This window comes from Triticum urartu, chromosome 4 (assembly GCF_003073215.2).
Source record: "Triticum urartu cultivar G1812 chromosome 4, Tu2.1, whole genome shotgun sequence".
In the NCBI taxonomy this organism is placed as follows: domain Eukaryota; kingdom Viridiplantae; phylum Streptophyta; class Magnoliopsida; order Poales; family Poaceae; genus Triticum; species Triticum urartu.
Window position 1 is genome coordinate 203,177,401 of NC_053025.1, and position 72,089 is coordinate 203,249,489.

The 72,089-nt window shown below is 46.8% G+C and overlaps 1 protein-coding gene across 1 annotated transcript; it reads left to right on the plus strand.

Moving 5' to 3' along the window:
* Nucleotides 1-25,278: 25,278 nt before the first annotated feature.
* LOC125551303 lies at nt 25,279-31,091 on the plus strand. Its single transcript, XM_048714485.1, has 8 exons — nt 25,279-25,511; nt 25,638-25,709; nt 25,843-25,884; nt 26,251-26,566; nt 26,639-26,729; nt 27,084-27,164; nt 27,317-28,398; nt 29,053-31,091. Exons 1-8 carry the CDS (start codon nt 25,477-25,479, stop codon nt 29,950-29,952), a joined length of 2,619 nt encoding a protein of 872 aa, XP_048570442.1. The 5' UTR covers nt 25,279-25,476; the 3' UTR covers nt 29,953-31,091.
* The last annotated feature ends 40,998 nt before the right edge of the window (nt 31,092-72,089 follow it).

The window sequence follows — 72,089 nt, forward strand, 5'->3', positions numbered from 1 at the left end:
TAGGGCAAGCATCACATGTTAAGGGATCTACGACAATATGACTTTTATGTGAATATAAACAAGCATAAACCATTAAGTTGTCTTCCTTGTCCAACGTCAACAATTTTGGCATATGATATTTTGATGAAGGCTCACAATCACAAAAGATTTCTAGGATAGTATATCTATATGTGAATCTTCCCTTCCCTTATTAATTCTTTCATGAGTTGCATCATTGACTAATGCTATGTTTGTCAATCTCTAATAAAATTTCCTACTTATACTTTTCCTTATGTGGTGCTATCACCTACCATAGGATTAGTATATAATCTTTTCATTATTTATTTCCTTTCTTCATTTATTTCCTTTCGCTTTTTCTTTCTTTCTTATTTCTTTTACTTATTTGCAACATGGAAGTAAAGAAAGCAAAAAACTCAAACTAACTTTATTATATAACTTGCACACGATTACAAGGATAGATCACTAAGCAAACTCTCAAAGAAGAAAGGATCAGACTAAACTTTATTTCATCTAAAAGCAATTGATCAAACTAAAATAAGTAAAGGCAAAACGATAGTGGGATGATACAATACCAGGGCACCTCCCCCAAGCTTGGCGGAAGCCAAGGGGAGTGCCCATACCCGATACTCAATTTTCTTTTGGTGGTGCACAAGATGACGGTGGTGGTGAAGGAGAGATCTTGTCCTCGGATTTCCATGGCAGTGTCCCACCATCATAAGAGGAGGAGTGAGTCACACGGGTCCTGCAACCAGCAGCCAAACTCATACCTTTAAACCTCACCACATATTCAAAGACTTGGTTTTGAAGATCATAGATTTGGCTTTGGAGAAAGTTGATTTGCTCGTTGAGGGTGAAGATGATGTCCTTCATGGGCTTGCCATCCACCTTAAGATCACGGGAAAGGTCCATGATCATGAGGTGATTGGCATTGAGCCCATACTCCACCATCCCCTTGCACCAGAAGACATCTTGCTCCACAACTTAAAGCCTGGCCTCCACGGTTCCCGTCCCCTTGGGACACGGCACATCGCGGAGGTGAAGCACCCCCTCATGCATCTGGATGACCTGAGGGTGCTGCACCATGTCCCGCAAATATGGGTTGATGACGTTCTTGAAGAACTTGTCCTTGGAGGAGCTTGAAGAATCCATGGTAGATGGGATCTGACAGAAAACAGTAAGGAAAAAGAGAACAAAGGATTTCTTCGCGATACAGTGATAAATAGGTTCGAGAAGTATATATAGATTTTTTATCTTGGAGGACAAGTATATGGAATAAAAATGGAGTACGAAAGGTGTCCCAGGTCGGCACAACCCACCTGGGCATGCCAGGTAAGACTGGCGTGCCCTGGTATCTTGTGCCCACCAGGGGACGCTCCCTAGAAGTTTCTTTATTTCCAAAATTTTAAAATATTCCAAAACTGATAAAAATATTTTTGCGGCATTTTCGGAGTCTGTTTACTTACCGTATCACGTACCTCCTTATTTTCATGATTCTGGAGTGTTCCGGAAGGACTCTTTTATGTGTTCTTCCAGTGTCAAAGTTTAGATAATATTACTTTCAACATTGATAGGCGTACCTGAGATATAATGCTTTATTCGTTGTCCATTAACAACCTTCGGGTTAATACCTTCAAAGTTATTTATTTTGATGGCTCCAGACCGGTGAACCTCCTCGATGATGTATGGGCCTTCCCATTTAGAGAGGAGCTTTCCTGCAAAAAATCTAAAATGGGAGTTGTACAAAACAACATATTCTCCAACTTTAAACTCACACTTTTGAATTCTTTTGTCATGCCATCTTTTAACTTTTCTTTGAATAACTTTGCATTTTCATAAGCTTTGGTTCTCCATTCATCTAATGAGCTTATATCAAATAACATCTTCTCACCAGCAAGTTTGAAATCATAGTTGAGCTCTTTGATTGTCCAAAATGCTTTATGTTCTAACTCAAGAGGTAAATGACAAGCTTTTCCATAAACCATTTTATAAGGATATATACCCATGGGATTTTTATAAGCTATTCTATTAGCCCAAAGTGCATCGTCTAATTTCTTAGACCAATTCTTCCTGGACCTATTAACAGTCTTTTGCAAAATTAATTTTATTTTCCTATTGCTAAGTTCAACTTGACCACTAGACTGAGGATGATAGGGTGATGCAATTCTATGGTTAACATCATACTTAGCAAGCATCTTACAGAAATCACCATGAATAAAGTGTGAACCACCATCAGTCATTAAATATCTAGGGACTCCAAACCTTGGGAAAATAACTTCCTTAAGCATTTTAATAGAGGTGTTGTGATCAGCACTACTGGTTGGAATAGCTTCTACCCATTTAGTAACATAATCAACAGCAACCAAAATATGTGTATACCCATTAGAGGAAGGAAAAGGTCCCATGTAATCAAATCCCCAAACATCAAATGGTTCAACAACAAGTGAATAATTCATAGGCATTTCTTGACACTTACCGATATTACCTATTCTTTGACATTCATCACAAGATAAGACGAACTTACGGGCATCCTTGAAGAGAGTAGGCCAATAAAATCCAGATTGCAATACCTTGTGAGCAATTCTATCTCCAGCATGATGCCCTCCATAAGCCTCGGAGTGACATTTCTGTAGGATTTCTCCCTATTCATGCTCAGGTACACAACGCCTAATAATACCATCTACTCCTTCTTTATAAAGATGTGGGTCATCCCAAAAGTAATGTCTTAAATCATAGAAGAAATTTTTTCTTTTGCTGTTATGTAAAGCTAGGTGGTAAATATTTAGCAACAATGTAATTAGCATAGTCAGCATACCAAGGAGTACCATCTACTCCTTCTTTATAAAGATGCGGGTCATCCCAGAAGTAATGTCTTAAATCATAGAAGAACTTTTTCTTTTGTTGGTATGTGAAACTAGGTGGTATAAACTTAGCAACAATATAATTAGCATAATCAGCATACCATGGAGCAGTACGAGAAGCATTTATCACAGCTAATTGTTCATCAGGAAAGCTATCATCAATAGGTAGTGGGTCATCAAGAACATTCTCTAACCTAGACAAGTTGTCTGCAACGGGGTTCTCAGCTCCCTTTCTATCAATAATATGCAAATCAAATTCTTGTAGCAAGAGAACCCATCTAATAAGTCTAGGTTTAGCATCTTTTTCTATAAGATATTTAATAGCAGCATGATCAGTGTGAACAGTTACTTTAGAATCAACAATATAAGGTCTGAACTTATCACAAGCAAACACAACTGCTAAAAATTCTTTTTCAGTAGTAGCATAATTTCTTTGAGCATTGTCCAGAGTTTTACTAGCATATTGAATAACATTTAATTCTTATCAACTCTTTGTCCTAGAACAGCCCCTACAGCATAAACCCCTAGCATCACACATGATTTCAAATGGTAAATTCCAGTCAGGGGGTTGAGCAATAGGTGCAGAAACCAAAGCTTTTTTAAGTATTTCAAATTCTTCTACACAGTCATCATCAAAGACAAAAGGAACATCTTTTTGTAAGAGATTAGTCAGAGGCCGAGAAATTTTAGAGAAGTCCTTAATGAACCTCCTATAAAAACCGGCATGACCAAGGAAACTTCTTATACCTTTAATGTCCTTAGGACACGACATCTTTTCAATAGCAATAACTTTAGCTTTATCAACTTCAATACCTCTTTCAGAAATTTTATGCCCCAAGACAATACCTTCATTAACCATAAAGTGGCACTTCTCCCAATTCAAAACAAGATTAGTTTCTTCACATCTCTGCAAAACTCGATCAAGGTTGTTTAAACAATCATCAAAAGAAGTCCCATAAACAGAGAAATCATCCATGAATACCTCAGCAATCTTTTCACAAAAGTCAGAGAATATAGCAGTCATACATCTTTGAAAGGTAGCAGGTGCATTACATAAACCAAAAGGCATACGTCTATAAGCAAAGGTACCAAAAGGGCAAGTAAAAGTTGTCTTTTCTTGATCCTCTTTTGACACAGGTATTTGAGAGAAACCAGAATAACCATCTAGAAAGCAAAAATGTGTATGCTTGGATAATCTTTCTAGCATTTGATCAATAAAAGGTAAATGGTAATGATCCTTTTTAGTAGCTTTATTTAATTTGCATAAATCAATTACCATTCTATAACCTGTAACAATTCTTTGTGGGATCAATTCATCTTTATCATTAGGAACAACAGTAATACCTCCCTTCTTAGGGACACAATGGACATGACTTACCCACTGACTATCAGCAACGGGATAAATTATACCTGCCTCTAGAAGCTTTAGTATTTCTTTTCTTACCACTTCTTTCATCTTAGGATTTAACCTTCGTTGGTGATCAACAACTGGTTTAGCGTCTTTCTCCAATTTTATTTCGTGCTGGCATAGAGTGGGACTAATGCCCTTAAGATCATCAAGAGTATATCCAATAGCGGCATGGTGCTTCTTCAGAGTTTTCAATAATTTATTTTCTTCTTGCTCTGAAAGGTTAGCACTAATAATAACAGGATATATCTATTTCTCATCAAGGTAAGCATATTTAAGAGTATCAGGTAAAGGTTTAAGCTCAAACACAGGATCACCCTTAGGTGGAGGGGGATCCCCTAAGATTTCAACAGGCAAGTTGTGTTTCAAGATAGGTCCATGTTTAAAGAATACTTCATCTATTTCCCTTCTCTCATTCATAGACATATCATTTTCATGGTCTAGCAAATATTGTTCTAAAGGATCACTAGGAGGCACAGCAATAGAAGAAAGACCAATAATTTCATCTTTACTAGGCAATTCTTTATCATGGGGTTGTCTATGAAATTTAGCAAAATTAAACTCATGAGACATATCCCCTAAACCAACAGAAGCAATATCCTTATTGCAGTCTATCTTAGCATTAACAGTATTCAAGAAGGGTCTACCAAATATAATGGGACAAAAGTTATCTTGTGGGGAACCAAGAACAAGAAAATCAGTAAATTATTTAACTTTCCCACACAAGACTTCAACATCTCTAACAATCCCAACTGGTGAAATAGTATCTCTATTGGCAAGCTTAATTGTAACATCAATCTCTTCTATCTCAGCAGGTGCAATATCATGCATAATTTCTTTGTATAAGGAATGAGGTATTGCACTTGCACTAGCACCCATATCACATAATCCATGATAGCAATGATCTCCTATTTTAACAGAAATAACAGGCATGCCTACAACAGGTCTATGTTTATTTTTAGTATCAGGTCTAGCAATTCTAGCAGATTCATTGCAGAAGTAAATAACATGCCCATCAATGTTATCGGCCAAGAGATCTTTAACCATAGCAACACTAGGTTCAACTTTAACTTGCTCAGGGGGTTTAGGTGTCTTAATATTACTTTTGTTGACCACATTTGAAGCTTTAGCATGATCCTTTATTCTAATAGGGAAAGGTGGTTTCTCAATATAAGCAGTAGGAACAACATGATCATTATAAGTGATAGTATTTTCTTCAACTTTAATAGGTGCAACTACTTTTACATCAATGGGAGGATTATATTTAAACCACTTCTCCTTAGGGAGATCAACATGAGTAGCAAAGGATTCATAGAAAGAAGCTACTATCTCAGAGTCAAGTCCATATTTAGTGCTAAATTCACGGAAAGCATCGGTATCCATAAAAGATTTAACACAATCAAACTTAGGTGTTATGACTGACTCCTTACCTTCATCGAGGTCCCAATCTTCAGAGTTGCGTTTAATTCTTTTGAATAAATCCCATTTCAATTCAATAGTCTTCATCATAAAAGATCCAGCACAAGAAGTATCAAGCATGGAGCGATTACTGAGAGAAAGCCAAGCATAATTTTTTGAATAATCATTTCTTTTGAGAGCTCATGATTGGGGAATGAATATAACATTGACTTAAGCCTCCCCCAAGCTTGAGCGATGCTTTCTCCTTCGTGAGGCCAAAAATTATATATATATAATTATGATCACGATGAACAAGATGCATAGGATAAAACTTCTGATGAAATTCCAATTTCAATCGGTTGTAGTTTCATGATCCCATATCATCACATAGCCTAAACCATGTCAATGCCTCTCCCTTAAAAGATAAAGGGAAGACCTTCTTCTTGATAACATCCTTGGGCATACCTGCAAGCTTAAATAATCCACAAACTTCATCCACATAGATTAGGTGCAAGTCGGGATGTAATGTTCCATCACAAGTGAAAGGATTAGCTAGCAGTTTCTCTATCATACCCGAAGGGATTTCAAAGTAAACATTTTCAGTAGGTTCAGTAGGTTGAGGATCAACTCTTTGCTCTACTGGTTGGGGTGAAGATACCCCGAACAAGCCGCGCAAAGGATTATGTTCCATAGTAACAAGTGACAGTAAATTTCAGCACACTATATAAATTTTTCCTTACCAAATTCCACCTACCAAAGGCGCTTCACTCCCCGGCAACGGCGCCAGAAAAGAGTATTGATGACCCACAAGTGTAGGGGATCTATCTTAGCCTTTTCGATAAGTAAGAGTGTCGAACCCAACGAGGAGCAGAAGGAAATGATAAGCGGTTTTCAGCAAGGTATTCTCTAGCAACGCATAAACTAGGGTTTAAGCTTCTGTCACTCTAGCGACCCATCATCTACTTATTACTTCCCAATGCCTTCCTCTAGGCCCAAACAATGGTGAAGTGTCATGTAGTCGACGTTCGCATGACACCACTAGAGGAAAGACAACATACATCTCATCAAAATATCGAACGAATACCAAATTCACATGACTACTTATAGCAAGACTTCTCCCATGTCCCCAGGAACAAACGTAACTACTCACAAATCATATTCATGTTCATAATCAGAGGGGTATTAATATGCATAATGGATCTGAACATATGATCTTCCACCAAGTAAACCAGCTAGCATCGACTACAAGGAGTAATCAACACTACTAGCAACCCACAGGTACCAATATGAGGTTTGGATACAAAGATTGGATACAAGAGATGAACTAGGGTTTGAGATCAGATGGTGCTGGTGAAGATGTTGATGGAGATTGACCCCCTCCGGATGAGAGGATCGTTGGTGATGACGATGGTGATGATTTCCCCCTCCCAGAGGGAAGTTTCCCCGACAGAATAGCTCCGTCGGAGCCCTAGATTGGTTCCACCAAGGTTCCGCCTCGTGGCGGCGGAGTTTCGTCTCGTGAGCTTGGTTATGATTTTTTTCCTCGACGAAAGACTCCATATAGCCAAAGATGGGCATCAGAGGGCCACCAGGGGGCCCACGAGGCAGGGGGCGCGCCCAGGGGGGTAGGCGCGCCCCCACCCTCGTGGACGATGGGTGGCCCCCCTTTGGTACTTCTTTCGCCCAATATTTTTTATATATTCTGAAAATAATTCCCGTGGAGTTTCAGGACTTTTGGAGATGTGCAGAATAAGTCTCTAATATTTGCTCATTTTCCACCCCAGAATTCCAGCTGCCGGCATTCCCCCATCTTCATGTAAACCTTGTAAAATAAGAGAGAAAAGGCATAAGTATTGTGACATAATTTGTAATAACAGCCTATAATGCAATAAATATCAATATAAAAGCATGATGAAAAATGGACGAATCAGATTCCTCCTCCCTTGGCGCGCCACTAGGGCCGGCCGGCCTCCCCCTTGATCCTTTATGTACGAGGGTAGGGGCACCCCAGGACACACAAGTTGATTATTTCCAGCCATGTGCGGTGCCCCCCTCCACCATAATCCACCTCGGTCATATCGTAGCGGTGCTTAGGTGAAGCCCTGTTCCGGTAGCATCATCATCACCGTCATCACACTGTCGTGCTGACGAAGCTCATCCCCGACACTCTGCTGGATCATGAGTTCGTGGGACGTCACCGAGCCAAACGTGTGCAGATCACGAAGGTGTCGTACTTTCGGTACTAGGAACGGTCGATCGTGAAGACGTACGACTACATCAACCACGTTGTCATAACGCTTCTGCTTATGGTCTACGAGGGTACGTAGACAACACTCTCTCCTCTCGTTGCTATGCATCACCATGATCTTGTGTGTGCGTAGGAATTTTTTTGAAATTACTGTGTTCCCCAACAATGGCATCCACGTGTCGGCGGAGATTCTGTTTTTTTAGGGTTTTGGACGGGGGAAGAAGAGATCCGAATGGAGGGGGGTATATATAGGCATAAGTAGAGCTAGGAGAGTCCAAATGAGGTGCGGTTTTCGGCCACGCGATCGTGATCGAACACTCTAGGACATGGAGCAGAGTTTGGTGGGATTTGGGCCAAATTGGAGGGGTGTTGGTCTGCAACACAAACGAGGCCTTTTCGGTCCCTCGGTTAACCGTTGAAGTATCAAACGAAGTCCAAATGACCCGAAACTTGACGGGCGGTCTACCGGTAGTAAACCAAGGCCGCATGACAAGTCTCGGTCCAATCCGGAAATGTTTAATCCCCACACACGAAAGAAAGGTAGAAATGGCCACCGGAGGAGAACGAAGCGCCGGAATGCAAAACGGACGACGGGGAAAAAGCTCGAATGCATGAGATGAACACGTATGTAAATGAAATGCACATGATGACATGATATGAGATGCATGAAAAAGAAAACAACACACGGAGACAAAACCCGAACCCGAGGAAATAAATATAACTTAACGCCGGAAACGGCAAGAGTTGGAGTACAAATTGGGAAAGTTATATCTGGGGCGTTACAACACTCCACCACTACGAAAAGATCTCGTCCCGAGATCTAGGACTGAAAGAACTCCGGGTACTCAGAACGGAGGTGATCCTCGCGTTCCTAGGTAGCTTCATGATCGGAATGGTGTGACCACTTGACTTTGAGAAATGTGATTGACTTGTTGCGAGTCTTGCGTTCAGTCTCTTCAAGAATGGCAACTGGGTGCTCACGGTAAGAGAGATCTTCTTGGAGCTCAATGTCCTCGAAGTTGACGGTACGGTCAGGAGTCTTGAAGCACTTTCGAAGCTGAGAGACGTGGAACACATCATGAACATTTGCAAAGTTTGAAGGAAGCTCGAGTTGATAGGCGAGGTCGCCTCTCTTGCTGACAATCTTGAAAGGTCCCACGTATCTAGGGGCAAGCTTCCCTTTGATACCGAAGCGACGAGTACCTTTCATAGGAGAGACGCGGAGGTAAACATGATCTCTGATCTCGAAAGCCAAATCACGGTGCTTACTATCATAGTAGCTCTTCTGGCGGGATTGGGCTGCTTTGAGGTTATCACGAATGACCTTGCACATTTCTTCTACCTCTGTGATCAGGTCATTACCCAGCAGCTGACGTTCACCGGTTTCAGACCAGTTGAGAGGGGTACGGCACTTCCTGCCATATAGAATTTCAAAGGGGGCCTTGCCCGAACTTGCTTGAAAGCTGTTGTTATAGGAGAATTCAGCATAAGGAAGACAATCCTCCCACTTCATGCCGAAGGAGATCACACAAGCCCTAAGCATGTCTTCAAGAATTTGGTTGACACGCTCGACTTGACCGCTTGTTTGAGGATGGAAAGCTGTGCTGAAGCGGATGTTAGTGCCCATGGCCTTCTGAAAAGAATCCCAAAACTTCGAGGTAAAGATGCTGCCACGGTCTGAAGATATCACTTCAGGAATACCGTGCAGAGAGACAATGCGAGAGGTATAGAGTTCCGCCAATTGAGCTGCGGTGATTGACTCTTTGATAGGCAGAAAGTGAGCCACTTTGGTGAGCTTGTCGATGACAACAAATATAGCATCATTGCCACGCTTGGACTTTGGAAACCCAGTCACGAAGTCCATTTCAATGTGGTAAAACTTCCATTCTGGAATGGCAAGAGGTTGGAGGAGACCAGCTGGCCTTTGGTGTTCTGCCTTCACTCTTCTGCAGACATCACATTCATTCACGAATTGAGCGATCTCGCGCTTCATTCGAGTCCACCAATAAGCTTGCTTGAGGTCCTGATACATCTTCGTGCTCCCAGGGTGGATGGAGAGAAGAGAATTGTGAGCCTCGTTCATGATCACTTTACGAAGTTCACCTTTGGGCACAACAATACGATCCTCGAAGAAGAGAGTGTCCTTGTCATCAAGGCGGTAGCACTTGTACTTGGACTGACTCTGGGCAATCCCAATCTTCACCTTTTTCACCATAGCATCAAGAAGCTGGGCTTGGCGAATCTGGTCTTCTAAGGTAGGAGAGACTTGAAGGTTGGCGAGGAAACCTTGAGGAACAACTTGCAGATTAAGTTTGCGGAAAGCTTCACAAAGCTCGGGTTGATAAGGCTTGAGAATCAGACTGTTGCAATAGGCCTTTCTGCTCAAAGCGTCAGCAAATCACATTGGCCTTGCCTGGAGTATACTCAATACTCGGATTATACTCTTGAATCATTTCGACCCATCGAGTTTGCCTTAGGTTGAGATTAGGCTGAGTGAAGATGTACTTGAGACTCTTGTGATCGGTGAAAATGTCCACTTTTCTTCCCAATAGAAGATGTCTCCAAGTCAAAAGAGCATGCACAACTGCCGCCAACTCGAGATCATGAGTGGGGTAGTTCTTCTCATTAGGCTTCAACTGGCGAGATGTATAAGCAACAACTTTCTTCTCTTGCATCAATACTGCGCCAAGACCTTGGAGAGAGGCATCACAAAAGACCTCGTACGGCTTGGATTCATCAGGTGGAGTCAGAACTGGAGCAGTGATCAACTTCTCTTTCAAAGTGTTGAAAGCAATATCACACTCCGGAGACCAAACATACTTGACGTGCTTCTGAAGAAGATTTGAGAGAGGCTTCACGATCTTGGAAAAGTTTTCAACGAATCTTCGGCAATAGCTTGCGAGTCCGAGAAAACTGCGGAGTTGCTTCACATTTTGAGGAGGTTCCCAATTCACAATTGCGGATACCTTCTCGGGATTCACGGAAATGCCCTTGGCAGAGATGATATGACCAAGATAAAGAACCTCATCGAGCCAAAATTCACACTTGGAGAACTTGGCATAGAACTGATGTTCCCTGAGCTTATCGAGAACCAAACGCAAGTGCTTGGCATGATCTTCCTTGTTCTTCGAGAAAATCAGAATGTCATCGAGATAGACCAAAACGAAGTCATTGGTGTAGGCGTTGAAGATGAAGTTCATCATGCGAGAGAACGTCGGAGGAGCGTTGGCGAGGCCAAAAGACATGACAGTGTATTCATATGTACCCATGATCACATCTGACGAGTCCTCTGCCTGAGCTGCATTCACCATGTTGACCTTGGCGTACTTGGGGTTATGCTTGACCACAGCTGTACTTGCCGATCTCACAGGAGGAGGAGGAAGACGCCTCTGGTTGAAACACTTGTTGGCATAGTGACCCTTCTGTTGGCACTTGTTGCACGTGACCTCTGAAAGCGGACGGTGATACGGAGTACTCGATCTTTGAAAGCCTGGGTTGGGTGGGTGGGAAGAACCACTGCCACCTTTGCTCTTCTGCTGATACGGCTGACGGAACGGAGGAGGAGGAAGCCAAAACTTCTGCTGCTTGGCCACTTGAGTAGAGAAAGAAGGAGTAACATCTCTGACTCGCTTCCTGGAAGCATCACACCTCAACTGAGCAGCCTCTTGCTTCAGTGCCATATTGTAGAACTCATCGTATCTCAAAGGCTCGAAGAGAACAAGAGCGAGCTGAATATCTTCTCTGAGACCACCCCTGAACTGATATATCATGCTCTTCTCATCAGGCACGTCCTGCTTGGCAAAGCGGGCAAGTTTCTGGAACAATTTGTTGTAGTCATAGACAGACAAAGAGCCTTGCTTCAGATTGCGGAATTCCTCACGCTTGCTTTCAACCACGCTCTGCGGAATGTGATGAGCTCGGAAATCTCGACGGAAATCATCCCAAGTGATAACACGTCCACCTCTGGAATCCTTGTACTGCTGGAACCATTCTGCAGCTTGATCTTTGAGTTGGAAGGAAGCGAACTTCACAAAGTCCTTAGGCCTGACGTTGCTGCACTCGAAATGCTTACACAGATCCACAAGCCAATCGTTAGCATCGGTTGCCTCAACACAATTACTGAAAGTCTTTGGCCCGTTAGCAAGGAACTGGTTGAGTGTAGCAAAGTGACTCTGACTGCTGCCTTGGTTCCCTTGACTGCCTTGATTGCGCTCTTGGAGAATTTGCATGATCAGCTGAGTGTTTGCATTGGTTGCGGCCATCACAGCTTGCCATGCCTCTGGAGGAGGTGGAGGCGGTGGCGGATCTTGATTCTGGTTCTGACTGGTGCTCTTAGCGGGAGCCATCCTGAAGAGGTTGACCACCGTTAGCACATAGACAGATAAATATTGAAGCTGAATCCAACGGAATGAAAATTGCAACATATAGTCTTCACATCCGAACAAAATGAACGAATGCATTTCTCTTGAAGTGGTCACATATTCCTAAATTGCGAAGCCACGAAGAATCAGGTAGAAGGGGTACATCAACGGGGGATGGAATCAACATATGACGTCGAAGCAAAACGAAAGCCACAACTCGAAATAAAACCAAGGGTTGGCTTGCGGAATAAGCCGGAACACACATATGATAGAAATTTCGTCCGAAGTTTTCGTGGTGGGACCTACACGGGCTCGATCATACAGCACCATCATGTACAAGGCAGTGCACATGACATACGAAGCGTCCCCGAGTCAGCATAGCCAAGGACTCTTTAAGACACAACGAGACCACTGTAAAATCGACCGTGAATAGGCGAACCACTAGACGTCGAACCCCAATTTCATATCATACATCTGTGGGAAAGATATCCTAAGAGCTACTTGAATTCCCACCTATGAAATTCCCGAAATTTTCCCGGTTATGCAATCAGGTGTTGGGGATACAGGGGAGCATAATATCTCACTCAAGCTAGCAAATCCTGCATCCAGCTGTATCCATCCTTCAACACATAACCAAGAAACCTTCAGAAACCATCTATCTCAACCTTCGAAAAGCATCCGTTATACAAGTTATGGCGATACTCCCGAACTCCCGCCCCAGTACTAGGTGGTGTCGAGGTTATCTCACCAACAAACTGCATAAAGGAGATTTTCGATGTCGCGCACAAATCTCAAGTATACCAGAATTGCAACGATAAAATTGTGACGACAACACCTCGGAGCTCAACTCCCCGGGACACTGCCACAACCCCTAAAGACAGGAGGCACCAAGAACAATGTTCTCGTCACAAAACCATCGGAACAAAACCAAGATACTCGCGTGATCCTAATTTTTTTTTGTGAAATTTGAGAAGAGAAGAGTCAAAACTCTACGTCAGGATGCCTTACCAGAGCGATGAGGAGACTGGGAAGTAAAAAGAATTCCTAAGCTCTCCGATATATAATTCCTAAGTGACTCAAAACATTTTTCTAGACACAACTCGGCTGCTAAGACGATCAAGCAATGGGGCTCCTAAGGTCGGGGAAGGCTCTGATACCAACTTGTAACGCCCTCGATGCGGCTATAGCTCCCACGTGTCGAGGCACGACTTAGAGACATAACCGCATTGAAAGCAATGTCGCAAGTCAGGCAATCATTACAACATCCCATGTAATACATAATAAAAGGGGGAGATAACATAGTTGGCTTACACTCGCCACGTCACATCAGAGTACATAAATAACATCCATCAAACAAACACTCATGGCCCGACTACGGCGCCAAAATAGAAAAGAACCCAACATGCGACAAGGCCCGAATCGATCCCCAACTAGGCACCACTACTGATCATCGGGAAAGGAAACATAATAACACTGAGAGTCCTCATCGAACTCCCACTTGAGCTCGTACTCGTCACCTGGAGCGGAATCACCTGGACCTGCATCTGAATTGTAGTATCTGTGAGCCACAGGGACTCAGCAATCTCACACCCTCGCGATCAAAACTATTTAAGCTCATAGGAATGGATAAGGCAAATATATGTGGAGCTGCAGCAAGCGACTAGCATAAATGTGGTGGCTAACTTATACGCAAAAGAGAGCAAGAAGAGGAGGCAAGGCGCGAGCGAGAATCTAGACGAACAACCTGCGCAAGCATTACTCCAACACCGTGTCCACTTCCCGGACTCCGCCGAGAAGAGGCCATCACGGCAACACACTCAGTTGATTCATTTTAATTAATTAAGGTTTAAGTTATCTACAACCGGACATTAACAAATTCCCATCTGCCCATAACCGCGGGCACGGCTTTCGAAAGTTCAATCCCTGCAAGGGGTCCCAACTTAGCCCATGACAAGCTCTCACGGTCAACGAAGGAATAGACCTTCTCCCAAGACATTCCGATCAGACTCGGTATCTCGGTAACTCAAGACACTTCGACAGGGTAAAACAAGTCCAGCAACACCGCCCGAATGTGCCGACAAATCCCGATAGGAGCTGCACATATCTCTTTCTCAGGGCACACTCAGATTGTCTAAACTTCCGGTAGGCCAGCCCAGAGTTGCCCCTGGTAGCCACCGGCGGCTGATGGTTTGGACCAACACTCAGAGGAGCACTGGCCCGGGGGGGGGGGTTTAAAATAAGATGACCCTTGAGCCTGCAGAACCCAAGGGAAAGAAAAGGCTAGGTGGCAAATGGTAAAACCAATGTTGGGCATTGCTGGAAAATCTTTAATCAAGGCGAAATATCAAGGGGTTCCCATTATAACCCAACCGCGTAAGGAACGCAAAATCCGGGAACATAACACCGATATGACGGAAACTAGGGCGGCAAGAGTGGAACAAAACACTAGGCGAGAGGCCGAGCCTTCCACCCTTTACCAAGTATATAGATGCATTAAGATAACATAGCAATATAATGATATCCCAACAAGTAAATAAATGTTCCAACAAGGAACGGCTCCAATCTTCACCTGCAACTAACAACGCTATAAGAGGGGCTAAGCAAAGCGGTAACATAGCCAATCAACGGTTTGCTAGGACATGGTGGGTTAGAGGTTGACATGGCAATTCGGAGGCTGACAAGCAAAAGGTAGGCATCGTAGCATTGGCAAAGCAAGAGCGAGCAAACTAGCATAGCAAAGATAGTAGTGATTTCGAGGGTATGATCATCTTGCCTGCACAGTTGTCAAAGTTGACTGGATCCTCACAAGAAAACTCAACGGGCTCCTCGGTAGCGAACTCGTCTCCCGGCTCTACCCAACAAGACAAAAAAGCAACAAGGATACAATCAACCACGTGCAAGACCAAGCAATATGATGAAATGATGATATGCTATGCGGGATGCGATGCGGGATGCAAAATGCAAGATATGACAGGAAATGCATGAACATGGCCTCAACTTGGAATTCCAAGGGTGCCACTGGATAGAGGGGATGAAATCGCTTGAAAACGATATAAAGATCATTGGAATCGGAGTTACGGTTTGGAAATGGCAAGCGTTTTAAGATATGACACCGGTCTGCGATTTACAGCAAGTAGGCATCTAAATGCAACGAAAAGAACATGCTACAACCACCAAACATGACAACAAAATACATGGCAGAGATGCACACAAGATGCTTAACAAAAGACTAGCACTGAGCCACGGCCAATTCATCCATTATGAGGTTCAAACAAGCATGGCAAAAACGCAAATGCAAAACAGATTCCAGACTTAGTGAAATTAACACTAGTCTGAAATTTCAGATCACGATGCTCTCTTCGGAGTATCAAAACAACATGATAAATGACCTGAACATGACAAGTAAGAATATGTCATGGAGATACTCAACAAGCTTAACAAAAGACCCAAAGTGACCTGGGGCCAAAAGGGTTCACAAAATATATTAACGGGCACACGAACATAGCATAAAACACAATCAGTTTTCAGACTTAGTGAAAACTGAGACATGCTGAAATATAACCCACGAAGGCATGTAAACGAGCTCGATGCACTCACCATGGTGCAAGTCACAGCAAGGCAAGCATTCATCCATTAATAAGGCACAAAATAAAAGCTAGACATGGTAAGAAAAATGGCATAGCATGCACGGATCAACTACAACAACGCCGGCAAAATCGCAAACGAGTTGATGATCTGCCCAGATTCACCACGAAGAAAAAGTAGAGCTCGATTGAGTCAACCTAGAGCACTCCACATATGTAAAAAAAGACATGGATGGATAGAGCATAACATAAATATCAAAACTCCCTTACTGATCATCCTCAAAATAGGCACGGATCACTAGGAAACAAGCTGGACATATAGCATCATGAACTAAAATATCCCAGACTTAGTGAAAATCACTAAGTCCCTGAAATCAGCAATCTCAGGTACCTCTCTTCGCAAGCTTGCACAAGACAACACACACATCCTAAAAATGCATGGGTGGCACCTCTGGAAAGAAGACAAAATGCTTAACAATTCATCCCAAAGGGTCACAGGCATATCATGCACGAATTAAACATGGCAAAAATGACAAAAGTGCATGATGAACTAACGGATCTGCAATTTAACTCACGAAGCCTCCTTCTAACAGCATTTTGGGCATCAAGATGAACTCAAATGCAAATGATGCAATGGAATGAAATGATGTACATGTCGAGACGAAGATTTTGATATATTATATGCCCAAATCGGAGCTACGTATGCGGAGATATCACTGGTCAAAGATAGCATAAAAATCTAGAGGGAGAGGGAAAAAGTCAACCCTAGAATTTCGGATCTGAGATCCAGATCGGGGCACTGTTCACCGACGCAGAAACCGGGGTTCGTCGGCCGGAGTTGGAGCTCTCGCCGGAGCTTGCGGACGCCGGGGAGGCCTTGGAGCGGCGCGCCGGCCGGAGGAGAGGACGGCAATGGGGCGGCGACCACCGGGCGGCGAGGCGGCGACCACCGGCGGACGGCGGGGCCGCGGCTCGAGGTGCCGGCCGGCGACGATGGCGGGCGGCGACACCGGTGCCTCGGGTGGCCGGCCGCGAGGAAGAAGGGCGGCGGGGCGCGGGCGCAAGGCGGCGGAGGAGATGGGCCACGGGGGCCTCCCGCGGGCTCGGGCGGGCCGGCTCGGCGGCGGCGATGTGGGCGCCCGCCCGGGACACGTGGCGCAGCGGGGTTGGCTGGGGCGGATCGGCGGACGTTGTCCGGCCGGGGGCGGACACGTCCGTCGACGGAGATTCTGTTTTTTTAGGGTTTTGGACGGGGGAAGAAGAGATCCGAATGGAGGGAGGTATATATAGGCATAAGTAGAGCTAGGAGAGTCCAAATGAGGTGCGGTTTTCGGCCACGCGATCGTGATCGAACGCTCTAGGACATGGAGCAGAGTTTGGTGGGATTTGGGTCAAATTGGAGGGGTGTTGGGCTGCAACACAAACGAGGCCTTTTCGGTCCCTCGGTTAATCGTTGAAGTATCAAACGAAGTCCAAATGACCCGAAACTTGACGGGCGGTCTACCGGTAGTAAACCAAGGCCGCATGACAAGTCTCGGTCCAATCCGGAAATGTTTAATCCCCACACACGAAAGAAAGATAGAAATGACCACCGGAGGAGAACGAAGCGCCGGAATGCAAAACGGACAACGGGGAAAAAGCTCGAATGCATGAGATGAACACGTATGTAAATGAAATGCACATGATGACATGATATGAGATGCATGAAAAAGAAAACAACACACGGAGACAAAACCCGAACCCGAGGAAATAAATATAACTTAACGCCGGAAACGGCAAGAGTTGGAGTACAAATTGGGAAAGTTATATCTGGGGCGTTACAGTGCGTAGGAATTTTTTTGAAATTACTGTGTTCCCCAACAATGGCATCCGTGCCAGGTTTATGCGTAGATGTTATATGCACGAGTAGAACACAAAGGAGTTGTGGGCGTGGGTATATACATATTGGTTTCCGTCACTAGTTGATTCTTGATTCAGTGGCATTGCTGGATGAAGTGGCCCAAACCGACATTACGCGTACGCTTACGCGAGACTGGTTCTACCAACGTGCTTTGCACACAGGTGCCTAGTGGGTATCTGTTTCTCCAGCTTTAGTTGAATCGGATTCAATGAACAGGGTTCTTTATGAAGATCAAAAAGCAATCACTATACCGTGTTGTGGTTTTTGATGCGTAGGTAAGAACGGTTCTGGCTCAGCCGCTAGCAACCACGTAAAACTTGCAACAACAAAGTAGAGGACGTCTAACTTGTTTTTGCAGGGCATGTTGTGATGTGATATGGTCAAGACATGATGCTAAATTTTATTGTATGAGATGATAATGTTTTGTAACACAGTTATCAACAACTGGCAGGAGACATATGGTTGTCGCTTTATTGTATGAAATACAATCGCCATGTAATTGCTTTACTTTATCACTAAGCGGTAGCGATAGTCGTAGAAGCAATAGTTGGCGAGACGACAACGATGCTTCAATGGAGATCAAGGTGTCAAGCCGGTGACGATGGTGATCATGACAGTGCTTTGGAGATGGAGATCAAAAGCACAAGATGATGATGGCCATATCATATCACTTATGTTGATTGCATGTGATGTTTATCCTTTATGCATCTTATTTTGCTTAGTTCGGCGGTAGCATTATAAGATGATCTCTCACTAAATTTCAAGGTATAAGTGTTCTCCCTGAGTATGCACCGTTGCTACAGTTCGTCGTGCCGAGACACCACGTGATGATCGGGTGTGATAAGCTCTACGTTACATACAACGGGTGCAAGCCAGTTTTGCACATGCAGAATACTCGAGTTAAACTTGATGAGCCTAGCATATGCAGATATGGCCTCGGAACACTGAGACCAAAAGGTCGAGCGTGAATTATATAGTAGATATGATCAACATAGTGATGTTTACCATTGAAAACTACTCCATCTCACGTGATGATCGGACATGGTTTAGTTGATATGGATCACATGATCACTTAGATGATTAGAGAGATGTCTATCTAAGTGGGAGTTCTTAAGTAATTTGATTAATTGAACTTTAATTTATCAAGAACTTAGTACCTGATAGTATTTTGCATGTCTATGTTGTTGTAGATAGATGGCCCGTGTCGTTGTTCCATTGAATTTTAATGCGTTCCTAGAGAAAGCTAAGTTGAAAGATGATGGTAGCTACTACACGGACTGGGTCCGTAACTTGAGGATTATCCTCATTGCTACACAGAAGAATTACGTCCTGGAAGCACCGCTAGGTGACAAACCCGCTGCAGGAGCAACGCCAGATGCTATGAACATCTAGCAGAGCAAAGCTGATGACTACTCAATAGTTCAGTGTGCCATACTTTACAGCTTAGAACCGGGACTTCAACGATGTTTTGAACGTCATGAAGCATATGAGATGTTTCAGGAGTTGATGTTAATATTTCAAGTAAATGCCCGAATTGAGAGATATGAAGTCTCCAATAAGTTCTACAGCTGCAAGATGGAGGAGAATAGTTCTGTCAGTGAACATATACTCAGAATGTCTGGGTACCACAACCACTTGACTCAACTGGGAGTTAAACTTCCTGATGATAGTGTCATTGACAGAGTTCTTCAATCACTGCCACCAAGCTACAAGAGCTTCGTGATGAACTATAATATGCAAGGGATGGATAAGACGATTCCTGAGCTTTTCGCAATGCTAAAAGGCCGCGGAGGTAGAAATCAAGAAGGAGTATCAAGTGTTGATGGTCAACAAGACCACCAGTTTCAAGAAAAAGGGTAAAGGGAAGAAGGGGAACTTCAAGAAGAATAGCAAGCCAGTTACTGCTCAAGTGAAGAAACCCAAGTCTGGACCTAAGCCAGAGACTGAGTGCTTCTACTGCAAAGGGACTGGTCACTGGAAACGGAACTGCCCTAGGTATTTGGTGGAGAAGAAGGATGGCAAAGTGAAAGGTATATTCGATATACATGTTATTGATGTGTACCTTACTAATGCTCGCAGTAGTGCCTGGGTATTTGATACTGGTTCAATTGCTAACATTTGCAACTCGAAACAGGGGCTACAGATTAAGCGAAGATTGGCTAAGGACGAGGTGATGATGCGTGTGGGAAATGGTTTCAAAGTCGATGTGATCGCCGTCGGCATGCTACCTCTACATCTACCTTCGGGATTAGTTTTAGACCTAAATAGTTGTTATTTGGTGCCAGCGTTGAGCATGAACATTATATCTGGATCTTGTTTGATGCGAGACGGTTATTCATTTAAATCAGAGAATAATGGTTGTTCTATTTATATGAGTAATATATTTTATGGTCATGCACCCTTGATGAGTAGTCTATTTTTATTAAATCTTGATAGTAGTGATACACATGTTCATAGTATTGAAGCCAAAAGATGCAGAGTTGATAATGATAGTGCAACTTATTTGTGGCACTACCATTTGGGTCATATTGGTGTAAAGCGCATGAAGAAACTCCATTCTGATGGACTTCTAGAATCACTTGATTATGAATCACTTGGTACTTGCGAACCATGGCTCATGGGCAAGATGACTAAAACTCCGTTCTCCGGAACAATAGAGCGAGCAACAGAGTTATTGGAAATCATACATACTAATGTATGTGGTCCAATGAACATTGAGGCTCACGGTGGATATCGTTATTTTCTCACCTTCACAGATGATTTGAGCAGATATGGGTATATCTACTTAATGAAACATAAGTCTGAAACAAAAGTTAAAAGAATTTCAGAGTGAAATGGAAAATCATCATAACAAGAAAATAAAGTTTCTACGATCTGATCGTGGAGGAGAATATTTGAGTTACGAGTTTAGTCTTCATTTGAAACAATGCGGAATAGTTTCACAACTCACGCCACCCAGAACACCACAGCATAATGGTGTGTCCGAACGTCGTAATCATACTTTACTAGATATGGTGCGATCTATGATGTCTCTTACTGATTTACCGCTATCGTTAAATAGGGCACCATCTAAATCCGTTGAAACGACACCTTATGAACTATGGTTTGGCAAGAAACCCAAGTTGTCGTTTCTGAAAGTTTGGGGCTGCGATGCTTATGTGAAAAAGCTTCAACCTGATAAGCTCGAACCCAAATCAGAGAAATGTGTCTTCATAGGATACCCAAAGGAGACTGTTGGGTACACCTTCTATCACAAATCCGAAGGCAAGATATTCGTTGCTAAGAATGGATCCTTTCTAGAGAAGGAGTTTCTCTCGAAAGAAGTGAGTGGGAGGAAAGTAGAACTTGATGAGGTAATTATACCTGCTCCCTTATTGGAAAGTAGTTCATCACTTAAATTAGTTCCCCCTTATTGGAAAGTAGTTCATCACTTAAATTAGTTCCAGTGATTCATACACCAGTAAGTGAGGAAGCTAATGATGATGATCATGAAACTTCTTATCAAGTTACTACCGAACCTCGTAGGTCAACCAGAGTAAGATCCGCACCAGAGTGGTATGGTAATCCTGTTCTGGAGGTCATGTTACTTGACCATGACGAACCTATGAACTATGAGGAAGCGATGATGAGCCCAGATTCTGCAAAATGGCTTGAGGCCATGAAATCTGAGATGGGATCCATGTATGAGAACAAAGTGTGGAGTTTGGTTGACTTGCCTGATGATCGGCCGGCAAGCCATAGAGAATAAATGGATCTTTAAGAAGAAGACTGACGCTGACGGTAATGTTACTGTCTACAAAGCTTGACTTGTTGCAAAAGGTTTTCGGCAAGTTCAAGGAGTTGACTACGATGAGACCTTCTCACCCGTAGCGATGCTTAAGTCCGTCTGAATCATGTTAGCAATTGCCGCATTTTTTGATTATGAAATTTGGCAAATGGATGTCAAAACCGCAATCCTCAATGGATATCTTAAAGAAGAGTTGTATATGATGCAAACAGAAGGTTTTGTCGATCCAAAAGGTGCTAACAAAGTATGCAAGCTCCAGCGATCCATTTATGGATGGGTGCAAGCCTCTCAGAGTTGGAATATATGCTTTGATAGTGTGATCAAAGCATATGGTTTTATACAGACTTTTGGAGAAACCTGTATTTACAAGAAAGTGAGTGGGAGCTCCGTAGCATTTCTGATATTATATGTAGATGACATATTATTGATTGAAAATGATACTGAATTTCTAAATAGAATAAAAGGATACTTGAATAAGAATTTTTCAATGAAAGACCTCGGCGAAGTTGCTTATATATTGGGCATCAAGATCTATAGAGATAGATCAAGACGCTTAATTGGACTTTCACAAAGCACATACCTTAATAAAGTTTTGAAGAAGTTCAAAATGGATCAGGCAAAGAAAGGGTTTTTGCCTGTGTTACAAGGTGTGAAGTTGAGTCAGACTCAATGCCCGACCACTACAGAAGATAGAGAGAAAATGGAAGTCATTCCTTATGCTTCAGCCATAGGTTCTATCATGTATGCAATGCTGTGTACCAGACCTGATGCGTGCCTTGCTATTAGTTTAGCAGGGAGGTACCAAAGTAATCCAGGAGTGGATCACTGGACATCGATCAAGAATATCCTGAAATACCTGAAAAGGACTAAGGATATGTTTCTCATTTATGGAGGTGACAAAGAGCTCGTCGTAAATGGTTACATCGATGCAAGCTTTGACACTGATTGGATGACTCTAAGTCACAAAATGGATATGTATTTTTATTAAATGGTGGAGCTGTCAGTTGGTGCAGTTCCAAGCAGAGCGTCGTGGCGGGATCTACGTGTGAAGCGGAGTACATAGCTGCTTCGGAAGCAGCAAATGAAGGAGTCTGGATGAAGGAGTTCATATCCGATCTAGGTGTCATACCTAGTGCATCGGGTCCAATGAAAATCTTTTGTGACAATACTGGTGCAATTGCATTGGCAAAGGAATCCTGATTTCACAAGAGAACCAAGCACATCAAGAGACGCTTCAATTCCATCCGCGATCAAGTCAAGGAGAGAGACATAGAGATTTGCAAGATACATACGGATCTGAATGTTGCAGACCCGTTGACTAAGCCTCTCTCATGAGCAAAGCATGATCAGCACCAAGACTCCATGGGTGTTAGAATCATTACAATGCAATCTAGATTATTGACTCTAGTGCAAGTGGGAGACTGAAGGAAATATGCCCCATAGGCAATAATAAAGTTATTATTTATATTTCCTTATATCATGATAAACGTTTATTATTCATGCTAGAATTGTATTAACCGGAAACTTAGTACATGTGTGAATACATAGACAAACAGAGTGTCACTAGTATGCCTCTACTTGACTAGCTCGTTGAATCAATGATGGTTATGTTTCCTGACCATAGACATGAGTTGTCATTTGATTAATGGGATCACATCATTAGAGAATGATGTGATTGACTTGACCCATCCGTTAGCTTAGCACGATGATCATTTAGTTTGTTGCTATTGCTTTCTCCATAACTTATACATGTTCCTATGACTATGAGATCATCCAACTCCTGAATACCGGAGGAACACTTAGTGTGCTATCAAACGTCACAACGTAACTGGGTGACTATAAAGATGCTCTACAGGTGTCTCCGATGGTGTTTGTTGAGTTGGCATAGATCGAGATTAGGATTTGTCACTCCGAGTATCAGAGAGGTATCTCTGGGCCCTCTCAGTAATGCACATCACTATAAGCCTTGCAAGCAATGTGAATAATGAGTTAGTTGCGGGATGATGCATTACGGAATGAGTAAAGAGACTTGCCGGTAACGAGATTGAACTAGGCTTTGAGATACCGACGATCGAATCTCGGGCAAGTAACATACCGATGACAAAGGGAACAACGTATATCGTTATGCGGTTTGACCGATAAAGATCTTCGTAGAATATGTGGGAGCCAATATGAACATCAAGGTTCCGCTATTGGTTATTGACCGGAGACGTATCTCGGTCATGTCTACATAGTTCTAGAACCCGTAGGGTCCGCACGCTTAACATTCGGTGACGATCGGTATTATGAGTTTATGTGTTTGGATGTACTGAAGGTAGTTCGGAGTCCTGGATATGATCACGGTCATGACGAGGAGTCTCGAAATGGTCGATACATAAAGATTGATATATTGTATGGCTATATTCGGACACCGAAAGTGTTCCGAGTGATTTCGGAGAAAACCAGAGCGTTACCGGACCCCCCCCCCCCAGGAAAGTTGGGCCTTCGTGGACCATAGGAAAGAGGGGAGCAGCCCACAAGGGGCAACCGCGTCCCCTCCCTATAAGGAGTCCGAATTGGACTAGGGAGGGGGCGCCCCCCCTTTCCTTCTCCTCTTCCTCTCCCTTCCTTCCCCTTCTCCTCCTAGTAGGACTAGGAAAGGAGGAATCATACTCCTACTCCTCCCTTGGCGCGCCACTAGGGCCGACCGGCCTCCCCCTTGCTCCTTTATATACGGGGGCAGGGGGCACTCTAGGACACACAAGTTGATTGTTTCCAGCCGTGTGCGGTGGCCCCTCCATCATAATCCACCTTGGTCATATCGTAGCGGTGCTTAGTCGAAGCCCTGTTCCGGTAGCATCATCATCACCGTCATCATGTCGTCGTGCTGACGAAGCTCTTCCCCGACACTCTGCTGGATCGTGAGTTCGCAGGACGTCACCGAGCCGAACGTGTGCAGATCGCGGAGGTGCCGTATTTTCGGTACTAGGATTGGTCGATCGTGAAGACGTACGACTACATCAACCGCGTTGTCATATAACGCTTCCGCTTACGGTCTACGAGGGTACGTAGACAACACTCTCTCCTCTCTTTGCTATGCATCACCATGATCTTGCGTGTGCGTAGGATTTTTTTTGAAATTACTGTGTTCCCTAACATCGGGAACCTCATATCTACCGGTAGTCATGACTATGTTATGATCACTCCTATGGTGTTTACCCCGATTCTTCGTTCCTCTAGCGTGGATCGAATCTAAGCTCGAATGGAATGTGAAGTAGTAGGTGAGGAAGGAAAAAATAGCTTACCACCATTGCAGAAGTGCTGTTGCGGATGCCGGTGAAGGTGGTCGGAGGTCGATTTGTTATTCTCCGGTCTGCTCCACGCTACCGCCGCCGTCGGTGAGAGTGGGGAGAGGGGAGAGAGAACAGTGAAGGAAGGTGAGGGTAATAACTGTCGCGTTTCAGGAAGCAACACGACTTCTCGAGGGTGGCTCCTCGCGTGCAGCCCCGCTGTCCACGTGCCTCGCGGGCCTGGCTCGCAAGAAAATACCAATTCAAGCGTGCCTCGCGAGACAGACCTAGAAATGTTTTAAAATTCATGTCATATAGACCCAATAATATATACGGACAACCAATCAACTTGTTTTTTCCCGCGCGAATCTGCTTGAACCTTGTGCGGACAATCAAACGCGCCCTAGCCAACTCGAGGCACTGTCGAGGCTAGGCGTATTTGAGTGTGGACGCAAACCAAAGACCTTAGTCCCTATCCTTGGCCCCACTTGTCATCCTCGCCCGCCTCCCACTCCATTCCCCTTTGCTCCGCTCGCTCCAGTCGTCCGGCGCCGACACGCTGTTCCCTCGCCGTGCCGCCTCCACCTCCACCTCGACTGCGTGCGCTAGCCTGCCCGCACTTTCCACGACCCGGCTTGCCTTCGGAGCGAGGAGAGGGAAACGATGGTGGCCATCGCCGCGCTCGCGGACGGCAAGAGGCCCGTCGCTCCGTTCCATCTGCTCCTACCTCCTCTTCATCTCCTTCTCCGCGTTGAAGAAAATCTTAGGCGATTTAGTCGATATTAAATACCTGACGGGCTTAGTGATCGTGTTGCTGTGTGCAGGTGGGCGGGGATTTCTCAGACGGGGAAGCCCGGCGCGAAGGCTCCTAAACCCATCAACTTGCCGAACCAGAGGTAGCATTTCTAACCCTAGCACTTGGCATCTGCTGGAGAAGCTCCTGATCGAGGCATTTGCTTCTGTCAAATATTTATCACTGGCTTCTTTCGTGTCTTGTGAAATTGATGTGGTGAGGGTCTGTTTGCCTAGGTTGGACAGCCATGGCCTCCGCAGTGACAAGATTGTTCCAAAGTAAGATTTCTCCCTGTGATAATTTTCTGGGTGCTGCTAGAATGGGGAGATAGTATGGTTCCTGGATACGCACATATCTTTGAGGTATCTGGTTTATAATTAAATAGAGAAAGGAAATTATGCCAAAAACATCACATGCTAGGTGCGTGTACCCCTTGGAGGATTGGATAATACACCTGTATGTTTGTCAAGTTTTTTTTTCCACGTTAGTCAGTAAGTTTTGCTTCTCTGGTGAAACAACAGCCTGAAAGGGCATGGGGACATGTGGATTCCTTCACTATACTGTCCAGGCAACCCTTATTTACGCAAGCTGAGATGATGTTTCATTCTTATTGCCGTCTGATGAAAATTTTGCATGGATGTTAGGGGCACGACCACTTGGGACGGCAAATCAATGCTCCCAGCATCAAATGCATGGGCTTCACCTTTGCTTCTGAATCCCAAGAATGATGGAACTTCTGGTTCACCTAGCCACATTGATGATCGTCCTTCTTCCCGAGGAAGCTCGACGTCATCATCATCAGTTGGAAGTGACTTCCTTGACTTACCATCGTATCGTTTGCCAATGGCCGCAAATTATCCTCGAAGTACAGAGAAAAGATCAGGGAGCTTGCAAGTTTCTCGTTTTCCAGATTCTTTCAGTAATGTTCTAAAAGCACCGTTGAAAGCTGTTGGCAGACGGGTATGCACCCCTACTGTAAATCATGTTGTCAATTAACTGAGGATTTTCTTATAGTAAATTTTGCCAATGTAGGCAGCAACATCACAGGGGAAAGGGTTCAGCCTAAGTATGGATGATTTCCCAGTACTTGGCTCCAAAAACTCTGCGTCAACCAGTCAACAAGGTGGCAAACTGCAACATTACATTTGGTTTGCACAAAGTCTGTTTGTAGTTCAGTTATTCACACTATATTGTACTCCCTCCGTCCTAAAATAAGTGACTCAGCTTTGCACTAACTTTAGTACAAAGTTAGTACAAACTTGAGTCACTTATTTTGGGACGGAGGGAGTATCTGAATGCATATTGTTGTTTGGCACCAAGTTATCTGGAACAGAATAGATATGCCGGTATTTTACTTGGTTGGACATGTCCATAAATTCTGTCCAAACTGATAGTTTCTGGGGCTAAAAGCTTTAACCGTTCTATATGGTTAACGAGTCACATTTGTTCTCCCTACTCATTATCTTTTCTGTTACAGGGCAAATTTCAGGAAGGTGGCCAACTATTGCTTCTGGTATTGTGGCAACACAAGATAAACAAGGAAAGAACCAGATAACTGGTATACACTCGCTTGATGAATGCTACGAGCTATCTCACTCTTTCGTATTCCATACCCCAAATATCATCACAGGATCATAGCAATCTGTGTTCAGTAAATGTAATTTCTTTTTCATATGATTAGATATGCTCTAAGATATCCTTATATGACAGGAACTGGTGAGGTAATTTTGTCTTGCAGTTATGAGCATGAAATTATCTCAAGAATGGACTATGTTTGCAAAGGAGGCGATCCTATTCCTGCTGCAAAGTGGATGAGGGGAGCTGAGCAGGCTCAACTGCATGATCCCCAAGTTCCTAATATATGTATACCTCCTCCATTGTTGGATTACTGGCATCGTCCTCCTGATCAGCCACCTGATGAAAATGGAAAATCGCATAGTGGAGAGGTGCCATATGGTCCGTACAAGCATGCTGACCCGACTGGCTTTGCTGTTGAATCTCTTGCTCATTGTGATCAGTTTGCGCTCAACGAGGAGGCACTAGCACAGCAGGATATTGGACATGGTGGGTATTATCCAGACAAGAGGGATATATCTCATGCTCACATGCCTGCTGATTGTTGTGTCATAAATCAATCTTGCCATGTTCTTGGGAAGGTCAAGAATGGCCATGCAGATGTACTTGAGATCGAGAAGCAACCTATCATCAAGAAGGATGTGGCTCTATTAGAGAAAATCAAGTGTCTAAACAACAAAGCTAGAAATTTCCGTGCCCTTAACTTGTCCAATCTACCTTCATCTCTACTCAAGGACTCCAAGGTTAAACACCCAAAAATCATCCATGTCGAGGAAGATCCTGCGACAAAATATGTTCCCTTCAGTGCTTCCACCAGTGAGACTGGTCCTGTCTTTGACAGGCTTAATTCTGTTTCTCAAAGCAGCAGTTCTGTGCCAACTAATCCATCAAATGGGCCTGATAAGGGTGTAACTGTTGTTTGTCTGTCAGAAAAGCAAGTTACTGAATTCAGCCAAGCTGGAAAAGTTGTTAAATCTGCTGATCGCCATTCATATGGAAAAAGCGATATCTCAAGAAACATGCTTGATGGTTCTGCTCAGGACATGCCATCCCGTATTACTGGACATGGACGTGAAGAGCACTCCATGGTTGACTCTTTGCGAGGAGTTCTTATGGTAGATGCTCATCAAGACCAACTTCTTTCTAGGAACACCTCACAGCAGCCACATGTGACGGTCGCTGATAAGGAGTCAAATTGGCTTCATTGTGAAGACCAGGTATGTGGTTTTTGTCTCCTTAGGTATTGTCCTCTGATAAAATTGAACTTACGCATTGGAGTAGTTGCCGATTTCTGTGATTATTTCTTACACGGAAACTCAAATGAGATGCATAGAAAGATAAAAAAAAGCAAAACATCCTTTTTCTTCTGTACCTGTACAGTTTGATTGAAGTGTTCATACTAGGGTTAGCAGTAGGCAGGTGAGCGTCCAGGGAGGTTTGGACACTATGAGTTATTCAGTGTGTATGTCACCTCTGCTGCACAAAATTTTCCATGGCATCTACCTGGCGACGGATGTCATGTTTCTTTATCGCATTAAGGTTTCATGTAGCGTTTGTTTCGTAAAACTTAGACCCGAGAACCCAGTCCTGTAAACCTTGATATTAGAGATGTTTCTGTCACTCCTTCGGTCCTTCCAGTAATGCCCTTTACTTGATTAATTCATTTATCTCTATTAGACCTTGCAGTCTTGCTGATGTAGATACCTATCTTCCAAGAGTTACTCTCTGTCCCTGTACAGTGTGCCCAACAAAGTGGCACACACATACAGAAATGAAATGTTTATAATTGGCAGGCAATTACTGCAAAATTGTTGCTAAGAGCTTCTTGTGCCATGGTTGTTGTTTAACTAGTGTTTTTTTGGTGCATTCAGCATTCCAGAATGAGATATTTGTCTGCTCAAGCTGCGAAACAACTACAGGATGCGGAGAAGTGGATTAGTCAACAAAATACAAATGCTATTGCAAAACTGGAAGAATTGAGGAGGTATCAATCAATACAGAGTCAGAAGTCCAATGATGCGCCCCCAGACGCAGATATGTACTGCAAACCAAAAACGCGAGATGACGTGACTGCTAAATGTGCTAGTTCAGTGGCAGATACATGTTGTATTGTCTCTGCTGATGGTCATAATGCGCCTCAGCCAGTAGCTGGAGTCAAGATTAGTGAAGTTTCTATTGGTTCCAGTGCAGCATCAAATACTTCAGGTCTTAGTAAAGGTTATAAGTTCATGTCTTCAGCCAAGAGCACACAGGCTAACATGATGGAACACATTTCCCTCAACTCACTGTCACATGACAACAGTACTCCAGAACACTGGCCAATGGAGAACAGACATATGCATTTTGGTTCATGGGAGAGAAATATAACAGATAGGGAGATACCTGCAGACACGAAGGGTGTTGAAACTAAAAATCATGACGACCTCTTGACCAGAAACAAGAGCAGCAGGAGGAACTTCAATTCAGTTAGGCCTGCAGCGCCACCTGTGTTTAATGAGAAGAATTCTACAGAAGTCCCGAGTATGCAAAAAACCCATGTTCCATGTATTGCCATTAATAGTTCTATAATTCCTGCCAAGGTTACTTCTGTTACAGGTCTTATTGTGGGTAATATAATGCTTGATGATGTTCCACTTGCATCAGTAAACCGGGAGTGGGCAGTACTGGCGAAGGAAGTACATGATACAGCTAGTAGCTTCTCAGGCAGGTCAAGAAATCAGAAAGAACCAGCATGGTCTACTGCCTGTCGAGACTCCAATTTCAAACGATAGTGTCATGTGCAAACCGATTAAACAGACAGGCAGGAAAGAAGAGCATGCAGAAGGAGGTCCGCATGGTATGGCTGTAGTTGATGGACTTGCTTCGGTGGTGCAAAATCTCGCTAAACCGGTAGAGTACTTCAATGTGGCAGATGTTATACAGGAGTCATCTGATCAGTGGCAGCAAGGAGATGTGCAATTTGAGTCCAAGGCCCATGGTGGTACAGAAGACCGTTCAAAACTAACTGAAATGGTGTCCTTGCCTGGCAATACTTGGGAAAAGCATCCGGCGACTGACAGTCCAAGGCGCTACCATGTTGAGGCCCAAAGGAATGTGGGGATTCGCTTTGGTTACAGGGAGAGGGCAGGCAGGGGACGCTTCTTCCACGAATCACCAGCTCCGTCTAGGGCTCGCTGGATGCCTAAATACATCTCCCATCCTCAGAGCGATGCACAATATGATGGGGTCTCTGAATGGCTGCAGGATTCCCACCAATTGTTATTGGGCATGGACAACTCACAGGGATTGGACAGCAAACCGACTCAGATATCTGACAGAGATGCTGGAATGGATCTGCAGGGTGGAGAAGGCAATGTAGGCATGAGCTTCGTAGATGAAAACCCCTTGATATGGAACGAAACAGAGTGGGAGTATCAGCCTCTCTTTCCAGCGCCACATCGCCTTGGCCAACGACACGGTGACACGAGTGGTGATGGTCAAAGGGGTAGAGGCAGACAGTACCGCCAACAGCACGGTGACGCGAGTGATGATGGTCAGAGGGGTAGAGGCGGACACTCTGAGTACCACTATCCGGAGCCGGTAAGATCTCGTGATACCGCACCTGACATCCAGCGGAACCCCGGCGGTGCTGACAATCATCAGTATCCGGCCTATTCAAGACCGGGAATGCACACGGAGCGCAGGTACTATATTTGAGGGTCGCTGTTGGATAGCTGTGCTCCATACAATCATCACCAATCCAGTCCTGTAATCAATTCCTGAATGTTCTTGTGAGTTGCTGAAGCGTAGATAGCCTTTTGTCAGCTCTGTTTCTTTCTTCTATGGGCTTGCGATGATCCATTTACTTGTGACCTTTATCTTGTAAAGCTTTGTCTGAAGAATATTCTACTTCTGATGGCCGAATTCTGCACGGATCGCTGTTTGGGTGTCAGGAGAAACTTTTCTCATTGATTTGTCCAGTTAGCAGTTATTTTTCTGCACGGATCGCTGTTTGGGTGTCAGGAGAAACTTTTCTCATTGATTTGTCCAGTTAGCAGTTATTTTTCTTTCTTTCTTGAAGCAAGCCAGCGGAGCTAGACACAGCCTCGGTGTATCGCTTCTGTTCTTCTCCTCGGTTTCCCTTGCGCGTGCTATGCGCCGGCCGGCTTTCGGCTGATCAACCTCCAGCCGTTTGATTCAACAGCCACCACCCGTGCGATCATCTTCTTTCCCTAATCATCGCACGCACACGAGTGCCCGCCGGTGTTCTTTGAATCCCGAGATAATTGCACCTATCATCCTTATACTTGCTGGCTAGGTCCAAAATGGTCCTCATACTCAGAAAATGCTTCAGTACGATCCTCGTACTTAAAAATACGAGGTGTATACGGTCCTCGTCGTGAGCTTGGTCGCCCTGTACATATCGTGTATAGTAAGAGCAACTCTCTCTCTCTCTCTGTCCAAGCGGGGCCCATCTATCAGTGGGTGGCTGAAAATAAATAAAAAGGGGTGCTGTAGCGTGGAAGTTTCGAGCCTGCGGCCACAGGATAGAGCACAAGCAAGCTAGCCAACTGCGCTACTGTCTATGCTTGCCACATGTGACAGGTGAGATGCACAATTTTATATTTGGACGGACAGACAAACGAAATTCATTTATATTATTGCGTGTATTGTCATTTTGTTGGACTAATTACTTTAGCTTGTCACAGTTTGTCTTATGCATGCAAAATCTTTACTTAGATGTCAGAAACTCGGAAAAATGGTCACTTACAAAATAAAAAACTTTTTCTAAATATGTTCTGGTAAGGGACATTTCATTATTTATTAAGTGAAGTCACACTTTGGACTATTTCTTGCCGTTTCATATTTATATTCATTCTGTGGGTGGACTAATTTTAGTAGATTTTCTCATGCTAGTTTTCTATTCCAAATATGCAAAGACGTGATAAATTACTCTCTTGCAAAAACGTAATAAGGTATAGCTTATTGTGTCTAGTATAACTTGGTTTCCTTTTAGTTGAGTGAATATAAATATGAACCATGTGCATTTTTTGTCTTCTACTTACAAATTTCGTTTGTACAAAAAAATATTTGAATGAATATATTACATCGCCAAGGAGTAAATAATATGAACCATTTGCATTTCAAATATAAATTTTAATTCAAGTAGTACTCCCTCCTTCCCAAAATATAAGGCGTGGTTTGACTTTTCTGGTCTTCGTTGCACAATTTTGACTATGATTTTCATGTATTCTATGTCTATGAAATTAGGATACATACATATGAAATAAAATTGTTTTACAAGACAAATACGACAATGCCATTTATACATGTTCAATCCATATACTTTGATATATATTAGTGGTCAAAGTCGTGCATCAAAGACCGTAAAAAGTCAATCGCGCCTTATATTTTGGGGAAGAGGGAGTACATCATTATGCATTTCTCCTTATAGTTATCAGTGAGCTAAGAGCATCTCCAGTAGTTCGCCCCCCCAGGGCGCCGAAAAAGAGCGGCCTGGGGATGAACCGGCGCTAGATTGGCCCCTGGGGGCGACCTAGCTCCCAGCCACGCCCCCAGGCGGTGCCCCCCAAGCTGTGGCAAATTCAAACTTGGTCATTCCCGCTCACAAAAAAACGCCACATGTCCGCGATCACATCGGCCTAGTTCGGCGATCATCTTGCCATAGTTCGGCTATCGAATGAAAAAGTTCGGCGTACAAAAAAGAAAGGGCGGGCGTACACCGCATCACACGGCGGGCTCATCCTCCGGCGTCGACGGAGTGGCGTGCGCGGGCTTGGCGGTGCCGGAGCTGCTTCTATGCTGGGCGGCGTCGGCACGGCTTCCGTGCCGCTGGGCGTCGTGGAGGCATCATCGCTCGGACTTGGCGTCGTCGTCGGCGTGGGCGTGGGAGTTGGCGGCGTCGTCGACGGCAGCTGGTTCAGGATGAGGCCGCGCTCCGCCAAGTACCACGCCTTGACTGCCTCGTCGTTGCTCTGGAGCATGTCCGCCTTGCCCAGCAGGAAAGCCAGGTCGGTGTTCCTCTTCTTCGCGGCGACGTTGGTCCGGAGTAGGTTGAGCTTGACGGCGTTGCTCGTCATCAACGCCGACCACCGCACCTCGGTCTTCTCTTCACGTAGGGCGGCCCGGGCTTGTGCGTCGGCGAGGCAATGCTCGATGGACTCCTGTACGCGCGCGGTAGCCGAGTCGGCGTGTTTCCCCTTCTTGGCCCCTTTGTTGCCCTTGGGGCGCCCCTCGCCCGCGCCCGGCGTCGGCGCGTCCGGCTTGTAGGTCTCCTTGGCCTTGGCAAGGGTGCACCGGACATCCGCCCACTTCTCGCACTTCTCGATCCGTTTGAAGACGTGGAGGTACTTGAATTCTTGGTCGCTGCTGTCCTGGCGATACATGGCGAACATGCGCAGCAGCTGCACCGAGGAACAAACAATTGGCGGGGGTGCACGGCGAGAAGGAGCAGGAGACCGGCATGCCATACCTGATCCTCAATGTTGGCTCCGCTCTCCGGGCGAGCCGCGAACTCCTTGACGATCCCATGCCATTTGTTGCACGCCGATTGGATGAGCCCCCAATGGTGAAGGAAATATGCCCTAGAGGCAATAATAAAGTTGTTATTTATATTTCCTTATATCATGATAAATGTTTATTATTCATGCTAGAATTGTATTAACCGAAAACTTAGTACATGTGTGAATACATAGACAAACTGAGTGTCACTAGTATGCCTCTACTTGACTAGCTCGTTAATCAAAGATGGTTAAGTTTCCTAACCATAGACATGAGTTGTTATTTTATGAACGGGATCACATCATTAGAGAATGATGTGATTGACTTGACCCATCCGTTAGCTTAGCACTATGGTCGTTAGTTTGTTGCTATTGCTTTCTTCATAACTTATACATGTTCCTATGACTATGAGATTATGCAACTCCCGAATACCGGAGGAACACTTAGTGTGCTATCAAACGTCACAATGTAACCGGGTGACTATAAAGATGCTCTACAGGTGTCTCCGATGGTGTTTGTTGAGTTGACATAGATCGAGATTAGGATTTGTCACTCCGATTGTCAGAGAGGTATCTCTGGGCCCTCTCGGTAATGCACATCACTATAAGCCTTGCAAGCAACGTGACTAATAAGTTAGTTGTGGGATGTTGCATTACGACGAGTAAAGAGACTTGCCGGTAACGAGATTGAACTAGGTATGATGATACCAATGATTGAATCTCGGGCAAGTAACATACTGATGACAAAGGGAACAACGTATGTTGTTATGCGGTTTGACCGATAAAGATCTTCGTAGAATATGTGGGAGCCAATATGAGCATCCAGGTTCCGCTATTGGTTATTGACCGGAGATGAGTCTCGGTCATGTCTACATAGTTCTCGAACCCATAGGGTCCGCACGTTTAACGTTCGATGACGATCGGTATTATGAGTTTATGTGTTTTGATGTACCGAAGGTTGTTTAGAGTCCCGAATGTGATCACGGACATGACGAAGAGTCTCGAAATGGTTGAGACATAAAGATTGATATATTGGAAGGCTATGTTTGGACACCGGAATGGTTCCGGATGAGTTCGGGCATTTTCCGGAGTACCGGGAGGTTACCGGAACCCCCCGGGGAGTCAATGGGCCTTATTGGGCCTTAGTGGAAGAGAGGAGGAGGCGGCCAGGTGGAGGGCGCGCCCCCCAAGCCCAATCCGAATTGGGGTGGGGGGCCGGCCCCCCTTTCCTTTCTCCTTCTCCCTCTTCCTTCTTCTCCTACTCCAACTAGGGAAGGGGGGAAACCTAGTCCTACTGGGAGTAGGACTCCCCCCTTGGGTGCCCCCTATGAGGGCCGGCCCTCCCCTCCTCCACTCTTGTATATATGGGGGAATGGGGCACCCCATAGACACACAAGTTGATCTTAGCCGTGTGCGGTGCCCCCTCCACATATTTCCACCTCGGTCATATCGTTGTAGTGCTTAGGCGAAGCCCTGCGTCGGTAACTTCATCATCACCGTCATCATGCCGTCGTGCTAACGAAACTCTCCCTCGGCCTCAACTAGATCAAGATTACGAGGGACGTCACCGAGCTGAATGTGTGTAGATCGCGGAGGTGCCATGCGTTCGGTACTTGATCAGTTGAATCGCGAAGACGTTCGACTACATCAACCGCATTTCTTAACGCTTCCGCTTTCGGTCTACGAGGGTACGTAGACACACTCTCCCCTCTCGTTGCTATGCATCTCCTAGATGGATCTTGCGTGATCATAGGATTTTTTTTGAAATACTACGTTCCCCAACAGTGGCATCTGAGCCAGGTCTATGCATAGATGTTATATGCACGAGTAGAACACAAAGGAGTTGTGGGCGTGGGTATATACATATTGCTTGCTGTCACTAGTCGATTCTTGATTCAGCGGTATTGTTGGATGAAGTGGCTCGGACCGACATTACGCATACGCTTACGCAAGACTGGTTCTACCGACGTGCTTCGCACACAGATGTCTAGTGGGTGTCTGTTTCTCCAACTTTAGTTGAATCGGTTTCAATGAACAGGGTTCTTTCTAAAGATCAAAAAGCAATCACTATACTATGTTGTGGTTTTGATGTGTAGCTAAGAACGGTTCTTGCTATGCCCGTAGCAGCCATGTAAAACTTGCAACAACAAAGTAGAGGACATCTAACTTGTTTTTGCAGGGCATGTTGTGATGTGATATGGTCAAGACGTGATTATATAAATTTTTGTATGAGATGATCATGTTTTGTAACACAATTATCGGCAACTGGCAGGAGCCATATGGTTGTCGCTTTATTGTATGAAACGCAATTGCCATGTAATTGCTTTACTTTATCACTAAGCGGTAGCGATAGTCGTAGAAGCAATAGTTGGCGAGACGACAACGAAGCTTCGATGGAGATCAAGGTGTCAAGCCAGTGACGATGGTGATCATGACGGTGCTTTGGAGATGGAGATCAAAGGCACAAGATGATGATGGCCATATCATATCACTTATATTGATTGCATGTGATGTTTATCCTTTATGCATCTTATTTTGCTTAGTACGGCGGTAGCATTATAAGATGACCTCTCACTAAATTTCAAGGTATAAGTGTTCTCCCTGAGTATGCACTGTTGCTACAGTTCGTCGTGCCGAGACACCACTTGATGATCGGGTGTGATAAGCTCTACGTTCACATACAACAGGTGCAAGCCAGTTTTGCACACACAGAATACTCGGATTAAACTTGACGAGCCTAGCATATGCAGATATGGCCTCGGAACACTGAGACCGAAAGGTCGAGCATGAATCAGATAGTAGATATGATCAACATAGTGATGTTCACCATTGAAAACTACTCCATCTCACGTGATATCGGACATGGTTTAGTTGATATGGATCGCGTGATCACTTAGATGATTAGATGGATGTCTATCTAAGTGGGAGTTCTTAAGTAATATGATTATTTGAACTTTAATTTATCATGAACTTCGTACTTGGTAGTCTTTTGCATATCTATGTTGTTGTAGATAAATGGCCCGTGTTGTTGTTCCGTTGAATTTTAATGCATTCCTAGAGAAAGCTAAGTTGAAAGATGATGGTAGCAACTACACGGACTGGGTCCGCAACATGAGGGTTATCCTCATTGCTGCACAGAAGAATTACGTCCTGGAAGCACCGCTAGGTGCCAAACCTACTGCAGGAGCAACACGAGATGTTATGAACACCTGGCAGAGCAAAGCTGATGACTACTCGATAGTTCAGTGTGCCATGCTTTACGGCTTAGAACCGGGACTTCAACGATGTTTTGAATGTCATGGAGCATATGAGATGTTCCAGGAGTTGAAGTTAATATTTCAAGCAAATGCCCGGATTGAGAGATATGAAGTCTCCAATTAGTTCTACAGCTGTAAAATGGAGGAGAATAGTTCTGTCAGTGAACACATACTCAGAATGTCTGGGTACCACAATCACTTGACTCAACTGGGAGTTAATCTTCCGGTTGATAGTGTCATTGACAGAGTTCATCAATCACTGCCACCAAGCTACAAAAGCTTCGTGATGAACTATAATATGAAAGGGATGGATAAGACAATTCCCGAGCTCTTCGCAATGCTAAAGGCTGCGGAGGTAGAAATCAAGAAGGAGCATCAAGTGTTGATGGTCAACAAGACCACCAGTTTCAAGAAAAAGAGCAAAGGGAAGAAGGGGAACTTCAACAAGAATGGCAAGCAAGTTGCTGCTCAAGTGAAGAAGCCCAAGTCTGGACCTAAGCCTGAGACTGAGTGCTTCTACTGCAAAGGGATTGGTCACTGGAAACGGAACTGCCTCAAGTATTTGACGGAGAAGAAGGATGGCAAAGTGAAAGGTATATTTGATATACATGTTATTGATGTGTACCTTACTAATGCTTGCAGTAGCGCCTGGGTATTTGATACTGGTTCTGTTGCTAATATTTGCAACTCAAAACAGGGGCTATGGATTAAGCAAAGATTGGCTAAGGACGAGGTGACGATGCACGTGGGAAATGATTCCAAAGTCGACGTGATCGCCGTCGGCACGCTACCTCTACATCTACCTTTGGGATTAGTTTTAGACCTGAATAATTGTTATTTGGCGCCAGCGTTAAGCATGAACATTATATCTGGATCTTGTTTGATGCGAGACGATTATTCATTTAAATCAGAGAATAATGGTTGTTCTATTTATATGAGTAACATCTTTTATGGTCATGCACCCTTGATGAGTGGTCTATTTTTACTAAATCTTGATAGTAGTGATACACATATTCATAGTATTGAAGCCAAAAGATATAAGTTTAATAATAATGGTGCAACTTATTTGTGGCACTGCCGTTTAGTTCATATTGGTGTAAAGCGCATGAAGAAACTCCATTCTGATGGGCTTTTGGAATCACTTGATTATGAATCACTTGATGCTTGTGAACCATGCCTCATGGGCAAGATGACTAAGACTCCGTTCTCCGAAACAATTGAGCGAGCAACAGACTTGTTGGAAATAATACATACTGATGTATGCGGTCCGATGAGTGTTGATGCTCGCTGAGGGTATCGTTATTTTCTAACCTTGGCGGATGATTTGAGCAGATATGGGTATATCTACTTGATGAAACATAAGTCTGAAACATTTGAAAAGTTCAAAGAATTTTAGAGTGAAGTGGAAAATCATCGTAACAAGAAAATAAATTTTCTACGATCTGGTCGTGGAGGAGAATATTTGAGTTACGAGTTTGGTCTTCATTTGAAACAATGCGGAATAGTTTCGCAACTCACGCCACCCGAAACACCACAGCGTAATGGTGTGTCCGAACATCGTAATCGTACTTTATTAGATATGGTGCGATCTATGATGTCTTTTAGTGATTTACTGCTATTGTTTTGGGGTTATGCTTTAGAGACGGCTGCTTTCACGTTAAATAGGGCACCATCTAAATCTGTTGAGACGACATTGTATGAACTATGGTTTGGCAAGAAACCCAAGTTGTCCTTTCTTAAAGTTTGGGGCTGCGATGCTTATGTGAAAAAGCTCCAACCTGATAAGCTCGAACCCAAATCGGAGAAATGTGTCTTCATAGGATACCCAAAGGAGACTGTTGGGTACACCTTCTATCACAGATCTGAAGCCAAGATATTCATTGCTAAGAATGCATCCTTTCTAGAGAAGGAGTTTATCTCGAAAGAAATGAGTGGTAGGAAAGTAGAACTTGATGAGATAATTGTACCTGCTCACTTATTGGAAAGTACTTCATCACAGAAATCAGTTCCAATGATTCCTACACCAGTAAGTGAGGAAATTAATGATGATGATCATGAAACTTCTGATCAAGTTACTACCGAACCTCACAGGCCAACGAGAGTAAGATCCGCACTAGAGTGGTACATCAATCCTGTTCTGGAGGTCATGTTACTTGACCATGACGAACCTACGAACTATGAGGAAGCGATGATGAGCCCAATTCCGCAAAATAGCTTGAGGCCATGAAATCTGAGATGGGATCCATGTATGAGAACAAAGTGTGGACTTTGGTTGACTTGCCCGATGATCGGCAAGCCATAGAGAATAAATGGATCTTCAAGAAAAAGAGTGACACTGACGGTAATATTACTGTCTACAAAGCTCGACTTGTTGCGGAAGGTTTTCGACAAGTTCAAGGAGTTGACTACAATGATACCTTCTCACCCGTAGCGATGCTTAAGTCTGTTCGAATCATGTTAGCAAATGCCGCATTTTATGATTATGAAATTTGGCAAATGGATATCAAAACTGCATTCCTTAATGGATATCTTAAAGAAGAGTTGTATATGATGCAACCAGAAGGTTTTGTCGATCCAAAAGGTGCTAACAAAGTGCGCAAGCTCCAGCGATCCATTTATGGACTGGTGCAAGCCTTTCGGAGTTGGAATATATGCTTTGATAGTGTGATCAAAGCATATGGTTTTATACAAACTTTTGGAGAAGCCTGTATTTACAAGAAAGTGAGTGGGAGCTCTGTAGCATTTTTGATATTTTATGTGGATGACATATTGTTGATCGGAAATGATACTAAATTTCTGAATAGCATAAAAGGATACTTGAATAAGAATTTTTCAATGAAAGACCTCGATGAAGTTGCTTATATATTAGGCATGAAGATCTATAGAGATAGATCAAGACGCTTTGGACTTTCACAAAGCACATACCTTGATAAAGTTTTGAAGAAGTTCAAAATGGATCAAGCAAAGAAAGGGTTCTTACCTGTGTTACAAGGTGTGAAGTTGAGTCAGATTCAATGACAGACCACTACAGAAGATAGAGAGAAAATGAAAGTCATTCCCTATGCTTCAGCCATAGGTTCTATCATGTATGCAATGCTGTGTACCAGACCTGATGTGTGCCTTGCTATTAGTTTAGTAGGGAGGTACCAAAGTAATCTAGGAGTGGATCACTGATAGCGGTCAAGAACATCCTGAAATACCTAAAAGTACCAAGGTGATGTTTCTCGTTTATGGAGGTGACAAAGAGCTGGTCGTGAATGGTTACGTCGATGCAAGCTTTGAGACTGATCTGGATTACTCTAAGTCACAAACCGGATACATATTTTTATTGAATGGTGGAGCTGTCAGTTGGTGCAGTTCCAAGCAGAGCGTCGTGGCGGGATCTACGTGTGAAGCGGAGTACATAGCTGCTTCAGAAGAAGCAAATGAAGGAGTCTGGATGAAGGAGTTTATATCCGATCTAGGTGTCATACCTAGTGCACTGGGTCCAATGAAAATCTTTTGTGACAATATTGGTGCAATTGCCTTGGCAAAGGAATCCAGATTTCACAAGAGAACCAAGCACATCAAGAGACGCTTCAATTCCATCCGTGATCAAGTCAAGGAGGGAGACATAGAGATTTGCAAGATACATACGGATCTGAATGTTGCAGACCCGTTTTTAAGCCTCTCTCACGAGCAAAACATGATCAACACTAAGACTCCATGGGTGTTAGAATCATTACTATGTAATCTAGATTATTGACTCTAGTGCAAGTGGGGGACTGAAGGAAATATGCCCTAGAGGCAATAATAAAGTTGTTATTTATATTTCCTTATATCATGATAAATATATATTATTCATGCTAGAATTGTATTAACCGGAAACTTAGTACATGTGTGAATACATAGACAAACATAGTGTCACTAGTATGCCTCTAGTTGACCAGCTCGTCAATCAAAGATGGTTAAGTTTCCTAACCATAGAAATGAGTTGTCATTTAATGAATGGGATCATATCATTAGAGAATGATGTGATGGACTTGACCCATCCGTTAGCTTAGCACTACGATCATTTAGTTTGTTGCTATTGCTTTCTTCATAACTTATACATGTTCCTATGACTATGAGATTATGCAACTCCCGAATACCGGAGGAACACTTAGTGTGCTATCAAACATCACAACGTAACTGGGTGACTATAAAGATGCTCTAGAGGTGTCTCCGATGGTGTTTGTTGAGTTGGCATAGATCGAGATTGAGATTTGTCACTCCGATTGTCGGAGAGGTATCTCTGGGCCTCTCAGTAATGCACATCACTATAAGCCTTGCAAGCAATGTGACTAATGAGTTAGTTGCGGGATGTTGCATTACGGAGCAAGTAAAGAGACTTGCCGGTAACGAGATTGAACTAGGTATGATGATACCGACGATCGAATCTCGGGCAAGTAACAGACCGACGATAAAGGGAACAACGTATGTTGTTATGCGGTTTGACTGATAAAGCTCTTCGTAGAATATGTGGGAGCCAATATGAGCATCCAGGTTCCGCTATTGGTTATTGACCGGAGATGAGTCTCGGTCATGTCTATATAGTTCTCGAACCCATAGGGTCCGCACGCTTAACGTTCGATGACGATCGGTATTATGAGTTTATGTGTTTTGATGTATCGAAGGTTGTTTGAAGTCCCTGATGTGATCATGATGACCCACAAGTGTAGGTTATCTATCGTAGCCTTTTCGATAAGTAAGAGTGTCGAACCAAACGAGGAGCAGAAGGAAATGATAAGCGGTTTTCAGCAAGGTATTCTCTGCAAGCACTGAAATTATCGGTAACAGATAGTTTTGTGATAAGGTAATTTGTAACGGGTAACAAATAGTAAAAGTAAATAAGGTGCAGAAAGATGGCCCAATCCTTTTTGTAGCAAAGGACAAGCCTGGACAAACTCTTATATAAAGGGAAGCGCTCCCGAGGACACATGGGAATTATCGTCAAGCTAGTTTTCATCACGCTCATATGATTCGTGTTCGGTACTTTGATAATTTGATATGTGGGTGGACCGGTGCTTGGGTACTGCCCTTCCTTGGACAAGCATCCCACTTATGATTAACCCCTATTGCAAGCATCCACAACTACAACAGAAGTATTAAGGTAAACCTAACCATAGCATGAAACATATGGATCCAAATCAGCCCCTTACAAAGCAACACATAAACTAGGGTTTAAGCTTCTGTCACTCTAGCAACCCATCATCTACTTATTAATTCCTAATGCCCTCCTCTAGGCCCAATCAATGGTGAAGTGTCATGTAGTCGACGTTCACATGACATCACTAGAGGAAAGACAACATACATCTCATCAACATATCGAACGAATACCAAGTTCACATGACTACTTATAGCAAGACTTCTCCCATGTCCTCAAGAACAAACGTAACTACTCAAAAATCATATTCATGTTCATAATCAGAGGGGTATTAATATGCATAATGGATCTGAACATATGATCTTCCACCAAGTAAACCAACTAGCATCAACTACAAGGAGTAATCAACACTACTAGCAACCCACAGGTACCAATCTGAGGTTTTGAGACAAAGATTGGATACAATAGATGTACTAGGGTTTGATATGAGATGGTGCTGGTGAAGATGTTGATGGAGATTGACCCCCTCCCGATGAGAGGATCGATGGTGATGATTTCCCCCTCCCGGAGGGAAGTTTCCCCGGCAGAACAGCTCCGTCGGAGCCCTAGATTGGTTCTGCCAAGGTTCCGCCTCGTGGCGGTGGAGTTTCGTCCCGTGAGCTTGCTTATGATTTTTTCCTTGACGAAAGACTCCATATAGCCAAAGATGGGCATCAGAGGGCTGCCAAGGGGCCCACGATGCAGGGGGCGCGCCCCACCCTCATGGACGATGGGTGGCCCCCCTCTGGTACTTCTTTCGCCCAATATTTTTTATATATTTTGAAACGTGCTCTTTGAAGTTTCAGGACTTTTGGAGATGTGCAGAATAGGTCTCTAATATTTTCTCCTTTTCCAGGCCAGAATTCCAGCTGCCGGCATTCCCCCTCTTCATGTAAACCTTGTAAACTAAGAGAGAATAGGCATAAGTATTGTGACATATTGTGTAATAACAGCCCATAATGCAATAAATATCGATATAAAAGCATGATGCAAAATGGACGTATCAACTCCCCCAAGCTAAGACCTCACTTGTCCTCAAGCAAAAGCCGAAATCGAAAAATATGTCCACATGTTTAGAGATAGAGGTGCCGATAAAATACACTACGTACATGAGGGCATCATGATCATTATTATAACAACAACATATATATATATATAGATATTGTCATATGATCTCTTATGCTAAAGTAACAATTCATTCACAATTTCAAGTATGAACCATAAACTTCATTAAGAACCAACAAACTCTAATCTCAGTCATTGAGGCAATTGCAATTTATCATAACATCGGAAAGAGTCAATATAAGAGCTTTTCAGCAAGTCCACATACTCAACTATCATTTAGTCTTTCACAATTGCTAACACTCACGCGATATTTATGGTTATGAAGTTTTAATCGGACACAGAGAAAGATAGGGGCTTATAGTTTTGCCTCCCAACCTTTTACCTCAAGGGTAATGTCAACAATAATAGTTCATGAAAACTCACATCCAATTAGCTATATATATCAGGATCTTTCCAATACACTGTGCTTGCCAAAGGATAAAATGTAAAAAGGAAAGGTGAAGATCACCGTGACTCTTGCATGAAGTATAAGACAAGAATACAAGATAGGCCCTTTGCAGAGGGAAGCAAAGGTTGTCATGTGCTTTTATGGTTGGATGCACAAAATCTCAATGCTAAAGAACGTCACTTTATATTGCCACTTGTGATATGGACCTTTATTATGCAGTCCGTCGCTTTTTATTTCTTCCACATCACAAGATTGTATAAAGCTTATTTTCTCCACACTAATAAATCATACATATTTAGAGAGCAATTTTTATTGCTTGCAATGATGACAACTTACTTGAAGGATCTTACTCAATCCATAGGTAGATATGGTGGACTCTCATGGTAAAACTAGGTTTAAGGATATTTGGAAGCACAAGTAGTATCTCTACTTGGTGCATAGAATTTGTCTAGCATGAGAGGGAAAGGCAATCTCAACATGTTGGATGATACGTGACAATATAATCTATCTCAGATGTAAGAAAACATAACCCATTACGTTGTCTTCCTTTTCCAACACCAACTCTTTAGCATGTCATATTTTAATGAGTGCTCACAATCATAAAAGATGCCCAAGATAGTATATTTATATGTGAAAACCTATCTTTCTTTATTACTTCCTATTAATTGCAACGATGACCAAAGCTATGTTTGTCAACTCTCAACAACTTTTATTCATCATACTCTTTATATGTGAAGTCATTACTTTCCATAAGATCCACATGATCCCTTTAATTCTTTTTATTCTTTTTCTTTTATTTTATTCCCTCAAGATCATGGTAAAGTGATCAAGCCCTTGAATCAACACTAATCTTTATTATATATAGCTCACGGACTTGATTACATAGAATGATCATAAAGCAAAACTCAAGACCAGATCATACTAAAACTTTTATTCTACCATATCAAGATATTACCAAAAGGATCGAACTAAGAAAAACGGTAAAGATGAAATTGTGATGGTGATACGATACCGGGCACTCCCCCAAGCTTGGCAGTTGCCAAGGGGAGTGCCCATACCCATGTGTTTATGTCTCCTTCCTCGGAGATGGTGATGGAGCTGTTGATGGCGTGCACTTCTTCCTTAATTTGCGCTTAAGGATATAATTTTGCTCCCTTAGGTCCTCGATCTCCCGCTCAAGGCTTAATACCTTTTTGCATAGTTCTTATTTGTTCTCCCGCAAGAGACGAAAAGGGATAAACTCGATATTAGGTTTCTTTGCTCTATTGGGGAGGCTTGACTTTTTGAACTCCACATGCATGTCCCCAGGTTGAGGTAATGGGTTCATCTTCATCTAAGCTCGTCTCCTCCTTTCCCCTAGGCTCATAGTCTTCTTCTTCCTCCTTGGTCCAACCACAATGCTCCAAGTCCACGTAGACCTTCTGATCTGTAAGGTAATCAGCCACATAGCTTTCTCCCTCTGAATCTTGGGATGACATATTGCTCTAATCTGCAGCAGAAACAACTCAAAATAAAGACAGAGGATATTTGCGTGATACGATGGTCAAAACCTTCGAGAGATTATATAATGAATTTTTACCGACCAAAAGAAGTATCGTGCAAGAAAACGGAGTCCGGAGAGCACACGAGGTGCCCACGATGCAGGGGGGCGCGCCCAGGGGGTAGGGCCTTGCTGCCGCACCAGCAACTTGGGACACATCTTGTGATGTCTTGTGATGTCTTCCTGCCACACCAGCAACACACATAAATAGTTCGGAGAGTCATGGAGGTGATGTGGAAGGTACTCAACCCATTGATTGCCTGAAGACGAAGGTACTCAAGTGCACTACTACCACGGAGAAGGTGCTCCATGTCACTGTTTGAGAGGTAGACGACGACGAGCTCAAGGTGCTTCAGTCGTGGTCGAATAAGAGCGGGCACGTCATTAAGGGGCGGGAAATGACAGTTCCTGAACTTGGCGACGCACAGCATGGGCGCGAGGCGGAGTGCGGACGTTGGAAGCGACAGCATATGCCCATCATCAGAAGTGAGCTCCTCGAGATGATCTAGGGTGGGGGATCGGAACCAGTTGTCCAGCTTGGCTCGGTCCTTGCCGTTGGAACGGAACTTGCCCATTGTAAGGCCTTTGGTTGGGCCAAGGTGACTGCCGAGGATCTTGGAGAATGCATCCAAGCTTTTGCAATAGCCATGGCAGAGCTCGTGGGTGTCGATGAGGTCGAAAGGGCTGGAGTTCCATAGGGGGTGCCACCGTCAGGAAAGGACGGTTGTCCGCGCCCCATATTTGATTGGGAGGAGGGAGATGATGACTATCAACATATCATCGGGGAGCTGCTGATGAAGTCTAGGCCTGCTGGATTAGCTTGCGGTTCTAGCCCGCCCCGCCTCCGCTTGTTGGCAGCCCCGTTCTCCACCTCCAGAGTCTCCTTGTCAGCGACGCTTTCTGATAGAAATGGGAGTACAAGGAATATTTAGTTAAAACAGGGCAATAGAAAAGTGTATTGGTAACTAGAAGTTATTAGGTAGGAATATAGTAAGAAAAGGGAATAACAATTGGTTGCTTAAATACCACACAATTCATTTGACATTGCTGGGTAAGTCAACATATGCAGATAGTTGAAAAGAAAACTTACTTCGAACAAAGTTTGGACGGATGATTTTGTCGGGGAAGTTAGCATATATCTCATGACCAGGCCCTTTTATGTCCAGTCAATTTTAGTGCCAGCTTCCACTACATAAAACTTTGCAATTTATTTCCAAAAGCCAGTGCCAAAATAGGAGTCACCACATTCATCAAGTCTTACAGTAGCAATGATTGTAAATCCATGGTTTGTGTGCAGTATGACATCCGTGGAGCCTTGATCTATGTAAAGGGAAAATTGTGCACTACATAATCTATTGCATAGCAAGGGATGTTCTGCAGAAAATGGTAGGATTGTTAAAGAAAATATGGTAACATGCAAATATGGGCCCAAATTGAAAGAACTATACATCAGTTGAAATCGAAGGACGAAAATCTATAATTAAACAGATAGGGTAAACATGATGTCATGGAAATATGAGAGTAATGGAAAGAACAATACATCATTAATTTTCCTAATATAGAAAGAAGAGGGAAAAAAAATCCCCTTTGACATATATGGTGGATGTGGCACCTTTTATCCAAATGTAGCAATATTTAGAATATGTTCAGGAAAGTAGGCCGTGCCAACCGATTTAGGGTGAGATTGAACATATCGCGCACGTCCTCAAGTTATCTGGTACGGTGAGATGGAATCTCTGGCGGAAGTCGCAAAGTCCTGAAGTGTCGGCGCACTGTACATTCTATGAATGAAAGAAAACCCTCAAATCTGCTCGAATAATAATGAATTCACAATGATTTCCGTCGGGTGATTAAAGGAGGCAGATGTACTGGGATAACAGATGAGATAATATCTCATTAAATTAGTTACCTTATCGTCCATGAGAAAGAACCCTCAGTACGACAGATTCCCCAACCGAGCGGAGCTTGGTCGACCTCGAGCAGTGTCGAGAAAGTCGATGGCGATAGGTGGCGGCAAGAGGAAGTGGTGAAATGCGGCGGGCTTTGCCGGCAGCCTGGCGGCGGCGGCAGGCGTCGAGCTAAGTGTTTACTGCTGCGATAGGCGGTGCCATGGCATAGACACGGAGGAGCTTGTGCAGGTGTGAATGGGGACCATACCGGAGGGGGTGGCGGGCGGGGTGAGGGCTTTTGTGATGTGGGGATGGTGAGGGTTTTCTGTCCCACAAAGAATTTTGGGGGCGACAGTTTGTGTCGGGTGGTAGGTGCGACATATGCCAACGGGTGGCTTATCATTGTGGGAGCCAGTAAGACGTCGCCGGTGCCTGGAAGCGGGATGAGGCAAAGACATGCACGCCGGCGAATCTTACCCAGCTTCAGGGCTCTCCGAGGAGATAACACCCTCACTGCTGCTCTGCGGGGTCTCCGCATGATCACTAGATGAACGAGTGGCTACAAGATGCTCCTTGAGCTGTTTGGCGAGAAGAAGAAGAAGGGCACGACTAGCTCTCCTCTCCTCTCTATGTGGTGTCTAAAACTAACTTATATCAACCCTTTGCATGGGTGCCCCGGGGGTTTTATATAGGCCCACCCCCCGGGGGTACGATGGTAATCCGGCTGGGCGTGGGCCCTAGCCGTCTGTGTCTACGCTCGCCGGCTTCTGCGCCGGCTGCTAGGGCCCGCCGGCTAGTGGGTCCTGCTGGCTGCCGGCTCCTTGGTCGACAGGCAGGCCCCACTGTCAAGGGCCTTGTCGGCGGCTGGTCACTGTTGCCTCAAACCTGGTGACGAGGGCTTCGCCGAGGTAAGCGTGGCTACAGTGCTGCCGCCCGGCGGGCGATCGCTGTAGCCACGCCTCGTCTTGTCTCCTTAATGGGGCGTCTTCTTCGAGGGAGGAAGCAAGCCGGCTATGGGGAGCCGGCCCCGTCTTGGGCCGACTGGGGGAGGCTTGGCTACCTTCGGGTGTCTCTCTGCCTGAAGGGGCCCACCGCCCATGGGCCGCGCTGACAGCCCGTCGTGGGTGGCATCAGGGTCATCATGGCAACAGTGCCGCGCCGGACGGGTCATGGCCACCTCGTACGGTGCACTATGCCTGGCGTGTCCCGGGATTCGGGGGTGGCAGGCTTTACCGTAGCCACGCCCCGTCACGTCGCCGTTATGTGGATGCAGACTTCGAGGGTACGATCTTGACCGCTTTGTGGGAGTCGGCTTCTTGCGGCCGGCTTCTTGGAGCCGGCCCTCCCGCGGCTTTCTTCATGAGGGCTAAAGCCGGGCCGCCTTCCGACAGTCGGCCTGGGAGACAGCCGGCAAGGGGAAGGCGGCCCCACGTCTTGGATTCTTGAGGGCTGGATCGGCTCGTAATTTTTTCAGAAGGGCCAGGGGGAGCCGGCTAGGCTACCCATGGTCATTTACTCTGACAGTAGTCCCCGAAGCTGATTGGGCTTCGAGGCTGACAAAGGGACGGGAAGCTTGGTCAGCTTCCTATCCCGAGGAGCCGGCTTTGCTTATGCGCGCCGTCTTCGGAAAGCTCCGTTTCTTGTAGGCGGGAACGTGGGTCGGCCTGCGAGCTGACCGCGCGCCATCCCGCGGGCCACGTGGCAAGGAAAACCTGCCAACGCACGCACGCGATGGGACGCCGCCGCAGGCCCGGGCCCGCCCCTCCTAGGCCTCGGCCCGAGCACGGATCTTCTGCGGCCCACAACGGACCGCTCGCCTTCCCGCGGCGGTTTTATTACGCCATCAGGGCGCAATAATCGTGGAACATGGGGGAGTGGGCGCAGTTGATCCCATGTCCCCCCACACCACGCCTCCTCGGCTCTGCCGCGCGGGTCTATAAGTAGGGGGAGGAGAGGGAGCGGCAGAGGCTCGCACGCTCTCCCTCGCTCCGCCCCTTCTCACCTTCCTTCTTCTTCCCTTCGCCGCCGCAGCGACCCATTGCCGCGCGCTCCGCTGTCGGACCTCTCCGTTCCTTTGGTCCCGCCGTAGCGGGGTCGCGCGCGTCTCTGCCGTCGCATCGCCTTGTTCCTCGCCGCGTCGCTCCCATGGCGTTGTCGAGCTCGTGGGATGGCTCCAACGTCCACGAGGACCATGTTGAGTTCCTCCGCCAGACACGGCGTCTGCCGGGCGAGAAATATGTGCGGGTTCGTCGTGCGCCGGCGAGGGAGATTTCGCCGGCACCGGAGGAGGGCGAGTGGGTAATCTTCTGCTCGCACTGCCTGCGTGGCTTCGGCCTCCCGGCGAGCGGATTCCTTCGCGCTTTTCTTGAATTTTACCACCTCCAGCCGCATCACCTCATGCCCAACACGGTGATGCTGCTGTCGGCTTTCGTCACCCTGTGCGAGGGCTTTCTTGGGGTTCTCCCCACTCTCGAGCTCTGGGGAGAATTCTTCCAGAGCAAGCTCGGCACCGTTGTCGTGGGCGTGCCCACCCCCTGCGGAGCCTTCATTGCCATGAGGCGGACGGGCGAGAACAATCCGTTCCCGCCCATCCCGCTGATCCAGTCGGTGAAGCTCTGGCAGAAGTCGTGTTTTTACGTGAAGAACGTCGCCCAGCAAGGCGACTTCGTCAACCTGCCGGCTTACGTAGCCGGCCCGCCGGCTGGGAGGCAACCCTCGTGGAGCTACCAGGCCAGGTCGTTGTCTCAGGTCGGGAACGCAGCCGTCTCCTGGCTCTGGGTGATGATCCAGTCGGAGGGCCTGACCGGAGCCGACCTGGTGGCCGCCTTCGTGGAGCGCCGAGTACTTTCGCTCCAAGGCTGGCCTCACATGATTTGCCAGATGAGCGGCCGCTTTGACCCGTGCCGGCTGAGCACCAGGGAGATGCCTCATGCCAAGGTGTCTTACATGGTGAACTACATCTCCAACTGCAAGCTCGCCGAGGATTGGCGATACGGCAAGGGGCCGTATTCTCGCGCCAACCCTCCGCCTGCCATAAGTTTTTCTTCTTTTCTTCCTTTTTGTATCCGGCCTCGTGATGGCCGACTACTGATCAATTGGTTTGTCCTTAGTAGAACCCTCTTCTTCCACAGACGGCCGGGGCCGCAGGGGTAGAGCGCCAGCTCCTCCCCGACCGCACGGTGGACGACGTTGATGATCCGGACCTGCGAGTGGCCGCCATGGAAGATGCCATCATGGGGGAAGGCGACGAGGCAGGCGGCGCGGGGCTCGGGGCCGGCCTCGAGGACTGGGCGGACGATGACGAGGTCGAAGTCGTTCCGCACCGCCAGCCGGCGCTTGATCATCAAGGCGCGGGCCCATCTGCCGCGCCGGCTGCCCGTGGCGGCGCGCAGAAACGCCGGGCCGCGTCGACCTACTTCGGCAGCCGGCCAAAGAAATCCAAGGGTTCCACGGCGATGACCAAGTGGGATGAGGCGGCCGCGAAGGCGGCCCGCTTCCGCAAGGCGGTGAAACAGCCGCAGGCGATCTCGGCGTAAGCGTTAAAAGTCTTGTATTTTTTGTTGTCCTCTTCGATTGAGGTTCTTATAAACCTCTCTTTGCTCGCCAGGCAGGGCACCGCTTTCCCTCGAGCGAGGTCCTGGCGGCTCCGTAGTCGGGCCGACTGGAGGGTCCTCAGGCTCCCGCCGCGTGGATCCCCGTGCCGACCTCATGGAGGCCATGGAGCGGAACGCACGGGAGGCGCGGGAGGAGCGAGAGGCGGCGGAGCGAAGGACCGCCCAGGCAGCGAAGGAGCAGGCCGACGCGGCGGCCAAGGCCCGGGCGGAGGCGGTAGCCGCGGAGACGGATGCGGAGGCCTCGCACAACCAGCCTCCGCAGCTCGTCGTTCCCCTCCGCGCCGTGGCCCCCGACATCCCCGTGCCCCCGTCGGAGGAGGTCGACCAAGACCCGCCGGTGATGGAGAGGAGGGAGGACCACGTGGTCTTCGTGGAGGAGGTGCCGCAGACGGCGCCGACTGGAGCGGGCCAAAGTGGCCAACCAGCCGCGGCGCCAGAGTAGCCGGCCGGGGGCGAGCCGGAGGCAGGGGCCGGCCTCGAGGTGCAGCCAGCATTTTGCCGGCGCGCAGGGGGAGCTACCTCCGCGCCGGAGCCGCACAGAGCTGCGGGCGCCAGCCAGACGGCGGAGGCCCTGGAGGCCGCCAGCGCCAGCACGTCCGAGTGGACGCCCAGCGGGGGGACGGCCGAGCTGAACACGGCGGCCCAGGAGGTCCGGAACCGGCTTCAATCCCAGGCCGCTTCACTGCAGCGATATACCCAAGAGTTCCTCACGACGCGGGCCGTCATCCGGGTGAGCCTTCTGGCCTTGGTTGTTTTGATTTTTTGATTTCTTCCGTGGGGGCGCGTCAGCGCACCCACTGGGTGTAGTCCCCGAGTTCCGAGTCGGCTGCTGAGCAGGCGGCTTGGAACTTACTAGGTCCTGACAGCTATCTTATCCTCGCATCCTGTCTGATCTTCCAGGAATACCATAACCTCCGCGCTGCTGCCTTCAACTCCCAGGCTCAGGAGCTGGGCCGGAAAACCGAGGACCTGACCAACAGCCGAAGTGCGTGCTTTGTCTCGTTCATCTCCTGTGGGGGCGCGTCAGCGCACCCACTGGTTGTAGTCCCCGAGATTCGGGCCGATTGCTGAGCAGTCGGGTCGGATATTCTCTGACAACTTCTTCCTTATTGATTTTTCCTTTGTCTTCATGCTTGCAGGAGCCAATGCCGACTTGAGGGGGCAGCTCAGCGGGGCCCAGGCCGCCCTTCGCGCCAAGGAAGCCGAGTACAACGCCTTGGTCCTGGAGCATGACCGCCTGGCCAAGAAGTTGGCCGACCAGGAGGAGAGCCACAAGGCGGCCCTGAAGAAGGCGCAGGACAGCGAGGACGCCCTCAAAGCTGAGTTCGAGACCGAAGTGGTGGGCTGGGCTGAGGCAAAACAAGCGCTGAGTGAGGGCTTCGGCCGGGTTGAGGATCTGATCGATGGTAAGCCGCCTTCCTCACTCCTTGCTTGCCCCTTGCCCCCTGATTTGTGTTCTGACTTGTGCTGCTTTTTGTTCTTTGTGTAGACTACTTCCCCGGCTACTCCGTCTTTGCCACCCAGACCATCAAGGCCCACCACGAGGCGCGCCGGCAGGCGGGGTTGAAATCGCGCCGGACACGAGCCGGACGCTTGAGGAGCAACTCTTGGCGGTCCAAGCCCGGCTGCAGCCGGCTCACCGCATGCTCCGCCGCCTCTAGCGCACCGGGGCGCAGGTGTTGGCCGCCCTCTGGCCAGGCAAAGCGATTCCCCGCACCCCGAGTCGGACTGCCGACTGGCTGGAGGTTGCGGTTGGCCACTTCGAGGCCTGGAAGGCATCGGCGGCCCGGCTTGGAGCTGGGCGGGCGCTGGAGTTCGTCCGAGCCTGGTATCCCGGGTTGAACCTGGACCAACTGCGCACCTGGCGGCTGGAGGCCGACGAGGAGATGGAGGAGGTGCAGACGGCTATCGCTCAGCGTGCCTCGACGATCGACGAGTGCACTGACATCAGCGTCTTTGCTCCTGAAATAAATGACGACGGCGTTGCCCAGCCGGAGGAATGGTTCGGGCTGGACCCGGCAGCGGGTGAGGACTCGGCGGAGGAGATCGCTTCCAGCGATGAAGGTGAAGACGACGAAGGAGAGGAAGGCGAAGACGTCGAGCCGGCCGGTGAAGTGGCCAGCCAGCCCCAGCCTGACCGTGCCTCCAGCAACGAGGCGTGTGCTAGCGCTCCCTCTGCGGGAGGTGGTGATCATGCCAAGGTTCGCCAGCCGGCCACTCCTCCAGCCAGCACTGCCGTCTCTACCGACCTGCCCGACTCGCCAGTCGCTCCCTTGGCTTAATCTGCCGTCCTTGCTTTTCCTGCTTGTTACTCTTTGAACAATTTTTATTAAACTTGCGCAGTTCCACCCACTGGGGGTGTATTCAAACTATGTTTAATGTTGGCCTTTCGAAGGCCTTTTGTGTAAATATGATCGTGTGTGTGTTTGGCTTCCATTCGCGTATGCTTTTTATCTTTAGGCTGTTTCCTTTGCCGCCTTCCCCTGGCTGCTGCCTTCCCAACCGGCAGCTGCTCTGCAGCCTGTGGCTAGGGAAGAACTTGGCTATATATATATTTTTTGGGGGAAGGCAAGTACTCGAGCTTTCTTAGATTGAAGCGAGGTGAATGGAAGCCGGCCGGCCGGCTACTCTGGTAGTCAGTCGGTGGTGGGAGAAAAACCGGCTTTTGTTATATTAGTCCGTTAGTCCCTAGCCATTTTTCGTGTGGGCGCCCTTTCCTGCCTTTAACTCTTGCCAGCCGGACAGCCGGTTCTTCGAACTGCGACTTTTGGCAAGAGAAGGCTTGGGTGCCGGCACACTACTTGTCTGACCGCGGGTAGGACTTCTAATATAACTCAAGGCGGCCAGTCCCCGGGCCGACTAGTCGAACCCAGTGCCGGACGAAAAAAGTGAATGTAATGACATGATCATAAGCATGATACTCTTCATTTATAGATAAAAGATGTTAGTCCCCGAGCTCTCCTCGGGGGGCCTATTGTCTCGTACTTAGTACAAAAGTTAGCGTGATACATACTGCATTTCAACTGTAGAATCTTCGGAGGAGGTTGGCGTTCCATGGTCGTTCCGACTCCTTGCCGGAGTCGTCTCTCTTTCGTACCTTCGGCTTCTGTGCATCGATCAGGTAGTAGGAGTCACTTCCCAGCGCTCTGCTGATGACAAAGGGGCCTTCCCAAGGGGCCGAGAGCTTGTGCTGGCCGGCTGTTCGCTGGATCAGCCGGAGCACGAGGTCGCCTTCTTGGAAAGATCTTGGTCTGACCTTCCGGCTGTGGTAGTGGCGCAAGCCCTGCTGGTAGATGGCGGACCGGCTGAGGGCTAACAGCCGGCCTTCTTCCAGCAGGTCGACGCCGTCTTCTCGTGCTTCCTTGGCCTCCGCCTCTGTGTACATGGTTACCCGAGGCGAGTTGAACTCGATGTCAGTTGGGATGACCGCCTCGGCACCGTACGCGAGGAAGAATGAGTGAAGCCGGTTGACTTGTTTGGGGTAGTGCGCAGACTCCAGAAGACGGCCGACAGCTCATCGAGCCAACAGCCGGCCGAACGTTCCAGTGGTACGACCAGTCGGGGCTTGATGCCAAAAAGGATGAGGCCGTTGGCTCGCTCGACTTGGCCGTTTCACTACGGGTGGGCAACGGACGCTAAGTCCAACCGGATGCCCTGCGTCGCGTAGAAACGTGCCAATGCTCCCTTGGCGAAATTCGTGCCGTTGTCGGTGATGATGCTGTGTGGCACGCCGTAGCGAGTTGTTATATCTGCGATGAATGTCACGGCAGTCGGCCCATTCAGCTTCTTGATCGGCTTTGCCTCAATCCATTTGGTGAATTTGTCCACGGCGACAAGCAGATGTGTCATGCCGCCGCGCGCCGTCTTGAATGGGCCCACCATGTCCAGTCCCCAAACGGCAAAGGGCCAAGTGAGGGGAATGGTCTTGAGTGCCGAAGCCGGCATGTGTTGCTTGGAGCTGAAGACTTGGCACCCTTTGCAATGTTTAACTAACTCCTTGGCGTCATCCAAAGCAGTCGGCCAAAAGAACCCATGGCGGAAAGCTTTGGCGACGAGTGATCTTGAGGCCGCATGGTGGCCGCATTCTCCTTGGTGGATGTCTCTGAGGATTGCAATGCCCTTCTCTTGCTCGATGCATTGCTGGAAGACTCCAGTGACACTGCGCCTGACGAGCTCTCTGTTGACGATTGTGCATGCTCCGGCTCGGCGTTGGACTTCAAAGTACGTGGTACGTGGAGGAACTCGCATCCTTCAAAGTACCCGCTGATCAGCTGGCTCGTTGTCGGCTCGCGGTACGTGGAGGAACTCGCATCCTTCAAAGTACCCGCTGATCTGCTGAACGAGGAAGCGGTAGCTTGCCATATTTGCATCCTTGGCGTCCTAGTCGCCGGATGATTGCTGGACTACCAAGTCCGAGTCGCCGTAACATAGGATCCGGCATATGCCGAGCTCTTTGGCAAGCCGGAGCCCGTGTATGAGCGCCTCGTACTCGGCCACGTTGTTGGAGGCGGCAAAGTGAATTTGCAGCATGTATCTGAGCTTGTCGCCTTCGGGAGAGGTGAGGATGACGCCGGCTCCCAAGCCGGTGCGCATCTTGGACTCGTTGAAGTGCATGCGCCAATGAGTGGAGTCGGGAGCTGGCGGTAGGTACTGGGTCTCGGCCCAGTCGACGAGGAAGTCGGCCAATGCTTGGGACTTGATGGCGGTGCGAGGCTGGTAGAAGATCGTGTAGGGGGCCAGCTCGATGGCCCATTTCGCCACCCGGCCGGATGCATCCCGGCTGCCTATGATCTCGGCAAGTGGAACGGTGCATACGACCGTGATGGGGTGCTCTTGGAAGTAGGGCTTCAGCTTCTTGGCGGCGAAGTACACGCCATAGCACATCTTCTGGTAGTGCGGGTAGTTCTGCTTCGAGGTAGACAGCACCTCGCTCAAATAGTACACCGGCCTCTGGACCGGCTGGGCTCGGCCCTCTTCTGGGCACTGGATTACGATGACGGTGCTGACCACCCGGCTGGTTGCAGCAATGTAGAGGAGCATGGGCTCTTTCTCAGTCGGCGCCGCCAGGATAGGCGGCGTGGCCAGCATCTTCTTCAGCTCGTGAAAAGCTTGGTCGGCTTGGTTGTTCCACTCGAAGTGAGTGGTCTTCTTCATGAGGCGGTAGAGGGGGAGAGCTTTCTCTCCGAGCCAGCTGATGAAGCGGTTCAGGGAGGCCAAGCACCCGGTGAACTTCTGGATGTCTCGAAGTTTGGTGGGAATCGCCATTCTCTCAATGGCCTTTATCTTTACTGGGTTGCATTCAATGCGCGTTCGGAGACCAGGAAGCCTAGGAGCTGGCCGGCTGGCACTCCGAACATGCATTTCTCGGGGTTGAGCTTGATCTGGAACCGGCGCAGGTTCTCAAATGTTTCCTTGAGGTCCTCCAGCAAGGTGTCGCGCTTGTCCGTCTTCACCACAATGTCGTCTACATAGACGTAGGCATTTCTGCCGAGCTGCTTGAGGAGGCACTTCTGCATGCAACGCTGAAAAGTGGCACCGGCATTTCTTAAGCCGAATGTCATAGTCAGGTAGCAGAAAGCTCCGAATGGCATAATGAAGGCGGTCTTCAGGCGGTCAGCCGGATCTAGCTTTATCTGGTGGTATCCTGAGTAAGCATCCAAGAAACTCAACAGCTCGCATCCGGTCGTGGAGTCTATCACTTGATCAATCCTTGGCAGGGCAAAGGGATCTTTGGGGCAGGCCTTGTTGAGGCTCGTGTAGTCTATGCACATGCGCCACTTGTTGTTCTTCTTTAGCACGAGGACCGGGTTGGCGAGCCACTCTGGAAAGAAAACCTCCATAATGAAGCCAGCTGCCAGAAGCCGGGCTATCTCCTCTCCCACAATCCTTCTTTTCTCCTCTGACAGTCGGCGGAGGGGTTGTTTGACTGGTTTTGCGCCTTCTCGGACGTGTAGCTTTTGTGCTCGGCGAATTCCTTCGGAACACCCGGCATGTCCTTAGGGGACCATGCAAAGATATCCCGATTCTCACGGAGGAAGTCGGCGAGCTTGCCTTCCTATTTGCTGTTTAGGTTTGCCCCGATGACGGCAAACCTTTCTGGGTGCTCGGGGTCAAGAGGTATCTTCTTCGTCTCCTTGGCCGGCTGGAAAGATCCTTGGGCATCACACTCCTTGGGATCGGGGGGCAGGGCCGGGTGTTTGCCGGCCATGGCCACGACTCGGTCCAACATCTTTTCTTCGGCAATCACAAGGGACTCGGCCAGCCGGCTGCTGGCTGCAGCGCACTCGGAAGATTTCTTGTAATCGCCGGCTATGGTGATGATGCCCTTGGCGCTCAGCATCTTCATCTTGAGGTAAGCATAGTGGGGAACAACCATGAACCTGGCCAAGGCAGGACGGCCAAGCAATGCATGGTAGGGGCTCTCCAGGTCCACCACTTCAAACCAGATCGCTTCTCGGCGGAAATGATCCTTGTCCCCAAAGAGAACATCAATCTTGATCTTGCCAATGGGGGCGCAGGACAGGCCAGGTACAATGCCATGGAACACAGTCCGAGTAGGCATGAGTTGCTTCGTCTTGACGTTCAGCTTCTCCAGGGTGTCACGGTACAGGATGTTGATGCTGCTCCCGCCGTCTATCAGCACGCGGGAGAAACGGGCGGCGCGTCTGTCCGTTGCAAGGGTGGCATCCAAAACCAACGCATAAGAGCCGGGATATGGCATCACCTCTGGGTGGTCGGCCCGGCTTCAGCTGATAGGCTTTTCTGACCAGTGCATGTGCTCAGCGGGGTTGGTAGCGACCACGTTGACTTCCTGGTGCTCTCGGCGTCTGCTACGCCGGCCTTCGGGCTGGCTTGTAAAGACGACATAGGCAGCATGCTCGTCGGGGAACTCATCGTGCACAGCTCCGACTGCTGGCCGAGCGGTCGGCAGCTGTGGAGCCAGAGGCGGCGGACCAGCAGGCGGAGGCGGCGCGAGCCCTTCGCCTTTGGAGATTTGGGTGAGCTAGTGGCACTTCCGGGTTGTGTGGTTGGACGGCTTTGTGCCGCTGTGGAACTTGCATGGGGCGTCGAGAGTTTGCTCGTAGGAGAAGGCCGGCTGCCAAGCCGGCCTGCCGCCCTTCTGCTTCTCGGGTGCAGGCCGCCCTTCGGGCTGCTTGTCCTCGACTATGGCCACCTGCCGACTGGTGGAGAGTGGCACGGGGCCCTTGCGCTTGTGGTCGTTCTGGTACGGGCGTCGGCCGGAGTCCCCAGCCGGCGTCTTGGGCGCCGGGTTGATTACCTTCCCGGACGCGTCTACCCGGAGTTTAGTCTTCATTGAGGAGTCGGTGGTGGCGTACTTGTCCGCTATGACCAGAAGCTCGTCGAGGGTAGTCGGCTCGTCGCAGAGGAGCTTGTGCTTAAGGAGGGTGCCTTCTCGGCATCCGGCGGTGAAGTATTCTATGGCTTGCACCTCGTGCACCCCTTCGCAAGAGTTGCGGAGCTCGGCCCAACGCGTGAGGTAGTCGCGAGTGGATTCGGCGGGGTCTTGCACGCACAAGGAGAGCTGTCTGGGCTTGGGGGCCCGCTTGTAGGTGCTGGTGAAGTTGCGGACGAAGGCCTCTGTGAAGTCTAGCTAGCTGTCGATGTTGTAGGGCCTGAGGCTATTGAGCCAGGTCCGCGCCGTGCCTTGCAGCATGAGGGGCACGTACTTCACGGCAACGCGCCTGTTGCCGTTTGCTATGCGAACCGCTGTGGAGTAGTCGATCAACCAATCTTCCGGCTTCACAGAGCCGTTGTACTTGGGCGCATCTCTTGGGAGCGAGAACCCTTTGGGGAAAGGCTCGTCGCGGATGCGGGGGCCGAAGCAAGGCGGGCCGACATCATCTTCTTCTTCTAGCGCCAGGGATCGCGCTAGGCGGTCGATCCGATGGCGGGCGTCATTCTCGCCGACTCCTTCACGGAGACCTAGTCGGCCGCTGAGAGTCGGATGCGCGACAGGCAGTGGGGTGGGATATCTCTCCCCACGAGGTGGAGGCGGAGGCGGGTTGCCCCGCCGCTCCACGGCCCGGGGATGGCCTTCTGCGTCTCGCTCGATGGAGGTCCGGGTTCGGCTTCGGCTGGCAGCCGGCTCCTTCTCGTGTCGCGCGCGGGTTTTACCCGCAGTCGGCGTCCAGGACGTCACGCCATGCTCTCGGCGCGGGGGAGGGCTTTCCGCGCGGGCGTCGGCTTCGTGCCGCTGTGCGGCTGCATCGATTAGTTGCTGGATGCGTCTGGTCATGTGGGGGAGTTCTTCGGCCCCCAGTCCGTCTAGCTCGTCTACGGCCGCCTGGGCGGCGCGCAGGTTCTCGAGTGGAGTGGCGTAGACTGGGCGGTCGACTCCTAGCGTGTCGGCGAGGGCAGCGCCGCGCTGTCTGACAACGCCGGCTCGGCTTGGCCCGCCTGGGGGCGGCGTGCCAAAGGCGGCGCGGTCGGCTTCGCGCTGGTGGGCCTCGGTGAGCCGTCTCATGGAAGCCAACTTCCGACCCTCCGCGAGGAGGGCAAGGCGGCGAGCCTCCAGTGCTTCGGCGTCGGCATCGGCTGGGAGGGGGATGGACAAGTCATGGACCGCTGCATGCGGGGCGTCGAGGGCGTTCTTGCCAGAAGCGCCGCCGTGGCCGATGACCATCACCTCGGTGGTGGCACCGTCGCAGCCATCGGCCTGGGGAAGCGGGTCGCTGTAGATCGCGACGTCGGTGGGGAAAGCGTCGAGCGAGGCCGTGTCGGAGTCGACAGGCATCGGATCGGTGGAGCCAACAGACTCCAAGTCCACAGCAAGCTTGCCGGAGACGTGGAGCTGGACAAGGAGGTTGACGAGGTGGTCGGTGCCCGCGTCAGAGGCGGGCTCATCGGAGATGAGGGTCTCGTCAAGGAGATCGGCGAGGCCGCTCGCTGCGCAAACGTTGGCGACGCCTTGCAGCGCGTCGTGGCAAGCGCCATCGGGCGTGCCGGGCTGGCTACGCTCGCTGGGGAGGAAGAGGGTTCCCGTCCAGAACAGGTCTCTGGACGACGGTGCACCTGGCCCCACGGTGGGCGCCAAATGTCGGGTGGTAGGTGCGATATATGCCAACGGGTGGCTTATCATTGTGGGAGCCAGTAAGACGTCGCCGGTGCCTGGAAGCGGGATGAGGCGAAGACATGCACGCCGGCGAATCTTACCCAACTTCAGGGCTCTCTGAGGAGATAACACCCCTACTGCTGCTCTGCGGGGTCTCCGCATGATCACTAGATGAACGAGTGGCTACAAGATGCTCCTTGAGCTGTTTGGCAAGAAGAAGAAGAAGGGCACGGCTAGCTCTCCTCTCCTCTCTATGTGGTGTCTAAAACTAGCTCAGATCAACCCTTTGCATGGGTGCCCCGGGGGGTTTATATAGGCCCACCCCCCGGGGGTACAATGGTAATCCGGCTGGGCATGGGCCCTAGCCGTCTGTGTCTACGCTCGCCGGCTTCTGCGCCGGCTGCTGGGGCCCGCCGGCTAGTGGGTCCCGCCGGCTTCCGGCTCCTTGGTCGACAGGCAGGCCCCACTGTCAAGGGCCTTGTCGGCGGCTGGTCACTGTTGCCTCAAACCTGGTGACGAGGGCTTCGCCGAGGTAAGTGTGGCTACAGTGCCGCCGCCCGGCGGACGATCGCTGTAGCCACGCCTCGTCTTGTCCCCTTAATGGGGCGTCTCCTTCGAGGGAGGAAGCAAGCCGGCTGTGGGGAGCCGGCCCCGTCTTGGGCCGACTGGGGGAGGCCTGGCCGCCTTCGGGTGTCTCTCTGCCTGAAGGGGCCCACCGCCCGTGGGCCGCGCTGACAGCCCGTCGTGGGTGGCATCAGGGTCATCATGGCAACAGTGCCGCGCTGGATGGGTCATGGCCACCCCGTACGGCGCACTGTGCCTGGCGTGTCCCGGGATTCGGGGGTGGCAGGCTTTACCGTAGCCACGCCCCGTCACGTCGCCGTTATGTGGATGCAGACTTCGAGGGTACGATCTTGACCGCTTTGTGGGAGTCGGCTTCTTGCGGCCGGCTTCTTGGAGCCGGCCCTCCCGCGGCTTTCTTCATGAGGTCTAAAGCCGGGCCGCCATCCGACAGTCGGCCTGGGAGACAGCCGGCAAGGGGAAGGCGGCCCCACGTCTTGGATTCTTGAGGGCTGGATCGGCTCGTAATTTTTTCAGAAGGGCCAGGGGGAGCCGGCTAGGCTACCCGTGGTCATTTACTCCAACAGTTTGCTAGAGCAAACCATGTGTGATTGACGCAATAGGCAAAATGAAAGTCATTATACACGGTTCTAATTTTGGGAACCCTGTGTGATTGACGTACCACCTCCGTCCTGGTTTATTGGCCCCCCTTTGATTTTTTACCAAATTTTGACCAAATATTTAACATACTTAGACATAGATAATAAGCGTACACGTACATAAGCATAGATCAACCATAATTACATAGTTCAACCGTCATTAATCATACTCAAGCGTAGATAGTTTGATCCATCCCATAGCTCATCTCCCATGCTGGCACGATCTTAAGCTTCTCCAGGTACTCGGCGTACGCGTCGTGCACCACCCTGCGAGAATACTTCTGCTTGAAGGAGCCAATGGCCCGTCCTCTTGCATGCGCCAGAACATTTAGATACGCGTCATGAAGCTTGTGGTTGCAAAATTGGCATCCATAGCCGCCGTTCCAGGTCCTAATATGCCTGTTATGCATTCCCGCATAAAGCTCCCTCAGGATTCGCCTCTTGTACCTCCTCTGGGCATCTTCATCCTTGCTGTCCACATCGTCAGACTGCACCTATACAAATAGTAAAATAAATTTGGCATCAAATCACTGATTACATGCCGTGAAGTAGGATTAGGAATTTATGACTATTTATTTTTACATATCCAGAGATTATGGTTCAATTTTTAAGCATAGTCGTCTATGTATAGACCAATCTTGAAAAAAATAATGGCACAAACATATGTAGGTCATTCAAAATCAATTGTCAAGTCCTGGCTAGGAATTATTAGCACGAACACTAACCCTAGTGGGATTACTAGCAGAAATCATTTGCACATATGAAACAACTAATCACTTATCACTTGTACCATTCAAACAATCAATACACTACACGGATCTAAGAAACTTACTCAGATTTCATGGATTGGGAGAACATAACCACAAGATTTCTATTCCAAAAAGGGGGAGGCAGGAGTAACCAGAGAAACCCTATGATCTATTTGACACATAAATGGGTATAGATGACTAACCAGCTGTCCGTCGTCGTCGGCATCGTCGCCAGAGTGGTTGTCGGAGTCGGTTTGGAACTCCGCCTCCGGCTGTGGAAGCTCGACACCGTCGACAACGTCAGGGTGCAGCGATAACTCGCCAGCGGTGACGACAACCTCTGTCTCCATCTCCACGTCGTGCTCCAGTGCTTTAGCAGCCCTAAAATCGCCACTCCCTCTGATGGGGCGCTTCGGCGGCATCCTCATACACTGACGGCTTTGAGGACTGAGAGCGGCGTCGAGGATGCAAGTGGAGAGAGAGAATTATGTGTGTGTGGCGAGGATGGGGGTGCAGACGCTCGGGAGCACCATTAATATGGAGTAGTGGGAGTTGTGGGAGACAGGCGGGCGACGGTCAAACCGATGGCTCGCCTCCCGGCGGGCCTGCGCACCGGATTGCTGGCATGCCTACCAAAGTTTCACACACCTACTCGCACGCCTCCCGATGACACTACGCGGCGAGCACGCCTCCGTCAATTCACACACCTGCACGCACGCCTCCCTGTCTGCATGCGCGGCGGACTACTCGCATGCGTCCCGTGAACTCACGCCTACTCGCAGGGCACACGGGTCACGCAGCGGCACGTATATTGTTTTTCTATTTGGATGATTAATGCTATCGCTTTATTGCTTAACCGAAGCATGGCACGTATCCATTGCTGGTCTAGCGCTCATGATTCGAATAAATAATCCGTTTAGGATATTGGTTCCCAATTATTAATAATCTCCCGTCTGTAATTAGATAAATATTATATCAAAACTGGTCTCAAATTTGACAAAAAAAAGTACAATGCCACTTTGTATTGGTGTTCATATGACAACACGATAAGTTTCATAAACTTCAAATAAGTTTTGGATGTACTAGAATTTAAAAATCAAGATTCTCAATGTTTGAAATTTGTTGCACGGGGAGTAAACATGCACCTAGTGAGACACATGTCTTTTTGCAATCCATTTAGGTGCACTTTCACGTGTGCATGTAGCTCAAATTTGATTTTTGCACATTATACCCGTAGAAAATCAATCAATTAATGTACTAAAACGTCTTAATGATCTCTGTGATTTTTTTGAAATTAAAACGTCCCTCCTTTGGTAACATATATGTTCACGCCGGGATAATTAATTTAACATGGATCGTAGTTGCGGTGGATTCACGATGTGTGTGGGGGTGTGTGCGTCTGGGGGTGGCGGGTGGCTCGCAGTACACTACGAGTTGTGAGCCACCGTGTGGGTTGGCCGTTTTGTTAGGCAGGTCGGTGCCACATCAGAGTCGTGAAATCGTTATTTAAACTATTACACAACCCTTTCATACATACATGTTTTGGCCACATGCAGTCGATGGTTGTCCTACACAACACTCGATACTCGTGTGTGACACTTTCTGTGGGCCCGCGAGGTCGTCGTCCATCACTTTGATGAACAGCCTGCAGTGAGGTTAATTTGACCAGCAAGGCAGAATCTTTTTTGTTTGTGTTATGGTGGTATATATAACGCGTCGAAGAGGTGGGAGGGGACAAGCATATACACTATACGTATGCGTCCGTGAACAAGTACACCTCACTCAGTGTCGGGAATTTCTGGTTTCCAAGGCACGTGCCACATCAAAATTGTGAAATTGGCTATTCAAACATCACACAACACCTTTTTAGGCCACATGCATATCCTAGCTAGGACACTCACGTGTGACGCTTCCTTCTGTGGGCCCACGACGCCATCGTCAATGCATGCATGCATCACTTACCTACATCGGGAGAGGTTAATTAATTTCACCATCGATGAGGATTCTTTTGGATTGTACATATATTAAGGCAGGAACATATAGTATCCAGTGAAGAGGGGGAAGGGTGATACGTCTCCAACGTATCTATAATTTTTGATTGTTCCATGCTATTATATTATCTGTTTTGGATGTTTATGGGCTTTATTATACACTTCTATATTATTTTTGGGACTAACCTATTAACCCAGAGCCCAGTGCCAGTTTCTGTTTTTTCCTTGTTTTAGAGTACCGTAGAAAAGGAAAATCAAAAGGCGTCCAATTGACCTGAAACTTCACGGAACTTATTTATGGGCCAGAAGAAGCCCATAGAGTATCGGAGATGGACCAGGAGAGTCCCGGGCTGCCCACGAGGGTGGGGGGCACGCCCACCCCCTGGGCGCGCCCCCTGCCTCGTGGATAGCCCGGAGATCCACCGACGTACTTCTTCCTCCTATATATACCCATATACCCTAAAAACTTCGGGGAGCACAATAGATCGGGAGTTCCACCGCCAGAAGCCTTCATAGCCACCGAAATCCAATCTAGACCCGTTTCGGCACCCTGCCGGAGGGGGCAATCCCTCTCCGGTGGCCATCTTCATCATCCTGGCGCTCTCCATGACGAGGAGGGAGTAGTTCACCCTCAGGGCTGAGGGTATGTACCAGTAGCTATGTGTTTGATCTCTCTCTCTCTCTCTCTATCTATCTCTCTCTCTCCCTCTCTCTCTCTCTCTCGTGTTCTTGAGGTGGTACGATCTTGATGTATTGCGAGCTTTGCTATTATAGTTGGATCTTATGATGTTTCTCCCCATCTACTCTCTTGTGATGAATTGAGTTTTCTCTTTGAAGTTATCTTATCGGATTGGGTCTTTAAGGATTTGAGAACACTTGATGTATGTCTTGCATGTGCTTATCTGTGGTGACAATGGGATATCACGTGCTCCACTTGATGTATGTTTTGGTGATCAACTTGCGGGTTCCGCCCATGAACCTATGCATAGGGGTTGGCACACGTTTTCGTCTTGACTCTCCGGTAGAAACTTTGGGGCACTCTTTGAGGTACTTTGTGTTGGTTCGAATAGATGTATATGAGATTGTGTGATGCATATCGTATAATCATACCCACGGATACTTGAGGTGACATTGGAGTATCTAGGTGACATTAGGGTTTTGGTTGATTTGTGTCTTAAGGTGTTATTCTAGTACGAACTCTATGATAGATTGAACGGAAAGAATAGCTTCATGTTATTTTACTACGGACTCTTGAATAGATCGATCAGAAAGGATAACTTTGAGGTGGTTTTGTACCCTACCATAATCTCTTCGTTTGTTCTCCGCTATTAGTGACTTTGGAGTGACTCTTTGTTGCATGTTGAGGGATAGTTATATGATCCAATTATGTTATTATTGTTGAGAGAACTTGCACTAGTGAAAGTATGAACCCTAGGCCTTGTTTCAACGCATTGCAATACCATTTACACTCACTTTTATCATTAGTTACCTTGCTGTTTTTATATTTTCAGATTACAAAAACCTATATCTACTATCCATATTGCACTTTATCACCATCTCTTCGCCGAACTAGTGCACCTATACAATTTACCATTGTATTGGGTGTGTTGGGGACACAAGAGACTCTTTGTTATTTGGTTGTAGGGTTGTTTGAGAGAGACCATCTTCATCCTACGCCTCCCACGGATTGATAAACCTTAGGTCATCCACTTGAGGGAAATTTGCTACTGTCCTACAAACCTCTGCACTTGGAGGCCCAACAACGTCTACTAGAAGAAGGTTGTGTAGTAGACATCAAGCTCTTTTCTGGCGCCGTTGCCGGGGAGGTTAGCGCTTGAAGGTATATCTTTAGATCTTGCAATTGAATCTTTTTGTTTCTTGTTTTATCACTAGTTTAGTCTATAAAAGAAAATTATAAAAAATGGAATTAAGAGCACCTCATATGCTTCATCTTTTTAATATCTATCATGAAAATAAGGATTCCGATAATTGTGCTCAAATGCTAGAAGAAGAATGCATTAGAATGTTTGGCACTAATGATGAGCATGATTGCAATGTTGTTAGTATGAATTCCTTGAATATCCATGATGCTAACGATATGCAAAGCCACAAGCTTGGGGAAGCTATGTTTGATGAAGATGATATTTTTTTTCCCCCAAGTTTTGATGAGCAAATTTATTATGATGAAAGCATGCCTCTTATTTATGATGATTATATTGATGAAAGTGGATTTGCAGAGGTCATGACTTTATTTTGTGATGAATCCACTATTTCGGAAGAGGTTCCAATTGATTATGAGAACAAAGTTGCTATCTATGATGATTATTGTGATTACTTGTATGCTATAAAGAATAATGATAACCATGAAACTTGTCATCATGATTTTAGTTTTCAATTGGATTATGCCTCACATGATAATTATTTTGTTGAGTTTGCTCCCACTATTATTCATGAGAAGAAATTTGCTTATGTGGAGAGTAATAAAAATTCTATGCTTGTAGATCATGAAAATAATGCTTTATGTGATAGTTATATTGTTGAATTAATTCATTATGCTACTGAAAATTATTATGAGGGAGGAATATATGCTTGTAGGAATTGCAATAATATCAAGTTTCCTCTCTATGTGCTTAAAGTTTTGAAGTTATGCTCGTTTTGCCTTCCTATGCTAGTTGATTATTGTTCCCATAAGTTGTTTGCTCACAAATTCCCTATGCATAGGAAGTGGGTTAGACTTAAATGTGCTAGTCATATTCTTCATGATGCTCTCTTTATCTTTCAATTCTTATCTTTTATGTGAGCATCATTGAAATCATCATGCCTAGCTAGGGGTGTTAAATGATAGTGCTTGTTGGGAGGCAACCCAACTTTATTTTTGTTCCTTGCTTTTTGATCCTGTTTAGCAATAAATAATTTATCTAGCCTATGTTATGATTGAGTTTTTATGTTTTAGTTAGTGTTTGTGCCAAGTAGAACCGTTGGGAAGACTTGGGGAAAGTCTTGTTGATCTTGCTGTAAAAAACAGAAACTTTAGCGCTCACGAGAATTGCTGCAATTTTTTATTGGAGAGTGCTATTTAGTTAATTCTTTTTGAAGATGATAAATAGATAAATTCCTCACGTCTAGCAATTTATTTTAGAATTGTTGGGGTTCCATAAGTATACGTTTGATCCAGATTACTACAGACTGTTCTGTTTTTGACAGATTCTGTTTTATATGTGTTGTTTGATTATTTTGATGAATCTATGAGTAGTATCAGAGGGTATGAACCATAGAGAAGCTGGAATACAGTATATATTACACCAATATAAATTTAGAATGAGTTCAAAACAGTACCTAAGTGGTGATTTATTTTCTTATACTAACGGAGCTTACGAGTTTTCTGTTAAGTTTTGTGTTGTGAAGTTTTCAAGTTTTGGGTAAAGATTAGATGGACTATGGAATAAGGAGTGGCAAGAGCCTAAGCTTGGGGATGCCCAAGTAACCCCAATTCAATATTCAAGGACAACCAAGAGCCTAAGCTTAGGGATGCCCCGGAAGGCATCCCCTCTTTCGTCTTTGTTCATCAGTAACTTTACTTGGAGCTATATTTTTATTCGCCACATGATATGTGTTTGCTTGGAGCGTCATTTTATTTTCTTTTGTTTTGCTTTCTGTTTGAATAAAATACCAAGATCTGAAAGTCTTAAATGTTAGAGAGTCTTCATATAGTTGCATAATTATTCGACTACTCATTGATCTTCACTTATATCTTTCGGAGTAGTTTGTCATTTGCTCTAGTGCTTCACTTATATCCTTTTAGAGCATGGCGGTGGTTTTATTTTATAGAAATAATTGATCTCTCATGCTTCACTTATATTATTTTGAGAGTCCTTTAGAACATCATGGTAGTTTGCTTTGGTTATGAATTTAGTCCTAATATGATGGGCATCCAAGAGGGATATAATAAAAACTTTCATATAAAGTGCATTGAATACTATGAGAAGTTTGATACTTGATGATTGTTTTGAGATATGAAGATGGTGATATTAAAGTCATGCTAGTTGAGTAGTTGTGAATTTGAGAAATACTTATGTTGAAGTTTGTGATTCCCGTAGCATGCACGTATGGTGAACCGTTATGTGACGAAGTCGGAGCATGATTTGTTTATTGATTGTCCTCCTTATGAGTGGCGGTCGGGGACGAGCGATGGTCTTTTCCTACCAATCTATCCCCCTAGGAGCATGCGCATAGTACTTTGTTTCGATAACTAATAGATTTTTGCAATAAGTATGTGAGTTCTTTATGACTAATGTTGAGTCCATGGATTATACGCACTCTCATCCTTCCACCATTGCTAGCCTCTCTAGTACCGCACAACTTTCGCCGGTACCATAAAGCCACCATATATATTTCTCAAAACAGCCACCATACCTACCTATTATGGCATTTCATATCCATTCCGAGATATATTGCCATGCAACTTTCCACCGTTCCGTTTATTATCACACGCTCCATCATTGTCATATTGCTATGCATGATCATGTAGTTGACATTGTATTTGTGGAAAAGCCACCGTTCATAATTCTTTCATACATGTCACTCATGAGTCATTGCACATCCCGGTACACCGCCGGAGGCATTCATTTAAAGTCATATCTTGTTCTAAGTATCGAGTTGTAATTATTGAGTTGTAAGTAAATAAAAGTGTGATGATCATCATTATTAGAGCATTATCCCAGTGAGGAAAGGATGATGGAGACTATGATTCCCCCACAAGTTGGGATGAGACTCCGGACTAAAAAAAAGAGGCCATAAAAAAAGAGAAAAGGCCCAAATAAAAAAATGACAGAAAAAGAGAGAATGGACAATGCTACTATCCTTTTACCACACTTGTGCTTCAAAGTAGCACCAAGATCTTCATAGATAGTCTCCTATGTTATCAATTTCATATACTAGTGGGAATTTTTCATTATAGAACTTGGCTTGTATATTCCAACGATGGGCTTCCTTAAAATGCCCTAGGTCTTCGTGAGCAAGCGAGTTGGATGCACAGCCACTTAGTTCTTTTTGTTGATCTTTCATATATACTTATAGCTCTAGTGCATCCGTTGCATGGAAATCCCTACTCACTCACATTGATATCTATTAATGGTCATCTCCATATCCCATTGATACGCCTAGGTGATGTGAGACTATCTTCCCCTTTTTTGTCTTCTCCACAACCACCATTCTATTCCACCATAGTGCTATATCCATGGCTCACGCTCATATATTGCGTGAAGATTGAAAAAGTTTGAGAACACCAAAAGTATGAAACAATTGCTTGGCTTGTCATTGGGGCTGTGCATGATTTAAATACGTTGTGTGGTGATGATGGAGCTTAGCCAGACTATATGATTTTGTAGGGATAACTTTCTTTGGCCATGTTATTTTGAGAAGACATGATTGCTTTGTTAGTATGCTTGAAGTATTATTATTTTTATGTCAATATTAAACTTTTGTCTTGAATCTTATGGATCTGAATATTCTTGCCACAATGAAGAATTACATGGATAAATATGTTAGGTAGCATTCCACATCAAAAATTCTGTTTTATCATTTACCTACTCGAGGACGAGCAGGAATTAAGCTTGGGGATGCTGATACGTCTCCAACGTATCTATAATTTTTTATTGTTCCATGCTATTATATTATCTGTTTTGGATGTTTATGGGCTTTATTATACACTTTTATATTATTTTTGGGACTAACCTATTAACGCAGAGCCCAGTGCCAATTTATGTTTTTCCTTGTTTTAGAGTATCGCAGAAAAGGAAAATCAAAAGGAGTCCAATTGACCTGAAACTTCACGGAACTTATTTTTGGACCAGAAGAAGCCCACGGAGTATCGGAGATGAAGCAGGAGCCCGGGCTACCCACGAGGGTGGGGCGCACCCACCCCCCTGGGCACGCCCCCCTGCCTCGTGGACAGCCTGGAGATCCACCGACATACTTCTTCCTCCTATATATACCCATATACCCTAAAAACTTCGGGTAGCACAATAGATCGGGAGTTCCACCGCCAGAAGCCTCTGTAGCCATCGAAAACCAATCTAGACCCGTGCCGGCACCCTATCGGAGGGGGCAATCCCTCTCCGGTGGCCATATTCATCATCCCGACGCTCTCCATGACGAGGAGGGAGTAGTTCACCCTCGGGGATGAGGGTATGTACCAGTAGCTATGTGTTTGATCTCTCTCTCTCTCTCTCTCTCTCTCGTGTTCTTGAGGTGGTACAATCTTGATGTATCGCGATCTTTGCTATTATAGTTGGATCTTATGATGTTTCCCCCCCTCTACTCTCTTGTGATGAATTGAGTTTTCCCTTTGAAGTTATCTTATCGGATTGAGTCTTTAAGGATTTGAGAACACTTGATGTATGTCTTGCATGTGCTTATCTGTGGTGACAATGGGATATCACGTGATCCACTTGATGTATGTTTTGGTGATCAACTTGCGGGTTCCGCCCATGAACCTATGCATAGGGGTTGGCACACGTTTTCGTCTTGACTCTCCGGTAGAAACTTTGGGGCACTCTTTGAGGTACTTTGTGTTGGTTCGAATAGATGTATATGAGATTGTGTGATGCATATCGTATAATCATACCCACGGATACTTGAGGTGACATTGGAGTATCTAGGTGACATTAGGGTTTTGGTCGATTTGTGTCTTAAGGTGTTATTCTAGTACGAACTCTTTGATAGATTGAACGGAAAGAATAGCTTCATGTTATTTTACTACAGACTCTTGAATAGATCGATCAGAAAGGATAACTTTGAGGTGGTTTCGTACCCTACCATAATCTCTTAGTTTGTTCTCCGCTATTAGTGACTTTGGAGTGACTCTTTGTTGCATGTTGAGGGATAGTTATATGATCCAATTATGTTATTATTGTTGAGAGAACTTGCACTAGTGAAAGTATGAACCCTAGTCCTTGTTTCAACGCATTGCAATACCGTTTACGCTCACTTTTATCATTAGTTACCTTGCTGTTTTTATATTTTCATATTACAAAAAACCTATATCTACTATCCATATTGCACTTGTATCACCATCTCTTTGCCGAACTAGTGCACCTATACAATTTACCATTGTATTGGCTGTGTTGGGGACACAAGAGACTCTTTGTTATTTGGTTGCAGGGTTGTTTGAGACAGACCATCTTCATCCTACGCCTCCCACAGATTGATAAACCTTAGGTCATCCACTTGAGGGAAATTTGCTACTGTCCTACAAACCTCTGCACTTGGAGGCCCAACAACGTCTACAAGAAGAAGGTTGTGTAGTAGACATCAAAGGGGACCATCCTATGTAGTACGCTTGATGAACCTCACTCTGTGTGGGTGCATGGTTTACGGTTTTTGAGGCATGTGGCACATCAAAGTTGTGCATTTTGGGTATTCAACATATATATGTTTGGCCCACATGCAAAGCGGTGGTGGTTGTCCTCTCGCACCCACTTAAGCGGTTATCAGCGATATTGATGCTTTCTATCTATGGGCCCGCTTGGACCATCACTACTTTTTGCCTGACAACAAGAGAGGTTAATTTGACTCAGGAGGGGGTTATTTTTTTGCTCTGGGATGACATGCATGATATAGTTTGAGCACACACACATGCATGTGTACGCATGAATCCCTCCCATCGAGTCGAAGTGGCTAGTACAATGACACATCATGAACCGATCTCTCTCTGTGTGGGGAGCTAGTGTATGATTTTTGACGCACACAGCACATCAATGTTGTGTATTCAAACATGCATGCACGCATCACCTCCATACATATGCATGTAGTGGTTGCCTTCGAATGGTACACTCCCTCGCGTGGTTATCGGCGACAAGCCTATATATTCGTGGGCCCGTGTGGACATCCATGATCACCTTGACCAACAACAAGATAGGTTACCATGGTGGATTCTTCATTTGGTTCGTGTTATCGTAGTATAGGTCATGGTGAGATTCAGACCTTAAGTTTGAGCGCATATACTATGCACACATGCATGCATGAATCCCCGTCGTTGGCTTGAAGTGTGGTGTAACAACATATGCATCATCAACCTAACCCTCACTCACTGTGGGGATTTCTAGTTCGAAATCACGGTGCCACATCAAAGTTGTTCCATTGTTACTCAAAAACACACCTCTCCTACATATGTTTGGGCCACACGCATGCATTTGTTATCTTTTGGGACTAGCTACTTGCGTGATTATTGGCGAGCTAGCCATTCTCCGGGGTCGCATGGACGGCCATCACTTTGACCAACAACAAGAGAGGCTGTACGACCAAGGTGGATTATTCTTGGTCCGTTTTACGATCCATCTTGGTGAGATATGCCTCTCTGGCCCGCCGACTAAAAGTGTGTGTGTGTGGGGGGGGGTTG

Bases quoted from the DNA above. Each gene is read 5' to 3' on its own strand.
- LOC125551303 (XM_048714485.1), top strand. From the start codon at position 25,477: ATGGTGGCCATCGCCGCGCTCGCGGACGGCAAGAG. The intron at 25,885-26,250 runs GTAAGATTTCTC...CATGGATGTTAG, and splicing joins AGTGACAAGATTGTTCCAAA to GGGCACGACCACTTGGGACG. The intron at 26,567-26,638 runs GTATGCACCCCT...TTGCCAATGTAG, and splicing joins TGAAAGCTGTTGGCAGACGG to GCAGCAACATCACAGGGGAA.